Source organism: Oryctolagus cuniculus, chromosome 2, assembly GCF_051225735.1.
Source record: "Oryctolagus cuniculus isolate XC-2025 breed Fujian yellow rabbit chromosome 2, ASM5122573v1, whole genome shotgun sequence".
Lineage (NCBI taxonomy): Eukaryota > Metazoa > Chordata > Mammalia > Lagomorpha > Leporidae > Oryctolagus > Oryctolagus cuniculus.
In genome coordinates, this window is record NC_142868.1 from 106,900,525 (window position 1) to 106,961,472 (window position 60,948).

A 60,948-nucleotide genomic window follows, 5' to 3' on the forward strand; every position below is an offset into this window, starting at 1 on the left:
GTGTAAAAGAGAAGTGGTCCAAGGTAAGACTGTGTTTGAAGCCGGCGCCGCAGCTCACTAGGCTAATCCTCCGCCTAGCGGCGCTAGCACACAGGGTTCTAGTCCCGGTCGGGGCGCCGGATTCTGTCCCGGTTGCCCCTCTTCCAGGCCAGCTCTCTGCTGTGGCCAGGGAGTGCAGTGGAGGATGGCCCAAGTGCTTGGGCCCTGCACCCCATGGGAGACCAGGAGAAGCACCTGGCTCCTGCCTTCGGATCAGCGTGGTGTGCCAGCCGTGGCAGCCATTGGAGGGTGAACCAACGGTAAAGGAAGACCTTTCTCTCTGTCTCTCTCTCTCACTGTCCACTCTGCCTGTCAAAAAAAAAAAAAAAAAAAAAAAGACTGTGTTTGAATATACACAGTCGGGACAGGGGCAGGGAGACTGCCAAAGAGAATGGCTGGTTAGCTGCGACCCAGAAGGGGTTAGGAACAACGCAAGTTGTATTATAAAGGACACAGAACAGTAGCACCCAAATGAAGAGACATGTGGGATAAGATCAGGCAGAGAGCACAGCACAGCTGTGAGGGATGTGTTGCTGGGTTTTAATTCTTGGAGAGCTAAGTAAATTGGGATTTTAATTATGACTCATGTGGCTGCGCTGTGACAGCACTAACACCATTTTGAGGTTTTCCTTATAACACAAGCTGTCACTGAGCCAAGTGGTTGGCTGATAGTCACCTTGACAACCATGGACACACAGCCAATATGTAAATAAGGTCGTGGTGCCCGGGACTTTTCCCTCCAAAACTGACATCTGCAGGCTGAGATTATACACCTTCTGGAACTACAAAAACCAGTGCCTTCAGATTGCCACTCGAGACACATCTTGCTGTGACTGCACCCTGCAAGTGCTCACTCTAAAGTGGCATGAGCTGCTGGAGGCACTATCCACGTGATAAAGTCCTTTGCTCCCTTGTCAATAACTTGAAGGCACTCCAGATCCATTCCAGATCCACTCCAGATCCATTCCAGATCCACTCCAGATCCAGATCACCTTCAATGGAGTGATCTCCCAAATCATTTGGACAATTTCCACCGTGGACATTGAGGGTTTGGTTTATTACTAGCTCTCTGTGCACAAGGTATTTCCTTATCTTTGCCTATATTTTCATATATTGCTTTTGTTTATTTTTGCTTAATCTGCTTTTGTGTGCACTGTAATAAACTTGCTAATTTGGAACTGTCTTTATTCCACTTGACTCATCATTTGATTTGAGAACAAAAAGCCTGTTCCTCGAGGTGAAGCTGTTGCCAGGTACCTGGGAGCCAGGCCACCCCGTCAGCACAGTGCCACAAGCATGGACACGGATCTTCCCCACCCTCTCCCCACGGAATCCAGATGCACCACCCTCCACAGCACTTAATGCTTTCAACAGCCAGGAAGCTCTCTGAGCCTTGTCTCTAGATTTCATTGGAGCTTCCTATGCAAGCATGAGTGGCGGCTCACTGGCCATATGATGGAGTACAATCTAAAGTCCCTCTCCGCTCCTTGGAGGTGGGGCTATCCCAAAGTCCCCACCCGCTAGGCACACAGCTACCCTCTGAGGTGACCAACCCCTGTGCTGAAGAAATCTAAGGGTCAACCATGAGCTACTACCTTAGCAAAACAAAGTCTCATTACTCAGAAAAACCCCAGTATTTCTGAAATTCTGTGCTGGGAATGGAGAACAAAGACTAGACATATTTTTTATATCCATCTAGGTGACTTCCCCTACTTGAGAGCAGCCTGTGATCAATAACTGGCCAGTGTTGGTGGGGAGAGTTCGTAGTAAGGGCCTGACCCTTTTGTCTTAAGGTGGAATAGCACTGACGTCTCATCCAGTTCCAGAATTCCTCTGTGATCACCATAATTTTTGTTTAAGTTTAAGCTCTCTCTTCAATTCCCAATAGGTGTCAGTCCTTAGAGACTGTCTCCCCAAAAATGTCCCCTTTGCCTCCTTTTAGTCTAGTTCAAAACCAATTACAGCTTACAAACTAATTCCTTAACATCAATTTGTACAATAGTGTTTTTTTTTTTAATTTATTTGGGGGGGGGGGGTTGGCGAGATAGAGAGAGAGAGCAATAGAGAGAAAGACAGAGCTCCCATCTGCTATCTCACTCCTGAAATGCCAACAATAGCTAGGTGGGTCAAGGCCAAAACCAGGACAGAGGAACAAAACCTAGGTGTCCCACATGAGAGGCAGGAACCCACCTACTTGAGCCATTACTTCTGCCCCCAGGCTCTGCATTAGCCAGAAACTTGTCGCTCCCCCTCTTTGCGGAGGAATGACACTAAACCCTGTGTTGTTCTTTTGTCTGCTCGGCCCTCCCCGGGTTTGCTGCTGATTCTTCCCGGGTTGGCTACCGACCCTTCCACCTCCGTGGAAGGGCAGTCCCCCCTGCCACTTTCCCCACTTCTGCGGGGGAGCGGCATACCACCGGCCGGCTCTCTCGGGGGCTGCTCAGATGTTCCTCCAGGTGTTCCTCTTAGATGTTCCTCGTGCATGTTGTCTCTCTCCTCCTTTATAGTCCTCTTCCACCAATCCCAACTCTGCTACCCACACGCCGAGCACGCTGCTCTCCTCCAATCAGGAGCAGGTCCTGCTGTTTATTGGTTGAACTGGAGGCAGCTGTGTAGAAGCTGTTTCCTCCTCTCCCAGTGCCATATTGTGGGAGAGCAGATGCATAGAATAAGTCTTAATTCCAGTAACTTAGTCTAGTCCGAGTTGCTCCCCACAGAAACTGAAGTCAGGAGCCAGAACCAGAAGCTGAATCAAGCCCTTCAGTGTGGGACGTGGGCATCTTAGCCACTTGGCTAAACACCTGCTCCCAGCTTGTGTAATCTGTGACCTTCGTGCTTCTACCATATTGAGTTTCATGCAAGAGTCTCTGAACTCCTTCACTGAGCTGATGGGTTGGAGTAGGCACTGCACTGAGTGAACCAACACTTGCCAGGCCTATGTTAAATATGCTGGCCACTTGCTGCAGGCAGGCTAACAGAGCAGTGTTTCTCCAACTGTGTCAGTGCTCATCTGGAGGTAATTCGTCCCTGACTTGTTTATGCTAATGCTTATTATCATCTCAATAGTATCATTTAATTAAGCGCTACACAAAACAGCAAAATATGAAGACAATGAAAGAGATTGTTTCTATGAAAACTTTGGAAAGACTTGATAAAGGTAAGTTTCTAATTAACAGTAAAGGATAGAGAGGGGAAGTGTCTCCAAAAACTTTCTAAGGAGGGTAAATTCCAAGTGGCTTTAATTTCTCAATGTACTTTAAAGGAAGAGAAATAAGAATGTAGAGGATGTATTAAGGGTGTGACTTATGTGAGAAGGAAAGAATGAGCAGGATATAATAAAAGACATTGGCCCCTGGTTAGAGTTGCAGCTGCTCCACTTCTGATCCAGCTCTCTGCTGTGGCCTGAGAAAGCAGTAGAAGATGGCCCAAGTCCTTGGGCCCCTGCACCCAATTGGGAGACCCAGAAGAAGCTCCTGGCTCCTGGCTTCAGCTGGCCCAACCCTGGCTGTTATGGCCATCTGAGAATGAACCAGAAGATGGAATCTCTCTCTCTCTCTCTCTCTCTCTCTGCCTCTCTGTAACTCTTTCAAATAAATAAATAAATCTTAAAAAAAGACATTGGCCATTTATAAAACAACAAACATAATCACACTTAGATGTCTTCATGGGAAATGAAATGTTTAAACTGTGCATGTTCTTTTTTATGATAACCTGCATTAGATAGTGACCTGAACCTACTAACAGACTAACCAGAACCTACTAACATATTAACCTGATGCATGTCTCTTGAGACCATCTCTACTGGGTGCTAATTCCCAAAACTACCCCACCTCTTGTCTCCAGACCACTCCATTAGCTGCCTCCTTCACCTGGAAGTCCTTAAGCCCTCACACCTTCAACCCAGCTAAGACACCACTTCCTTCAGAAAACCTTCCTGGATCCCCTAAGATTCCACAGCTCCTCATTGACCTCCACCCAGGGTTAAATTTCTAATGTGTGCAAAATACTTATCTACCCATTAATTTGTCTTCCCAATACAACTGTAAGCAATTCCTGGCTGTGAGTCATCCTCATAATGCTGTGTGATAAGTGATGAATTAATAAATTTATGAAGAATTTGCCGATATTGCACTTGTTTCTTAAGAAATCTACCCAGATACCCATGTGCCCTATTTTTAGCTCTGCGTTCCCTCCACTTGCATAAGGAAATGGGCTGTGGAAGTGTGGACCTGATCTGATAGCGTTATGTGAAGACAACTATGAACTTTAGTAATCAAACCGAGACACGCAAGTTCTAGAACATTTATCAACCATATGCAGGAAAGATGGGGCCAGCACAGGCGTACAGCAGGTTCAGCTGCTGCTTGGGATGCCAGCATCCCATATGGGTGCCGGTTCAAGCCTTGGCTGCCCCACTTCCAATCCAGCTCCCTACTAATGCACCTGAGGAAGCAGAAGATGATGGCCCGAGTGCCTGGGCTCTTGACAGCCATATGGGAGACCCAGACAGAGTCCAGGCTCCTGACTTTGTCCTGGGCAAGACTCAGCCTTTGCTGCCATTTGGGGAATGAACCAGCAGATGGAAGATTTCTTTCTCCCTCTGTCTCTCCCTCTTTCTCTGTTACTCTGTTTTTCAAATAATTATTTTATTAAAAAGAAATAAAAGTAAATTGCCATGAAAGGTGATTAGCACAGGGTTTATAATTGCACCTTTATAGCATTTTCAGCCAACTGAAACGAACTTCAACTTGCTTCAGTAAAATCTGCCTTCAGTGAAAAGGAACAAGGAAAAAAATATAAAAATAAAATTTTTGTCAGCCTTCCTCGTTTTGGAAATAAAGCCCAAATTACCCCTCTCTTAAATGCGCACAGCTGCCAGATCTCTTTTATCTTCTTTGTATGTGTGTTTTTTTTCCCTGTCAATGTCTTGACTTGGAAAGATATACAACAGCTATAATAGTCCTTATATCCTAATTCTATAGAATCAGATTCACATAATGGCTCTTTATTGATTAAGGAAGCAAACTGCACTTCTTCAGGAAGGTAGCTGATCACTGCCTTCAGAGAGAATGGTACAATTTATTTGTAAATGACTGTGACACTAGGAGCAAATTGCACTAATTAATCTACCTTCCACACACATCATTTCACTCTTCCTGGAGGCATCAAAGAGTTTTGGCACAGTTTCTATGGATCTGGTTACCTGACGATAAATTACCACATTAAGCTAAAATATCAGTAGCATTCTTGACAGTGCTGCAGAGTCAGCCCTGGGGTTGCACTGTGCCCGAGTGCACTGGGTTGCAATCGGATGTCAACCTGGAACTTCTTTTACTCGTGACCCAGTGTTTATGGTTGGCAGAATCCTGCCAAGCCCCCTTCCTCCTCCTCCAGCAGAATCCCCCTCCAAAGCAGGTTCCAGTCCAGTGTCTCAACCAGAAAGCTACAACTGCCTACTTGTTAGGGCGTTGAGAGTGCAAGTATTCCGAGCACTTAGTAAAGAGAACAAAGCCAAAACAAGACAGGATTCTCAGTTGCTCAACATGCAGAGAACTTCCTAGAGTTCCGGAAAAATCCTCAGGGGCCGTGTTTTCCTCTCAAGGTAAATAGCACAAAGTTATTAAAGAGCAGTGGCAGATGCTGTCGGACCTCTGCCCTGTCTCTCCGTGGCCTCTTGCGTCTTTCCCTCCCAACTAGCAGTCCTTGCTCCTCATCAGCCACAACTGCCAGAGGCCACCAGACCTACTTTGTCTGTGGAAGGAAAGTCAGAAGTGCCTGGGGATTTGAGCAAAAGCTGAGTGGTGCGGAGGTCTAAAGGCCCAGTGCGCTTGTCCCCGAGGGGTTGAACCACGCCTTTCTCTTGACCATGGGCGCTCTAACTGGCCTGCCCTGACCTCTGTTCCTGTCTCTGCTTCCTTTGCCTGACATGGTTCTCCGGCCATTCTGTTCTGTGCCAGCAGAACCTAAAACTCTAAGGAAAGGCACAACAATGTGTCTTAGCAAGCCCTCCAAAAGAGTCTCAATTTTGAGGACCCTGAACACTTTCACTGGGGATTCTTTTTGTAGAAATCCCTTACTACTAGCCGGCCCCGCGGCTCACTAGGCTAATCCTCCGCCTTGCGGCGCCGGCACCCCGGGTACTAGTCCCATTCGGGGCGCCGGATTCTGTCCCGGTTGCCCCTCTTCCAGGCCAGCTCTCTGCTGTGGCCAGGGAGTACAGTGGAGGATGGCCCAAGTGCTTGGGCCCTGTACCCCATGGGAGACCAGGAGAAGTACCTGGCTCCTGCCTTCAGATCAATGGTGCTCAGGCAGCAGCACACCGGCCGTGGCGGCCATTGGAGGGTGAACCAACGGCAAAGGAAGACCTTTCTCTCTGTCCCTCTCTCTCACTGTCCACTCTGCCTGTCCAAAAAAAAAAAAAAAAAAAAAAAAAAAAGAAAGAAAAAAAAAAAGAAAAGAAAAAAAAGAAAAGAAATCCCCTACTGCAAGTTGTCTCATTGAAATCCCTCAGACCAAGGTTGCTTAACCTTGGCACTACTGACATTTGGGCAGGGTAAACCTTCATTGTGGAGGCTGTTCTGTGCCTTGTGGGACTTCAGCATTCGCCTTCTAGATACCAGCAGCAGTCCCCTACCTCCACCGGGTACAACCAGTAACAGATCTCGGACATGGCCGGAAGTCCTTTGAAGCACAAAGTCATCCCTGGTTGATAGTCACTCCATTACACAGTACCTGGAAGGCACAGCCTCACATTGCATTCAAGTTGAGCCTGCTAGCATCAAACACCAGTGACAGCCCCCCACTTTAAGAGTTTGATTCTGGATATCTGTTGTAGATTGGGCTCCCTGGGGACATACTTTGAGATGGTGATGTGGGAAGTTTATAGCCGAGTATTCATGGGATGCCAACAGAGGATCATGCAAGGAATTGTACAAAGCAGCAGACACAGAAGGTCTACAGGGAAGCATGCACAGACTATTTACAGGGGAGCACACACAGGTTTTCTAGAGGGGAACATGTACAATTGATCTGTAGGGGAGCGTGCACAGGAGGTCTATAGAGGACTATGCAGAGGAGCTATATATGGCAGCATGCACAGCGTTTACACCACTCCTGCAAGAAGTCAAGAAAAGGTTGAACTGTGATTCAGCTGAAACAGACTTGCTGCAGTGAGCCAGGGAACGTGAGGTCCCTGCCGTGTCATTCCAGTAGAGGCACAGCAAACCCATCTTTACAGCCACTCCCATTGTTTAGTCATTGCAGGCTCTTTCCTTGGGCGTGACTGAAGCTGTGCTGAATTCTTGCAGCTGAGCTTTTTACAAGGAGGGGTCGCCTTGGTTTGAATGTAGCTTGAGCCCATCAAAATTCATGCTGAGTCTTAACTGCTCAGTGCAGCTGTGTAGGGAGGTGGGGCCCAATGGGGAGGTCTTTGGGTCTGGGAGTGGACCCCTCATGAATGGATTAATATCTTTCTCCAGTGAATGAGTTTTTGCTCTCACATGACTGCCTTAGTCACTATGGAGAATGTTGATGCAGAACGAGTCCACCCCTTGTGTTTGGTCTTTTGCTCACACATCCTCTAGCCCTTTTGCTTCTTTCTGCTGTGAGTTGAAGGAGCAGGAGGCCCTCACCAAGTGTGACCACCTGATTTGGATGGTCTCCAGGACCATGGATAAATGGCCAAAATAAATGTCTTTGTTTCATTTATTACCCAGGTATTCCATTACAGCAAATAGACTAAGGCAACGTGTTGAGAGGTGCCAGCAACCAACACTGGAAACACACGCACGCAAGGTACAGGAGTTGTCCCCGAATCCACTATAGCCCTGATCTTACAGACCTGGGACTCCAATAAGAACAGAAAATTGGTGATTGTAATGCATGGGAGTAAGTGTGCTCTAGTGTAAACCACAATTATTCATATACCTGAGTAAAGATGTATTCAGTCAAACGACATCTTGGCTTTTCTCTTTTTTTTTTTTCCCCCAAGATTGATTGCTTAGTTGAATTAAAAGGCAGAGTGACAGAGTGAGACAGACAGTGGGAGAGAGAAAGATCTCCAATCCAATGGTTCACTTTCCAAATGACCACAATGGCTGGAGCTGGTCCAGGCTGAAGCCAGGAGACTAGAACTCAGTCTGTGTCTCACATGTGGGTGGCAGCAGTCCAAGAATTCAAGCCATCTTCCGATGCCTTCCCAGGCACATTGGTAAAAGGTAGATCAGAGACAGAGCAGCTGGAACTCAAACCAGCAGCAATCTGGTTTTGATTTGGGATGCCAATGTCGCAAGCTGTGGCTTAACGAGCGGTACCACAATGCCAGCCCCGACAGGTTGGCCTTTCTAAGATAGTTGAGAACAGATCTGGTAATCCATATTGTATTGCTTCCGGTCTAGTCCCACAGAGCATCATTTGTTCTCACACAGCCATGAATGTCGGCCTCTCTGGATCCTCACATGAAGCCAGGCACTGATTTCCTGGCTCTGATGTGGCTCTTCTCATGAGCAGCTGATCTTAGACAAGAGGGTTTCAGAGTGTGCAGCGTCTCGTCTCGTCTTCTCTTTGGTTTCTGCTCTCAGTGGGAAACAATGGAGCAGCAGTTGCCACTGCCCAGCACCAGTCAGTTCCGCTCACCAGACCTGGGACTGAGGCTTTCAGCCGGCAAACAGCTCTGTCCACTCTTGGGTTGGGTCAGAATTGACCCCACGATGGTCTTGAAGTCTCAGCCTCTTCTGAAGGAGCCCTTGAAATGCATTGGATCAGCTGTCAGATGCCTGGACATTTTGTGGGCCTACCTATCGCCTTTTATTCATTCAACATTTCTTTTTTTTTTTTTTTTAAAGATCCCTTTTATTTACTTAAAGGCAAACTTACACAGAGAGGGAGGGAGAGACCTAGATATATAGAGATCTTCCATCTGCTGGTTCACTCCCCCAAATGGCTGCAATAGCCGGGTTAATCCAGGCCGAAGCAAGGAGCCAGGAAATTTATAGGAGTTTCCTATGTGGGTGCAGGGGCCCAAGAACTTGGGTCATCCTCCACTGCTTTCCCAAGCACATTAGCAGGGAGCTGGATAGGAAATGGAGTAGCCGAGACTCAAACTGGTATCCATATGGGATGCTGGCACTGCAGGCAGTGGCTTAACCCATTGTGCCACAATGCCAGGCCCCATTCAGTATTTCTTAATTTTTTCTCTTACCCAGCATCTCCTGTGTAACCACCATGCCTTGTCATGTGGTGAGGGTCCAGCCCACCCCTGAACAGATTCTTTCTCCTCAGATTGTATCTACCATACAGACTAGCTCAGCGGGCCCTGAATGTCTACGGTGCACAACTTTACAGTAGATTTTTTACAATCATTTAATTCCAGGACTTGCAATCTTCAAAAGGATGACATTGCTAGAAATACCAGAAAGGAAAGTGTTAGTATTTTCCAATATGAAATCTACCTCTCATGAATCACCTGTAAGTAAATATATATGTAAATATATATATTTATGTATAATATATTAATTTAACTAATTAACTTATTTAATCAATTAAATTAATAAATCAAACTGATATATTATATATATTAATATATAATATATATTATATATATAACTTAAAGCTGATGTAACAAATAAAGCAGGAAATGTCTTCTAACTGGTCCTTCCTCCTTTCAAAAATTTGTCCCCTACAAACATTCATCTGGTCACTGAGCACCATTTGCTACATGATGAGCTGATGTGGCCATTTCTGCCCTCTAACACAAGCTCCTGGAAGTCAGGAGCCACGGCAGAGTCCTCTCTGGTGTGAGTGTACATGCTTACGGGCAGGGCCAGGTGCAAGGGGCTCACAGGCTGAGATCGGGGAAGAGAACAGGGCCTGTTAAGAACCTCACACCTACCATTTGCCCAAGGTTTTGTCAGAGAGCTTCAATTAAAACAAAAGAAAACAAAACAAAGAACTCCGCTTTGGTTAAGCCACCAGCTGGGGCACCCACATGAGCTATTGGATTGCTCCTGTGACTCCCAGCTCCTCTGCTTCTGATCCAAGATCCCTGGAAAGGCACCTGGGAAGCAGCAGGTGATAGATAGCCCGAGTACTTGGGTCCCTGCCACCCACATGGGAGACTCAGATGGAGTTCCAGACTCCAGAATTCACCTTGGCCCAGCCTCAGCTGTTGCAGTCATTTGGGACTAAACTAGTGGCTGGAAGATTCCCTCTCCCTCTCCCTCTCCCTCCCATTATCTATCTGTCATCTATCTATATCTTTATTTTATTTATTTATTTATTTGTTTGTTTATTTATTTTGACAGGCAGAGTGAACAGTGAGAGAGAGAGACAGAGAGAAAGGTCTTCCTTTACCGTTGGTTCACCCTCCAATGGCCGCTGTGGCCATCATGCTGTGGCCGGTGACCACGCTGATCCGAAGCCAGGAACCAGGTGTTTCTCCTGGTCTCCCATGGGGTGCAGGGCCCAAGTACTTGGGCCATCCTCCACTGCACTCCCTGGCCACAGCAGAGAGCTGGCCTGGAAGAGGAGCAACCGGGACAGAATCCGGCACCCCAACCGGCACTAGAACCCTGTGTGCCGGCACCACAGGCGGAGGATTAGCCTATTGAGCCATGGCCCTGGCCCTCATCTATCTATATCTATCATCTATCTATGTCTTTCAAATCAATAAATAAATCTTTTTAAAAAGTTAGTGGCAGCCATGTATTTCAAATTGTCTCCTCGGCATTTTGTTTATAGAAACTGTAGCTGTTCATACAACTTCATGACTCTGACTCAGTCCCCTCCCTACTTCCACATCCTCTGAACTTACCAAACTTCAGACGCTACAGGAGCTCCATCAGCTCGGGGCGCCCACCCTCCCTGGAGCCCGGGAAAAGAACTCTCAGCTCGAAGAGAGAATTGGCAATTTTAGCTCGTCTTGCCTCTCCCTGGCAAGTGAGCTGCCTGACTTTTCCTGAAGCAGGCGAGGAGACTGCCTCCCATCCACACTGCCGTCTGGCTGCACAGAGTTAGCACCAAGCCGCGCTGTGTGGGGGAGTGAGAGCACGCGGGTGTGACATACACTTCCATCACTCAGCCCTCGGCCTGCATCTATTTTTGCCTCAGCGGTATTTGGAAGTGCAACGGCCCGTAAATACATGTAGGTGCTTGATCGTTGAGTTTCACAAGCTGTCGGTTTCACGTGTCGATTTTCATGGGATATAGAATGTGTCGTTCCCAAAACCTTTACAGGTGTTTTCCGCCCAATAACATCTACTGTGAGAAATAAAAATGGACAAAAGTAAGTATTAACTCATCACGCCAATTGACCTGAGAAACCCATTATTCTCAGTGTCTATGTATTCCATCACAACTGCAAACATTCCTAGGACAATGCGGGGTGTCTACTCTCTTAATAGTCCAGGTAAGCAGAAAACCTGGCCTTGGGTTCAGGCGAATGTCATCTGTTTCTGGCTGACACAAACTTTGAGGAAGTTCTCCAGCTGCAAATAAGAGTGTTTAGAGAATGAAGCATAAGAGATCATTTTTACCAACTTGTGACTCAAGAAATTCATTATCCCTGCTGGTCCCCATTCATAAGTCTCCTGATTCCTTTTCACCTGTTTAATTCTTCCTGGGATGATAAACACATCACACTAACAATATGCAATCTATACCCCAATCTCTGTTTATAAAGCTATAACACATTTAAAAAGATCGACCCTATACTAAGTAAAGACAAATAGTATGAAAAAAGGAACTATTCCTCAGCAATTGGGATAAGGACTATTCAAAGTCATTGCATCTCACTGTCAATTTCACTTCGACAGGTTACCTTTTAGGTGCTCTATTAGTTACAGTTAATTGAAAATAGATCTTAGTAAAAAAAATAAGAATGAGACTAGGGAGGGAGGAGGAAGAAGGGTGAGCGTGGAGTAGAAGGGAGGGTAGGGTGGGAAGAGTCACCATGTTCCTAAATCTGTATATATGAAAATGCACGAAGTTTGTACACCTTAAATAAAAGGTTTCTAGATTTTAAAAAATTAAAAATAAAATCATCATGTCTCCAAGAACAAAAAAAAGTGACTATTGAGAAGGTGAAATGACAAGACACTTGATTCACTTGGAAGGGAGCTGTCCTGGAGAGCGGCCACACCCATAGCAAATCCTGGATGAGCAAGGAATAAACTTCTATGTGATAAGGAAAAAAATATGGTCATGGCATCCCAGAGTTTCTAACACTCCTTCAGGCACGAAATTAATTAAAGGTTGATTTCAAGTATGAGTGCCATGGCCCAACCTATTTGTACAATTCCTGAAGGCCGAATTAGCTGTACAATTTACAAGTTGTATGATCTGGAGCAAGTCCCACAAACTCTCTGAACTTCAGTATCTTTCCTGTGGATTTCTCATTTCTGAAATATCATAATTATTACCAAAAATTCCACCATTAAGAAATGTATAAAAGATAAACACCAGATGCTCCAAATTTAATTAATTGTGAAATTCTTTCTTTTATTTATTTATTTATTTATTTATTTTTACAAGCAGAGTGGACAGTGAGAGAGAGAGACAGAGAGAAAGGTCTTCCTTTTTTCCATTGGTTCACCCTCCAATGGCAGTCGCTGCTGGAGTGCTGGGGCCGGTGCACCGCGCTGATCCGAAGCCAGAAGCCAGGTGCTTCTCCTGGTATCTCATTTGGGTGCAGGGCCCAAGCACTCGGGCCATCCTCCAATGCACTCCCGGGCCACAGCAGAGAACTGGACTGGAAGAGGAGCAACCGGGACAGAATCCAGCGCCCCGACCAGGACTAGAACCCAGGGTGCAGGCGCCGCAGGCAGAGGATTAGCCTAGTGAGCCTCAGTGCCAGCCAATTGTGAAATTCTTATAACAGCTATGACTACTTATAGTACTGGCCGAAGTTGAATAAGCATCATATCTAAAACCATGTATACACATTTATACACACACATACATATAAATATATATGTGCTTATATACAGAGAGAATGTATATATTGCTAAGCACAGGCTGGCGTTATAAGGCTAATTAGGTTCTTTTTTTTTTTTTTTTCCAAAGATATTTTATTTGTTTGACAGGCAGAGTAACAGAGACAGAGGGAGACACAGAGAGAAAGAAATCTTCCATCAGCTGCTTCACTCACCAAAGAGCCCAGCTGCTGGGGTGGGCCAGGCTGAAGCCAGAATCATGGCGCTCCATCCAGGTTTCCCACATGGGTGACATGGGGCCAAGTACTTGGGCTATTAACACTGCTTTCCCAGGTGCATTGGTACGGAGCTGAATCGGAAGCAGAGTAGTTGGGACTCAAACCAGCACTCATGTGGGATGCAGGCATCACAGGTTGAGGCCTAACCCACTGAGCCACAAAGCCAACCCCTGATTAGGTTCTGAGTTGGACACACCACTGAGAAGTAGTAATCTATTTATATAGCATTCTGGAAAACTCTCACCCCAAATTTAGGTGATATTAAAAAAAACACAAGCTAGTTGGTGGAAAAATAAGTAAATTGCCATTTTTATTTTAAAATTGATCCACAGTAAATGGAACTAAACTCAAATACTTACATATGTATTTGTTGTTAAGAGTACTGGAAGACATCAGCAGTATCTAAGAAATAAAGTAAATACAATGTAATATGGGTATAATATGCTCGTTAAATGAGCATTTTAGAAAAGTATTTACTAACATGGTAAATATTAAAAAATATGTTAACTTTAAAGGATGATAACATTATATATAGTGTGTTTCTTACTTATTATAATGTTAAAAAAAAAAAACAAAGAAAAGGTGCCAGCGCCATGGCACAGTAGGTTAATCCTCCGCCTGAGGCACCGGCATTCCATATGGGTGCCGGTTCTAGTCCCAGCTGCTCCTCTTCTGATCCCGCTCTCTGCTATGGCCTGGGAAAGCACTGGAAGATGGCCTAAGCCCTTGGGCCCCTGCACCCACATGAAGACCTGGAAGAAGCTCCTGGCTCCTGGCTTCGGACCAGTGCAGCTCTGGCTGTTGCAGCCATTTGGGGAGTGAACCCACAGACAGAAGACCTGTTCTCTGTCTCTCCCTCTAACTGTCTGTAACTCTACCTCCCAAATAAATAAATACAATCTTAAAAAAAAAAAAAACAAAGAAAAAGTAAGAGTAATTTAAAAATATTACCATGATTATCAACTCTCATATTTCTTATCTGTACTTTTCATAAAATTTTTACAGTGTACATATGTGTCTTTTGTATTCAGAAAGGAAATAGTAAGCATTTTTTTTCCCAAAAATGTGATACTCTACTTTGGAAATAAAATTTTCAAATAAAACTTCTGGTTCTGGAGCATAATTTTTATTAACAGCAAAGAAAAATGGTGAGTAAATTAAAATTTTTCTGATTTATTTTTAAAGAGCAATCCCCCTAATACTCAGATGTTGTTTTCTAAATGTTATTCTCCATCAAAAGAAACCAAGGATCCTCACGGTCATGGCTGAATTCCAAGACGAGGCAGGGAAAGCACAAGATGCCAGGGTGGAGGCCAGAACTCTGGAGCAGCAGGTAAAGCCACCACCTGCAGGGCCAGCATCCCATATGGGTGCTGGTTTGAGTCCCGGCTGCTCCACTTCCCATCCAGCTCTCTGCTGTGGCCTAGGAAAGCAGTGGAAGATGGCCCAAGTCCTTTGGCCCCTGCACCCACGTGGGAGACACAGAAGAGGGTCCTGGCTCCTGGGTTCCAATCGGTGCAGCTCCAACCTTTGTGGCCATTTGGGGAGTGAACCAGCAGATGGAAGACCTCCTCTCTCTCTCTCTCTGCCTCTTCCTCTCTGTAACTCTGCCTTTCAAATAAAATAAATAAATCTTTGAAAAAAAAAAAAAAAACCAGCCAGGGTGCAGACTGCTCAACAACATGGCAACAAGACCCAGGATGTATCTCTAGGGGCCGTCCAGGGCCCAGTTTGGGCAGCTGGAGCAAGAAAAGGACTCTCATCTCTAGAATGGAACATATGTCTCTGAGTCCACAACAATGTGAAGATGGCTGCTTGATGATTAGAAGATGATGAAGACAGGGAGCTTGCAGATAGTGAGAGAAAGAGACAAAGAGAGAGAGAGAGAGAGAGAGAGAGAGAGAGAGAATGCCTTACTGTATAATTCTAATTAATAAATGGGGGTTTTTTTGGGAAAATGTTATTTTTATTTTTTGAGGAATTTATTAATACATTGGATTCTCAGGGTCACAGCAAATACCTCATAATTACTACAATTCTCATGTTAATGTGATATTAGTACAAAGAGAACAAATTCAATGTAGTTCATACATACAAATCTAAGTATACTTCCCTTCTGCCCATCCTCTTTGTTACTTTTAATAAATGAGGTTTAATCATTGCCCTGCGGTTACATAAAATGTTAATTTCATGAAGTTAATTCTAACTTGGCAACTTGCTTACAAATTTAAAATGATTTTCAAGATGAATGTTTTAAAAATCAAGGTACTTTTTAATAGGATATGATTACTGGATATTGTGGGGAGCAAACCGGACTAGACTGAGTTACTGGAATTAAGACTTATTCTATGCATCTGCTCTCCCACAATGTGGCGTTGGGAGAGAAGTAAACAGCTTCCGCACAGCTGCCTCCAGTTCAATCAATAAACTGTAGGACTTGCTCCTGATTGGAGGAGAGCAGCGTACTCGGCGTGTGGGCAGCCGAGTTGGGATTGGCAGAGGAGGACTATAAAGGAGGAGAGAGACGGCATGCACCAGGAACATCTATGGGGAACATCTAGCTGAAGGAACACCTGTGCAGCCCCCGAGAAGAGCCTGCCGGCGGTGTGCCGCTCCCCTGCGGAAGTGGGGAATGTGGCCAGGGGGAACTGCCCTTCCACGGAGGTGGAAGGGATAGTAGCCAACCCGGGAAGAACCAGCAGCAAACCCGGGGAGGGCCGAGCAGACGAAAGAACAGCGCAGGGTCCTGTGTCGCTCCTCCACGAAGACGGGGAGCGACATAATGGTGCCGTGACTCGGATATGAAGCCTAGGCAGGGTTTAGTGTCGTTCCCCCATGAAGACGGGGAGCGACATAATGGTGCCGTGACTCGGATAGGAAACCTAGGACGGATGGGAAACCTAGGACGGATAGCAAACTTAGGAGGGAAGAAACGGGAAGAAGCAGGAAAATACCAGAGAGAGAGACTAGCAAACAGCCTAGGGAAAAGCCGGACGAAAAGGGTGCCGGAAGAAGCTATTGAAAGCCTAGGCATAGATTCGGATACGGACTACGGGGGGAAGCTGGGAGAAATCTTTAAGGTCGAAAGCGAAAGTGAAAGCTAGAACAAACAGACTCGGACGCGGACTGTGGGGAGAGGCCAGGAGAAATGAGGGAGGAATATTGTTGGAGGAAAGCTTGGGGAAACATACCGGGTAGAGAAAAATGTTAGGGAAATTGAAGCCGTGGGGGGCAGGCCAAGGCGGACACGAAAGCCACTTTGGGATTCTCAGTTTAGCCCGGGAATAGGGGGCGAAAAGTTGAAACCAGAAGCTGAGACGCAAGCCAGATTGGGATCCGTCTGATTAGCCCGGGGAGCAAAGGACGGGAAGCCAAACTGTGGGGCGGAGACGTACGCTGGGTTGAATTCGCCAGGCTAGCCCGGGGAACTTAGATTGAATGCTAGTGGCGGACACGTAAGCTACGCTGTGTTACTCGCGGAAGCTGCCGCGTGCAGAGAGAGCACGGGGCGTGAATAAATAGAGAACGGGGCTGGCATAGGCCGTGGTTCAGACGCGAAAGGGTTAAGCGTGGAGACCGCGGAGCGCGCGAAGCCGAGCCGCGCAAAGCCGGGAAGCTGCGCAGATGAGAGAGGCGCGCGGGCTGAAGCGGCGCAGAGCCGGGAACCCGCCGGCGGGGCGAGGTGCCGGAAAGCCGCAGGGATAAGAGAAACAGAAGTTTAGAAGTAAAGTGAGAAAAATAGGAATGCTGGAAGATAGAAGTAAAATGGGAGAAATAGGAATGCCCGGAGATAGAGAAATAGAGAAATAAAAAGGCCTCCCTACAACACTGCAATGTGAGAGCTTGGATTCGGTCTGCCTAATCAAGTGAGGCGATGAGCACCTGCGGGCAGCTAGCAGCTTATGCGCCGCAGGTCACCGAAGACAGGCACGAATTAACATCAGTAAGGCTTCCCCACAATACAACAATATTAAGCTTGGATTCGGTCTGCCTGATTTAAGGCGGTAAGCGCCAGCAAGCAGCTCGACCAGAGTATGAGCTGCAGGTCACCGAAGATAGGCACGAACCAACACTAATAAGTCTCCCCCACAATAAGGCAATGAGAAGGCTTGGATTCGGTTTGCCTGATAGAGCTTGTAAGCCCCTGCAGGCAGAGCAAAGCATGCGCTGCAGGGCACCGAACACAGGCACGCATCAGCGCCTAAAAACCTCCTCACAACATGGCGAAGAGAGGACCCGGATTCGGTTTGCCTGATGGATAGGACTTGTAAGAGCCTGTGGCAACTCTAGCAAGTAGAGCAGAGTGTGTGCCGCAGGACACCGAAGACAGGCGCGTATCAACGCCAAAAATAAAAAGAAAGGGGGATCTGTGGGGAGCAAACCGGACTAGACTGAGTTACTGGAATTAAGACTTATTCTATGCATCTGCTCTCCCACAATGTGGCGTTGGGAGAGAAGTAAACAGCTTCCGCACAGCTGCCTCCAGTTCAATCAATAAACTGTAGGACTTGCTCCTGATTGGAGGAGAGCAGCGTACTCGGCGTGTGGGCAGCCGAGTTGGGATTGGCAGAGGAGGACTATAAAGGAGGAGAGAGACGGCATGCACCAGGAACATCTAAGGGGAACATCTAGCTGAAGGAACACCTGTGCAGCCCCCGAGAAGAGCCTGCCGGCGGTGTGCCGCTCCCCTGCGGAAGTGGGGAATGTGGCCAGGGGGAACTGCCCTTCCACGGAGGTGGAAGGGATAGTAGCCAACCCGGGAAGAACCAGCAGCAAACCCGGGGAGGGCCGAGCAGACGAAAGAACAGCGCAGGGTCCTGTGTCGCTCCTCCACGAAGACGGGGAGCGACATAATGGTGCCGTGACTCGGATATGAAGCCTAGGCAGGGTTTAGTGTCGTTCCCCCATGAAGACGGGGAGCGACAGATATTATGAAATTGTATGTTATGTTATATAAAATAAAGAAAAGGAAATCATAGCCGATAGATTCATCACATAAATTCTATTGTCTGTACTTTTCACTGGATATTTTTAAATGAATACACTTCCAAGGCAAGAATCTATGTGGCTCCAAAGCAAAATTTGTGCAGTGTCCTGGGTTTGTCCAAGTGACTGACCCTGAACTCTGCAAAAGAGCACTGGACAGCCAGATATCTAGCATTCTGATTCGTGGAATAAAATCCACATGTTGAAGCATGGAAGACAGAAAGCTACAATCCAGCAAGCTCAAGAGAGACTTTCTTAACCACTCAGAGCAGGCTTCCAGTCTAGAAGTCACCACCAACCTACCCCATCTGGACAACATTAGCAGGAATTTCCATTGATGGCATCAGCACCTCCAGCAGGCACAAAGGGACCAGGATGGCATCCTGGAAAGACTGACAAGATTCCAGCAGCAAAGAGTCCGATTATTTTAGAGGACTTTCCCCAATATGGAATCGTGATCAAAAAAACCAAAGCTTCAAGATGTAATTACAAGGCGTCCACTTGGCCAGGGGTCACCACGTAACTTGGGAGCTAAGGAACAAGAGGCATCCATGTTTCCTGGTAAGGTTTTGTGTGCCCCCCACTCACCCCATCCCACCCCAGAAATGGTGGCTTACAGCTGGACAAGGAGGAGAGCAAGCCTAGAGATCCGTGGGAGCCAGCACAGCGATCCTGTTCTCTCCAGCTAGAACTAGGTTGTTGCTATAGCAACAACCAGATGATGGACAGATCTTTGTGCTGTGGTCTACTGTGATGAGAGTTTCCAGGATATCCACTCGGTATTTTCAAACCTGCTAAGACGTGCTCACTGGGTAATGATACTAAATGCTATGTTTCAAGGTCAATTTTAAAGGCCTTTCTTTTGAGAACTGAAATGCTAGTCTGAACTATTTTTAGTTCCAAACAACCATTTGTGCTAATATCAGTTTTATTCCCTGGCGTGGCACGTCAAAACTTCCATTCTCTGTGCTGCACTTGTTTGCTTTAAGGATGGTTGCACTGAATTAATGAAACAGTACAATGTTCCCTGGAAAATAGTGACTTCTTCTGAGGTGAATTTAATGCCACTCGTGTGGAGGTGAGAAGAAATGACATGGTAGAAAATCCAGTCGGCTGCTTTCGGCATTCACTTGCTGAATGTAGTCTAGTCATTCTCTTAAGAAACTACTGTCAGGGCCAGCACTGTGGCATAGCGGGTAAAGCAACCACCTACAGTGCTGGCATCCAATATTGGTGCCTGTTAGAGACCTGGCTGCTCCACTTCTGATCCAGCTCTCTGCTATGGCCTGAGAAAGCAGTAGAAGATGGGCCTTGGGCCCCTGCACCCTTGTGGGAGACCCGGAGGAAGCTCCTGGCTCCTGGCTTTGGATTGGCACAGCTCCAGCTGTTGCGGCCAATTGGGAAGTGAACCAGTGGATGGAAGACCCCTCTCTCTCTCTCTCTCTCTCTCTCTCTCTCTCTCTGTCTCTCTGTCTCTCCTTCTCTCTGTAATTCTGACTTTCAAATAAATAAATAAATCTTTTAAAAAAAGAAATACTGTATCCACAAATGAATTCTCTGTGGCTGAATTAGGAGTGAATACAGTAGCTGCAGTTCTAGACCATCAAGATTCAGTTCTCTACCTGAATTTCATGCAAAAACCCCTGACTAAAATATATCCAAGATGCTTTAGACACCCGAGATTAGAAAAGGTATAATGACTTGCATAGAATTGGTAGAATTTGGAGTAAAAGCCTTCCTGGTTACAACTTAGCAAAGACCCTAGCATGTACTTACACCATAGCTAGTGCTTGAAGGAGCACTCTTAAAAACTAGGCAAACTTTTGGGAGCACTTAGAATCATAGTTTCAGTTTCTTTATTCAAACGCAGACCGGCTTTGTGAAGAACCCTCAGCTAAAAGTCATCTATCTTCAGACTGATTTTCTTAAATAAACCTTCTCTTGAAGCATGTTATAATCGAATAGAGAAGAGTTCCTGAATCATTAGTGTAATCATCCAATCAATTTTCACCCAAAGAACAGAGCTATACAGGTGCTGGTGTTGTGGCTAAGTGAGTTAAAGCCACAACTCACAGCGCTGGCATCCCATGTGGGTGCCAATTTGAGTGCCGGCTGGTCCGCTTCCAATTCAGCTCCCTGCTAATGCGCCTGGGAAACCAGTGGAAGATGGCCCAAGTGCTTGGACCCCTGCACCCATGTGGGAGACCCAGAAGAAGCTCCTGGCTCCTGGCTTTAGTCTGACCCAGCCCTGGCTGTTGCAGCCATTTGGGGAGTACACCAGAAGATGAAAGATCTCTCCCTATCTCTCCTCTTTCTGTAACTGCCTTTCAAACTCTCTCTCCCCCCTCCACCTTTCTCTGCCTTTAAAAAAAAAAATCTATGTAATCAGCACCTATATTAAGAAGCAAAATGGTACAAAGGATCTTCAAAAGCTTCATAGAACATAGGATGAATAGTTTACTTTGGTGCAAAAAAGTTTGAATTCCATGTGTATGAGGAGTCATCAAAAAATTCATGGAAAATGCGTATTATGGAGAAACTATGTGCAGGTTTCATTTTTTTGTCAAAATTAATCTATTTCTTAGTTCGACATTCCACAAACTTTTTTTTTGTTTGACAGATAGAATTAGACAGTGAGAGAGAGAGAGGTCTTCCTTCTGTTGGTTCACACCCAAAGTGGCCACTACAGCAGAAACTATAACGATCCGAAGCCAGGAGCCAGGTGCTTCTTCCTGGTCTCCCATGCAGGTGCAGGTAAAGCTGCTGCCTGTAGTGCCGGTATCCTATATGGGCACCAGTTCTGAGTCCCGGATGCTCCACTTCCCATCCAGCTCTCTGCCATGGCTTGCAAAAGCAGTAAAAGATAGGCCCTTGCACCCTCATGGGAGACCCGGAGGAAGCTCCTAGCTCCAGCCTTTGCAGCCATCTGGGGAGTGAACCAGATGATGGAAGACCTCTCCTCTGTCTCTCTCTCTCTCTCTGTCTCTCTCTGCCTCTGCCTCTCTGTAACTCTGCCTTTCAAATAAAATAAATAGTTTAAAAATAAAAATAGGGCCTGTGCCATGGCTCACTTGGTTAATCCTCCGCCTGCAGCGCCAGCATCCCATATGGGCACCGGGTTCTAGTCCCAGTTGCTCCTCTTCCAGTCCAGCTCTCTGCTATGACCCGGGAAGACAGTGGAGGATGGCCCAAGTGCTTGGGCCCCTGCACCCGCGTGGGAGACCAGGAGGAAGCACCTGATTCCTGGCTTCGGATCGATGCAGCTCCAGCCGTAGTGGCCATTTAGGGGGTGAACCAACAGAAGGCTTTTCTCTCTCTCTCTCTCTCTCTCTCACTGTCTAACTCTGTCAAATAAATAAATGAATAAATACAAAATAAATAATTACAATTTTCAAAGCAACTTTTCCTTGATGCTAGAAATCAAAAGAAATAGTGGCTTGGTGGGAGGCGTAAATGTGTTTTCATCTGAAATTTCAGTGATCAAACTCATATTTTTTGCTTTGCCTGGAATCAAAAGAAACCTCTTAGTGCCGGGAAGCACAGAGAGGCATTAGTAAGTTCGAGTTACCCTGACTGGTTACGACATGTGCAAATCCCTAATGCGTTTTTCCACTGTTAATGCATCCTGAGATTTGCTGAGATGGTTTCAGTGAGGTACTAATTGATTTCTTTCTTCTGCCTAGAATGATTTTTGGGAAAGGAAAAGTTGTATGTCACAATAGATATTTGCAAATGCAGGATCAGTCAACAGAAGGAAGATGTCCACATCTCTGTACCAGTCATGTCTTCCATTTTTATTATTATTATTGGAATCACCAAGGGACAATTTGCAAAAGCTCCAGGATATATTATTTGGAGCACCTGCAACATCTTGCCCAAAGCACAACACTAAAGTTTGATTAGCTGCTTAGAGATTGCCTCTACAAATTTTTACCTTCTCATCTAAAAAGAAGGTAACATCAACGATTCATTCAGATGTGTAATACTCTCAAATTCATTTCCGCGAAGAAAAATGTGACCTCCGTTTCTAAAGCAAATATAGACCAAAGCTCAAAAGTCCGCATTAATTCTATTTTTTACACTCTGCTGCATTAATTAATGAATTAAACACGGGCTCTCTTTTCTTCTGAGTATATGAGCTTTAGAAGCCAAAGGGGGAAGAAACCGGCTAAATAGTTTATCTTGCATTTACCCCCAAAAGATTAGAAAATAAAGGTCCATGTGCCCAGTGAGGGCAAGACGAGCTGTGAGCCCTCATTTCTCTGGATTCCACTTCCTTGATTACAAAGTGAAAGGCCTGGCCTCCGTGAAGTAAGTTTCCTTCTAGAATTACCTAACATGCTTTGACTTCTTTTCAGAAATGAAATGAGTAGAGACAGCCAAGAAGAGGGTCAAAGCAGAGACCAGAAAGTCGGTCGATCATGGTTCAAGGAGGCTGAAGGCCAGGCAAGCTGACATCAGGATAAGCATATATAATCGTATCTCCACGGATTTAAGCAATGGATTCAGTACCTAGCAACAGCACTGAATGTAAAGAAACAAGGCGAATTCTAATGCCCTTTGAGTTTTCTGCTGATTGATGGTGTGTGCAAGAGACAACAGGCAGAAAGAACTGTGTTTGACTCATGTGGAGGTAGAGTTCAGGGTCATGTATCACAGGACCAAGTGGCTGCTTTATAAGATCAGAGGGAATCTATCCAGAATGGAATATGAGATTTGGATTATTTCACATAAAAATTTTAAAATTTAGGATAGTTTCAAATTTGCAGAAATTATGAAGATAGTACAGAGGTTTCCCATATACCTTCACCCCATTTCCCCTATTATTAATATCATATATTACTATGGTGCACATGTATTCTGATTCATAACTGAATATTGGTACATAATTATTAACTAAAATCCATACAGTAGTCCCTTCTATGGATACCATCCAGGAACACACAAGTCGTTGAAACAACACGGCATAAAATTGCACACACACTTCCTCCTATATGCTTTAAGTCATTGCTAGATTAAATATAATACCCAATATAATATAAATGCAATGCAAGACATTCTTACAGTTTATTGTTTAGGGAGTAATGACAAGAAAACTGTGGTATAGCAAATATATAAGCCAGCCATGTAGTTGTTTCATCATCATGATCAAGTGTTATGCACTGTGGGGACTTGCAGGTGCTATACTTTGATATATCTGGCAGAGCAGTAGGTTGTGTATACACCAGCATCACCACACCCATGTGAGGAATGCCTTGCCCTACAACATGACCATGACTGCAGTATCACTATGCGATAGGAATCTTTCAGCTCCACGATAATCCTGTGAGACCTCTGTCGTATATGTGGTCCGTCATTGACCAAAACATTATTATGCAAGTATGACTACACAATTTTCAGGTTTGATATTTTGGTTTCCTTCTTCAGCAACTTATATGTTTCAGCTCTCCTATCTATCCATCTATCTACCTATCTATCTATCTATTTGAAAGGCAGAGTGATAGAGAAAGAGAGGGAGAGAGAGAGAGAGAGGTCTTCCACCTGCTAGTTCACTCCACAAATTGCCACAATGGCGCAGGCTGGACCAGGCTGAAGCCAGGAACCTGGAACTCTAAGCCACGTGGGTGCAGGGGTCCAAGTACTTGGACCATCTTCCACTGCTTTCCTGGCACATTAGCACGGAGGTGGATCAGAAGCAGAGCAGCCAGCACTCAAACCAGTGCTCTTATATAAGATGTTGCCATTGCAACTGGCAGCTTAGCCCACTGCATGCCAACACCAGTCCTTAATTTTCTTTGCTCTTTCCAATCTATTTTTTAAATTTCGGTAAAATTTCAAACTTATAGAAAATTTGCAATAGTAGAAAGACTGTTTCCCTTTACTGTGATTCACTTATTATTTAAATTTTTCTCAGTTTGCCTTGTAATTTGTTCCCTTCCTCCCACAACTTGTGTTACACAGACACTCGTATGTCATGTTTTTAACTAATTGAGAGTAAGCTGTCGTTATCATACCCTTTTATCCCAAATATATATTCCGTGATGGCAATATTCTTTCACATAATCATAGAGAAGGTCTCAGATTCAGACACTGTAATAATGATATAATAGGACTATCTAGTTCACAATCCCTTTTCAAATTCATCAGCTGCTTCAATAATGTCTCTCAAAGGGAGTCCCCTCACTCATCCTGAGTCTAGGATTTAAGACAGGGTCATGGGGCCAGTACCGTGGTGTAGCTAGTAAAGCTGCTGCCTATAGTACCGGCATCCCAAATGGGCACCAGTTCAAGTCTCGGCTGCTCCACTTCCAATTCAGCTCTCTGCCATGGCCTGGGAAAGCAGTAGAAGATGGCCCAAGTTCTTGGGCCCCTGCACCCACATGGGAGACCCAGAAGAAGCTCCTGGCTCCTGGCTTCAGATCGGCGCAGCTCTGGCCGTTGTGGCCATCTGGGGAGTGAACCAGCGGATGGAATCTCTCTCTCTCTCTCTCTCTCTCTCTCTCTCTCTCTCTGTCTGTCTCTGCCTTTCTGTAACCCTGCCTTTCAAATAAATAAATAGATCTTAAAAAAAATACACAGGGTCACAATTGCAACTGACCATCACGTCTCTTTGGTCTCCTTTAATCCAGAAGCACTCACACTTTATTTTTCTCAATGACCTTGATCAGTTAGTTCATGGAATATCATTAACGTGGGTAATGGCATCTTCTGTTATAAAATAGCTACAGATTTTTTAAAAGAAATTTTTTATTAAATTTCCTAACAGAAACACCACAGAAATGAAGCTGTGGTCTCCTTAGTGAATCCTATCAAGAGACACCTGATGTTGGCTTGCCCCAGATTCACTTTTTTTTTTTTAATATTTATTTGTTTATTTGAAAGTTGGAGTTGCAGAGAGACAGAGAGGCACAGACAGAGATGTCTTCCATTTGTTGGTTCACTCCTCAGATGGCTGTAACAGCCGGAGCTGGGCCAATCTGAAGCCAGGAACCAAGAGCTTCTTCTGGGTCTCTGACTTCTACTGCTTTCTCAGGCCATAGCAGAGAGCTGGATTGGAAGTGAAGCAGCCAGGACTCGAACCAGCGCCCATATAGGATACCGGCACTGCAGGTGGCAGCGTTACCCGCCATGCCACAGTGCCAGCCCCTATCATTATTTATTGTGATGCTTCAATTGCTTTAGAATTGACTGGTCTTTTAAAGCTGACTCCTGTGGCATTTTGGCACAGTCCATTGCTCTTACTCCTCCCTTGGCGTTTCCCTACCATTTTCTTATTTCTTGGCACAAAAATGGCCTATGACTCATCTTGTATTTTACCTGCCACAGTCCCAGAGTCAGCCTTTTTCAAAGGAAGCTGTTTCTGAGACCAATAGGGGAACCAGGAACTATGTAGACTTGGTGAGCTTGTGTGCCACTGTGAGTGCGTATAGACACCTTCAGTTCCACTCTGTACTACTTGGTTCATTTTAATCTGGACCTTCTACTTCTTGGAACCCACTTCTCTAACATAAAGAACCCTGAAGCCCACTATCCTCAAAATATTTACTTATATTTCTCACTCCTAACATACTCAGAGGCAGCTTCAGAATAAGTAACTCATATTACTGAAAAACAAAGGTGTTTAAATGATTTCAGTATGTGTTCATAATTTTTAAAAATTTTTAGATTTATTTCATTTTTTAATTTTTAATTAGTCGTTAACAGATTCAATATAGTTTCTGCATACAATGCTAAGAATATAATGATATTCCCTTCCTCTCACCTTCCCTTCCTCCCTGTTTACAATTTTTTTATATTTAATCTTAGGTGTGTAATCAAAACACTATATTCATGTTTGGAGCAGTAATTAGAAATCTACTTGGAGAACTGTGCTGTGGCACAGTAGGTTAATCCTCCACCTGTGGGGCCAGCATCCCATATGGGCGACAGTTCGAGTCCTGGCTGCTCCACTTCTGAACTTTTGATCCACGTCTCTGCTATGGCCTGAGAAAGCAGTAGAAGATGACTCAAGTCCTTGGGCCCCTGCACCCGTGTGGGAGACCTGGAAGCATCTCCTCGCTCCTGGCTTTGGATCAGCTCAGCTCCAGCTGTTGCTGCCATCTGGGGAACGAATCAGTGGATGGAAGAGCTCTCTCTCTCTCTCTCTCTCTTTCTCTCTCTCTCTCTCCCTTTCACTGTAGCTCTACCTCTCAGATAAATTTATATTAAAAAAAAATAAGAATCCACTTGGGAGCCAACATGCGGGCTCAGCAGCTTAAGCTGCTTCTTGCACTATGGGCATTCCATATCAGATTGCTAATTTTATTCCTGGCTGCTCTGTTTCCAATCCAGCTCCCTGCAAATGTGCCTGGGAAAGCAGCAGATGATGACCCAGATAAATGATCCCCTACAACCCACAGGGGAGATCAAGATGGAGTTTTAGGCTCCTGGTTTCAGTCTGGGCCAGCCTCAGTCATTATATTCATTTGGGAAGTGAACAAGAGAAGGAAAGATACCTCTCTCTTTGTGTCTTTCCCCTCTCTCTGTCACTCTGTCTTTCAAATAAATAAATGTAGCCTTTTATAAAAATACAATCCATTTGGGTTGTCCACATTCCATAGAAAAGTGCCTGGGTTTCAGTTCTGACACAACTTGTGATTCCTGCTTCGTGCTACTGCCTACCCTAGCAAGCAACAGGTGATGGCCCAAGTGATTGGGCCACCCAAGTGCAAGATTTGAACTCAGTTCTTGGCTGCTGTATTTGCTTGGCCTAGCAACAGTTATTGCATAAAACTGGGGCATGATCCATTAGATGGAAGATCTCTTTCTGGCTGTTGATCTGTCCCTCTCGTTTTCAGATAAATAAGATCAATTGTGGGGTCAGCATTATGCCATACTGGGTTGAGCCACCAGCTGTGATACCAGGATCCCATACAAGTGCCAGTTAGAGTCCTGGTTGCTCCACTTCTGATCCAGCTCCCTGCTAATGCACCTGGGAAGGCAGTAGAAGATGGCCCAAGTGCTTGGGCCCCTGGCACCCTTGGGAGAGAGTCAGATGGAGTTCTGGTTCCTGGCTTCAGCCTGCACGAGTCCCAGCCATTACAGCTATTGGAGGAGTGAACCAGTAGACAATCTCTTTGTCTCTGTTTCTCCCTCTCTCCCTTTGTAACTCTGCCTTTCAAATAAATAAATAAATATTTTTAAACATTATGTTCAGAAGTTCTTTGGGTTAGTTTTCTCTCCGTCATATGTTTTGCACATTTCTCTCCCATTTTCTTTTAGGTTTACTCACTTTCAGTTTCCCTGTTTCTTCATTCTTTTTTTAGTGTTGACTTGGTGACAGTTTGTCATTTCCTGGTATTTCTACCCTGAGTTCTGTCGAGCTATGTTTAATGTCATCCTGAGCGCTTACATCTCTTCCCTGAGCTTCTATATTTCTGCTTCATTCTATACTTTTAACATTAATGAAAATTATGGGTTTTTAAAATAATCTTTGACCTCGCCCATGACAATACCTTTTCAGATGAATACCCTTCTTCTGTGGGTAATCTTTGCTCCACTTGTCTTTGAATTCTTTGATATCATCTTTGTACAGATATTATCCATGAGCGGGTCCATTTCCTTTCCTAATACACTGTCCGAATGACGGACGCCTGTGAGCCAGCTGTCTGCAAAGGTTTCTGTAACAGGAGTAAGGCCATTGTAAGCCTTCTGATTTGCTCTGCACAAAGCACACTCCCTGCCCCTCAGCATCCGCACACAACCGCTTCCTGCAAAATCATGGTGTCTGTGAAGTTCTACATCTGGTCCACCTCCTTCACGTGGCTTCACTGCGGCACCCCATTCCTATCCTCACTTTCGTCACTTTCCATAGGGTGGGAGTTAGATTTGCTCAAACTTCACTTTCGTTAGCTCTGTTGAAGATTTTGCTGCCACTGAGCCCCGTCATTGAGAGCTTTTGCAGAAGGCTGTTACAGCTATAGGTTTCATCTCATAAAGATTAGGTTACCCTAAGTCCCTGGCCTCTAAATTTTACAGCTGCCTATTGCCAAGAGCTAGTAGTGATGTTCGCAAGGAACTAGCTGGAATGCATTCAACAGATTCCTCAGAGATGGAGCCAAATATATCTTTTATGGATGTAAGTGATCCAAATGTCCTTAGCCTGGTTATTCAGAGAGCAGAACTCGAAGCATAAGTTTATGTGTTACTGCTTCATTAGAAAGTGGGACTTCATGGAGCCAGGATGATGAAACCACAGGAGAGAGCAAGAAACTGGGGAGACAGGGCAGGCAAGCATTAGTGATCCAGCCACCTCTTCATATCGGCATGCCTGGCTATTTTTTTTTTTATTACTGTTTTGCAAGACAGGCCTTTTGTGCCACTATCATTTATTGTAGTCCATTCATAGAAGGAAAGGGAAAAAACATAATACACTGTCTCTCATATCCCGATGATCAAAGGTTTGCTCCTGGGGCCAGCACTGTGGCATAGCAGGTAGAGCTGCCGCCTGCAGTGCCTGCATCCCACATGGGCACCAGTTCTAGTCTGGGCTGCTCCACTTCTGATCCAGCTCTCTGCTATGGCCTAGGAAAGAAGTGAAAGATGTCCCAAGTCCTTGGGCCCCTGTAACCACATGGGAAGACCCAGAGGAGGCTCCTGGCACCTGGCTTCCGATCGGCACAGCTCCAGCCTTTGTGGCCAATTGGGGAGTGAACCAGTGGATAGAAGATCGATCGATCGATCGATCTATCTATCTATCTACCTTTCCTTCTCTCTGTGTGTAACTCTGACTTTCAAATAAATAAATCTTTAAAAATAAATAAAGGTTGCTCCTCTGAGCATTAATTTTTTGACACTTCCAAGCTGCACATGCAAGGGCACTGCTGTAGCTTGAGTGTTTGTGTCCTCTCCAAACCTGAATCAAAACTTAATCCTCCATGCAAGTTTTAAGAGGTGGGGCTTTGGGGAGGTGACTAGATCATGAGGGTGGAGCATGATTGAGTAGTGATATGTTTAATTTTTTTTAAATATTTATTTATTTATTTATTTGAAGGTCAGAGTTATACAGAGAGAGGATGAGAGGCAGAGAGAGAGAGACAGAGAGGTCTTCCATCTGCTGGTTCACTCCCCAACTGGCCACAACAGCTGGAGCTACATCGCTCTGAAGCCAGGAGCCAGGAGCTTCTTCTGGGTCTCCCACAAGGGTGCAGGGGCCCAAGGACTTGGGCCATCTTCCACTGGTTTCCCAGGCCATAGCAGAGAGCTGGATCAGAAGTGCAGCAGCCAGGACTCAAACTGGCATCCATATGGCACGGCAGCACTGAAGGCGGCGGCTTTACCTGCTATGCCACAGCGCCGGCCCGGAGTAGTGCTCTTCTAAAAGGGCTGGAGGGAACTTGCTGAAAACTTTCTTCCCTTCTGCTTTCTGCCATGTGGAAGCTCAATGTTCAACATTTTATCTTGGACACAGAGACTTGGACCTTGCCAGACACCCACGCTGCTGGTGTCTTGCTCTTGGTTTTCCAGCCTCCAGAGTTGTGAAGAATACATTTCTAATTTTTGGCCGGCGCCAACATTCACAGAGTTCCAGTTGATGTCTATGGCCGCAGGGTATTATTAGAAGCACCTTCTTTTACTCTAAAACCTCTTTTAACTGTGAGATTTCCCAGGAAGAATCAGTGGTGAATGGGCAGGAGAAAGTGATCAGTCCCTGGAGGCAGGTGGATCTTACGGACGAGAGGTAGCAGAGTCCCAGAGCCCCAGTGGCTCTGCTTTGGGTGCAGCTCTCTATTAATGCATTTGGAAAAGCAACAGAAGACAGTCCAAGTGCGTGGATCCCTGCCACTCATGTGAGAGGCCAGGATGGAGTCCTTGGCCCCTGGCTTCAGCCTGGCCCAGTCCTAGATGTGTGGCCATTTGGTTAGCGAAACAGCAGATGGAAGAAGTCTCTCCGTGTCTCTGTCTCTGTGTCTCTCTCTCTCGTCACTCAGCCTTGTCAATCAGCCTTTTAAATATAAATAAATAAATAATTTTTTGACAGGCAGAGTTAGTCAGAGAGACAGAGAAAAAGGTCTTCCTTTCGTTGGTTCACCCCCAAAATGGCCACTACGGCTGGCACACTGTGCCAATCCGAAGCCAGGAGCCAGGTGCTTCCTCCTGGTCTCCCATGGGGTGCAGGGCCCAAGTACTTGGGCCATCTTCCACTACACTCCCGGGCCACAGAAGAGCTGGACTGGAAGAGCAGCAACCGGGACAGACTCCAGCGCTCCAACTGGGACTAGAACCTGGGGTGCCGGCGCAACAGGCAGAGGATTAGCCTAGTGAGCTGAGGTGTAAATAAATATTTTTAAAAATATAATGCAGGGGTGCGGTAGGTTGATTCTCCTCCTGCAGTTCCAGCATCCCAGGTGGGCATCGGTTCTAGTCTCAACTGCCCAGCCCAGCTCTCTGCTATGGCCTAGGAGAGCGGTGGAGGATGGCTCAAGTTCTTGGGCCCCTGCACCCACGTGGGAGACCAGGAAGAGGCGCCTGGCTCCTGGCTTTGGATCGGCACAGCTCCAGCCATTGTAGCCATTTGGGGAGTGAACCAATGGCAGGGTAACCTTTCTTTGTGTCTTTCCCTCTCACTGTCTGTGACTCTACCTCTCAAAGAAATAAATAAAATCTTTTTAAAAAAGACAAGGCAAATGCATGGAAGAAGAGGGCGATGTTGGCCTACTCTCCCACAGGATATGATGGGAAGTTTCTGTAGAGGAGATATATCCAATGTGACCTTGAACTACAGTCTTAGTCTATAACTTCAACTCATGATGATAATAATTTCAACCTAAAAATAATCAATTTTTAATATTATTGTAGGGGCCAGTGTTGTGGCTCAGGGAGTGAAGCTACCATCTGTGACGCCAGCATCCAATATGAACATGGAGTCCAGTTCTGGCCGTTCCAATGTTGACTCAGCTCCCTACTGATATGCCTGGGAAAGCAGGAGATGATGACTCAACTACTTGGGTCCCTGCAACCCACATGGGAGACCCAGACGGAATTACAGGCTCCTGGCTTGGGCCTGGCCCAACTCCAGACATTGGAGCTACTTGAGGAGTGAACCAGCAGAAGGAAGATCTCTCTCTCCCTCTCACTCTCTGTAACTCTGCCTTTCAAATAAATAAATCTTTAAGCATATATATATATATATATATATATACTCATAATTTAGTGCTGACATACACTGAGTTTAATTAGCTGGCTCATGATATGCTATTAAGATGTATCTTACTCCAAACTACTTCAAGAAAATGCATGTAATTTGGAAATTGTTACATGGTACTAAATTCAGCCAAATTTTAGAAAGATCTTTATCTAGCAAATTTTACCTTCCTAAATAATCTGTAAACATTTTCAAGCAATTCAGACATAGTATTCAAAGTACTCTTCTGCTCATCATACTTTTGGCTTCAAAGGTAAAAGTTAATTGGATGTATTGAAAACCCCAGTGACACTGCAGAGGTACAAAGTAATCCATTTTAATTATGAAGTGTGCAGAGCATAGCATGGTCAGCAAGCATCAGAAGTGTAGACCATGAGCCATTCCAATAATGCAGATGACAAAGAAAGAGGCAAGATTTTTCAAATGTGTTTTCCCCACAGACTTTCATTTGCATTTCAAAGCACAAAAATAAATTTCCACAAGATTTGGTCACACCAGCAAGGGAGCAAACTGAGAGAAGAAGCCTTAGCTCCTAGCTGCCAAAAACTTCTTTTGATTTATTACTTTAATGCACAAAAAAGGAGAGTGGGAATGTGTGGCTCATGAAGCTCCTTTAATCATCGTAGTCAACAGATCAAAAATTTAAGCTATGATAAAATAAAACTATGGGGTAAGGCACTGGAAAATAAAAATGACCAAACTATAACTGAGGTACACACTGTTTCCGTGATTCCCTGGTAGCATCACATAGAAACTGCATCATCAGTTGGATAACAGACTTTCGGAGGAAAAAAAGTGCACATTTCTGGTGGAGTGTTGTGTGAGATTTTGTTTTTAACTAATTCATAGCTGCATATATACCACATGCTAGTTTACCATTCTTTCCTTCTGTTATAAAAGACTTCTGATTTTTACAGACAACAAATTCTTGCAAAAGATTTTGAAGATTATGATGACATACTGCCTTTCAAAGGTCATGCCTGGGGCCAGTGCTGTGGGCTCCAAGCCCCATTAGCCCTGCTAATGCACCTGGGAAAGCAGTGGAGGATGGCCCAAGTGCTTGTGCCCCTGCACCTACACTGGAGACTCGGAAGCAGCTCCTGGCTCCTGGCTCCTGGATCCAGCCTGGCCCAGACCCGGCCATTGCAGCCATTTAGGGAGTAAACAAGTGGATGGAAAAGTTCTCTATGTCTCTCCCTTTCTGTAAGTCTGACTTTCAAATAAATAAAGTAAATCTTTAAAAAAAAGTCAGGTGGACATTTTGATGGATAAGCAGCCACTGTCTGAGTGACAGAAATGTGAAGTAATTATCCAAACCATTCCAAACTCCCTCTATGGGAGTGTTGGCAATTTCTGCTACCTTTGATTATGTTGTCTTCAATGTGACAGGCATTTTTTGGCATATATAATGGTTGCATTTAAAAAACTATGGTTGTATAGCTATATTTTCAAACTATTGTAAGCAATGTCTTATGGTCCCAAAACTAAGTTACATTTCAAATGCTTCTACTACTAGTATTTCCACTATAAATGCCCTAGATAAAGCTACAGATGCAAAATACTCTCAAGATAGGGCTAAGCTCACGAGCAGTAATAACTGATGTCAGTCAATAATCATTTACAGAGAATTTCTGCTTCTGGCTATAATGGAGCAACTTAAACAAACTAATACTCCCACTGAGAATACCTGAAACTTCTAGGTAAATTTTTTTTTTTTTTGACAGGCAGAGTTAGACAGTGAGAGAGAGAGACAGAGAGAAAGGTCTTCCTTCCGTCGGCTTACCCTCCCAAATGACCGCTGCAGCTGGCGCACTGCACCAATCCAAAGCCAGGAGCCAGGTGCTTCTTCTGATCTCCCAAGCAGGTGCAGGGCCCAAGCATCTGGGCCATCCTCAACCCCAATACTTAATTGAAGAAACAATTAAAATATAAATGCTAAAAGCACAAAAGTAAAGCAGCTTTAAAAGTCATAATCCACTTGCCCAAGGTCTTTGGGCAGAAGTTCTGAGCAAGCATGTGAGCTACATTTTCTTTTTTCCCCCTCAGTGACTGTACAAGCTGTGTAAAATCAGAGTCAGTGCCATCCTGAGCATCCAAGTGAATGCAACGTATCTATTGGCCATGTCAGACAGGTAGTATAATAGGGGGAAACCAAGGCCAGGACAGCTGGGGCAGCACAACAGAACACATCCAGTCTGATACAGCCTCCAAAACCTTTTAAACGAGCTATCACAAATTTCATAACCTAACAAACTTCATAACTTTGTGGACACACACACGATTTGAGTTTCTTCTTAGCCGTAATTCTATCTATGAATGTTCATGTTCTGGTCTGTCCTTCAATTCTCAGGGTTTTTTTTTTTTATGATTTATTTACTTATTTGCAAAATACACTCTGCCTCTGGAACTTCCACTTTACAAATAAATAAATAAATCTTTTAAAAAACAGTGACAGAGAAAGAGGAAGAGAAAGTTGGAGATCTTCTGTCAGCTGGTTCCCCAGATGGCCACAGTAACCAGGTCTGGACCAGACTGAAACCTGGAGCCAGGAATTCCACTTGGGTCTCCTATGTGGCTAGCAGGAGCCTAGGCACTTGGGTCATCACCCACTGCCTTCCTAGGCACATTAGCAGGAAGCTGCATCAGAATCAGAGCAGCTGGGACTCAAACCATGACTTTGCTATAGGTTGCCAGTGTCACAAGAGGCAACTTAACTTACTGCACCAAAATATCAGCCCCCATTTTCAATGTTATTCAATGTAAAATTTAACTTTTTAGCTTCATAGAGTATCATGTGAATATATGGAATTCATGTTTTTAGTTATCATTTTTGCTTTTTTATCCTCTTTATAATTATAGCTACTATTGTTGGCATTCAATCTAAAATTATCTATTCTTTGAAAACCTTAAACTAATCCATCACATAGGAAATTATGGGAATGGCTGTTAATATATGTATTCCTTAAATAATTTTTGCATTTGCTCAAGCATAAAAAGCATGTTACTGATAAAAAAAAGACAAATACTACGCTCATTAAGAAATATCATTGGGGTCTATCTTATCTATATTTTTACAAATGATGTGTAACTTACAGATCAAAATTCCTTAGCATACTCCAACAATTCCTGCTAAGTAGATAATAAAGCTCTAAATCAATTAAAATCACTTCAATAAACTCCTAAAATTATAAATCTTCATTAATTCAATATATGTGGGCTTCAAAGAGTTTGTGGAAATATGGGAAAAAAGATAGAGCAAACTTTCCATGTCCTTGGTGAAGCCCCCCCCATATATATTTATTTATTCTGTATTTATTTAGTATCTTCTCTATGCCAGGTATTGGAGATACAGCAGTAAACCAGATAAAGTCCTTGATATAACCAACTTGCATTGTTATGAAAGGAGTCAGATAACAAATACATGTGCATAGTAGAAAATATGCAATATAAGTTCTAAGATACTCAAGGAAAGGTGAGTTTTCACTCTCTCTTCCTGCCTGGGCCCCAGCTCCTTTGTGCTTCTGTCTTTTTTATTCTGTACTATTTCCTTCCTTCTGACAACTGGCTCTCTTCCTCCTCTACCAACACCCTCCCAGCATAGCTACTGGTTAGTCATGTCTGTTTACTCATAACCTTCCTGCAGACTCCTGTTCTCTGCTGCATGAACCTCCTTAAAGCATTCTGTTCATTTCAGAGTTCAATTCCAAATTCTTTTGGCTCCCAAATTTCTCAGCTTAAATCCCCAAGACAGAGATTCAGGTTGGTCCAGCATGCCACGGCATAAGGCACTTTAAAAGGATAGAGATCAGCCAAACTGGGAGGAAGTGCCTGCCTCCATCAGTCACATCTTCGGAAAGACAGCTTTGCACAGAAGGGCTGGGAACATCTAAAAAAAAAAAAAGCTTCAGAAGAGAGTCCATGTTCCCTGAAGAAGCAGTGGGCATGATCCACGGTTATTTTGCCAATTTTAAATATGCAATGAGGGGCCAGTGTTTTGGCACAATGAGTTAATCCACTGCTCGCAATTCTGCCATCCCAGTTGGAAGGGCTGATTCCATCCCAGCTACTACTCTGCTTCTGATCCAGCTCCCTGCTTGGGAAAGTAGTGAATGATGACCCAAATACTTGGCTCCCTGTCACCCAGATAGGAGACCTGGATGGAGTTCTTAGCACCTGGCTTAAGCCTGGCCCAACCCTTGTTTGTTACAGCCATTTGGGGAATGAACCAACTGATGGAGGATCTAGTGTGTGTGTGTGTGTGTGTCCCATCCCATCACCTTGCCCTCAAGTAAAAAGAAAATCTTAAAAAAAAATAAATGTTTATAAAGAGACAATCTCTGCAGCATTTTAGGTATCTATTAGATCCAAAGTAAGAATGAAGATCTATCATTGAACCTTTATGCTACAATGACAAAGTAAATTAAAATGAACCAAAATTAAATTAAATAGCCAACACATGTATCCTGATATGATGTTTTAACAGGATGGGTGAACAAACTGCAGAGAGGAGACACCAAAACCTTGCAAGCCATCCCAAGCTTCCTCAGACCAATGGTTCCCAATTGAACCAAGAAGCATCAAGACCTGAAGCTTCCCTTTAATTTCACCATGAATCCTTTGAGTCTATCTACCTCTGAGTTTCTGCACAAAATAAGTGATAGGGACCAACTTCCTGTAATAGCCAGCTCTAAATAAACAGTCTCTTTATTTTCCATTTTTAGTGATATTTATTTATTTCCACAAAAATAAACCAGTTTGGGTGGTAAAATGGCAAATATCTATAAAATCAAGAATGAAGGCATGATATGTACAGGAATAGCTGAGACAATCAATAAATGTTGTTTGAGGAGGACATAGAAAATTTGGCTCATTTTCAAAGATGATTAGATGTGAGCAGACAACTAGCTGGCATAACTGCTAGGTTACAAGCACCTGAAAGTTCTTAGGCAAACAGGATGTTGGTGGCCAAAATAGCTGAAGCAAATGCCATGAAGATTACAACCCCATAGTTGCTCAGCCAATGAGGAACTAAGGGAGGGGTTTGCATGCTAGGAAGTAAATAGCTTGTCTTAAACTACCCTGAGTGTGCTGGCCCATCAGGCACCGGATCTTGCCAGATCATTAATAAAGTCTCACTTCGCCACACATTCTGAGTTTGAGTCTCACCATTTGGGGGCTCATCCAGGATCTCTGTGCCCATGTGGAGTGGGGGATACAACAGAGGGGGAGACGTGTCCCACCTGATTTTTTTTTTATCTTTTATTGAATGAATATAAATTTCCAAAGTACGACTCATGTGTTACAATGGCTTCCCCCCCCATACCGTCCCTCCCACCCACAACCCTCCCCTTTCCCACTCCCTCTCCCCTTCCATTCACATCAAGATTCATTTTCGATTATCTTAATATACAGAAGATCAGCTTAGTATACCTTAAGTAAGGATTTCAACAGTTTGCTCCCACACAGAAACATAAAGTGAAAAATAATAGATGATTTTTTTAAATGATGATGAAATCAGATCTGACCTATTGTCATGTTTAATCCCAGTGAGAGTCAAGTTGGGAATTGATAATTTCTTTCTTTTTTTTTTTTTTTTACAGAAGATCAGTTTAGTGTACATTAAGTAAAGATTTCAGTCGTTTGCACCCCCATAGAAACACAAAGTGAAATATACTGTTTGAGTACTCATTATAGCATTAAGCCTCAGTGTACAGCACGTTAAGGACAGAGATCCTACATGAGGAGTAAGTGCACAGTGACTCCTGTTGTTGACTTTACCAATTGACACTCCTGTTTATGGCATCAGTAATCTCCCTATGCACCAGTTATGAGTTTCCAAGGCTATGGAAGCCCCTTGAGTTCTCCGACTCTTATCTTGTTTAGACACGGTCATAGTCAAAGTGGAGGTTCTCTCCTCCCTTCAGAGAAAGGCACCTCCCTCTTTGAAGACCTGTTCTTTCCACTGGGATCTCACTCACAGAGATCTTTTTGCCAGAGTGTCTTGGCTTTCCATGCCTGAAATACTCTCATGGGCTTTTCAGCCAGATTGGAATGCCTTTAGGGCTGATTCTGAGGCCAGAGTGCTATTTAGGACATCTGCCATTCTATGAGTCTGCTGAGTATCTCACTTCCCATGTTGGATCACTCTCCCCTTTATTTATTCTATCGGTTGGTGTTAGCAGATACTAGACTTGTTTATGTGCTCCCTTTGACTCTTAGTCCTTTCATTATGATCAATTGTGAACTGAAATTGATCACTGGGACTAGTGAGATGGCATTGGCACATGCCACCTTGATGGGATTGAATTGGAATCCCCTGGTATGTTTCCAACTCTACCAATTGGGGCAAGTCAGCCCGAGCATGCCCCAAATTATACATCTCTTCCCTCTCTTATTCCCACTCTTATGTTTAACAGGGATCACATTTCAGTTAATTTTCAACACTTAAGAATAACTGTGTGATAATTACAGAATTAAACCAGTCATATTAAGTAGAACAGACAAAAAAAATACTATGAGGGATAATGTATTAAGTTGTCCATTAGCAGTCAGGGCTATGCTGATCAAGTCACCATTTCTCATAGTGTCCATTTCACTTCAGGAGGTTTCCTTTTTGGTGTTGAGTCAGTTGTCACCGATCAGGGAGAACATATGGTATTTGTCCCTTTGGGACTGGCTTACTTCACTCAGCATGATGTGTTCCAGATTCCTCCATTTTGTTGCAAATGACTGGATTTCGTTGTTTCTTACTGCGGTATAGTACTCTAAAGAATACATATCCCATAATTTCTTTATCCAGTCTACCGTTGATGGGCATTTAGGTTGGTTCCAGGTCTTGGCTATTGTGAATTGTGCTGCAATAAACATTAGGGTGCAGACCGCTTTTTTGTTTATCAATTTAAACTCCTTTGGGTAAATTCCAAGGAGTGGGATGGCTGGGTCGAACGGTAGGGTTATATTCAGGTTTCTGAGGAATCTCCAGACTGATTTCCATAGTGGCTTGACCAGTTTGCATTCCCACCAACAGTGGGTTAGTGTCCCTTTTTCCCCACATCCTCGCCAGCATCTGTTGTTGGTAGATTTCTGCATGTGAGCCATTCTAACCGGGGTGAGGTGAAACCTCATTGTGGTTTTGATTTGCATTTCCCTGATTGCTAGAGACCTTGAACATTTTTTCATGTGCCTGTTGGCCATTTGGATTTCCTCTTTTGAAAAATGTCTATTGAAGTCCTTGGCCCATCTCTTAAGTGGGTTGTTGGTTTTGTTTTTGTGGAGTTTCTTGATCTCTTTGTAGATTCTGGTTATTAACCCTTTATCTGTTGCATAGTTTGCAAATATTTTTTCCCATTCTGTCGGTTGTCTCTTCACTCTCCTGACTGTTTCTTTTGCAGTACAGAAACTTCTCAATTTGATGCAATCCCAATAGTTGATTTTGGCTTTGACTGTCTGTGCCTCCCGGGTCTTTTCCAAAAAATCTTTGCCTGTGCCAATATCTTGAAGGGTTTCTCCAATGTTCTCTAATAACTTAATGGTGTCAGGACGAAGATTTAGGTCTTTAATCCACGTTGAGTGGATTTTTGTGTAAGGTGTAAGGTAGGGGTCTTGCTTCATGATTCTGCACGTGGAAATCCAGTTTTCCCAGCACCATTTATTGAATAGACTGTCCTTGCTCCAGGAATTAGTTTTAGATCCTTGATCAAATATAAGTTGGCTGTAGATGTTTGGGTTGATTTCTGGTGTTTCAATTCTGTTCCATTGGTCTATCCATCTGTTTCTGTACCAGTACCATGCTGTTTTGATTACAACTGCCCTGTAGTATGTCCTGAAGTCTGGTATTGTGATGCCTCCGGCTTTGTTTTTGTTGTACAAGATTGCTTTAGCTATTCGAGGTCTCTTGTGCCTCCATATGAATTTCAGCATCATTTTTTCTAGATCTGCGAAGAAGGTCTTTGGTATCTTGATTGGGATTGCATTGAATCTGTAAATTGCTTTTGGGAGAATGGACATTTTGATGATGTTGATTCTTCCAATCCATGAGCATGGAAGATTTTTCCATTTTTTGGTATCCTCTTCTATTTCTTTCTTTAAGGTTTTGTAATTTTCATCGTAGAGATCTTTAACGTCCTTGGTTAAGTTTATTCCAAGGTATTTGATTGTTTTTGTAGCTATTGTGAATGGGATTGATCTTAGCAGCTCTTTCTCAGTCATGGCATTGCTTGTGTATACAAAGGCTGTTGATTTTTGTGCATTGATTTTATATCCTGCCACTTTGCCAAACTCCTCTATGAGTTCCAATAGTCTCTTAGTAGAGTTCTTTGGATCCTCTAAGTACAGAATCATATCGTCTGCAAAGAGGGATAGTTTGACTTCTTCCTTCTTGATTTGTATTCCTTTGATTTCTTTTTCTTGTCTGATGGCTCTGGCTAAAACTTCCAGAACTATGTTAAATAGCAGTGGTGAGAGTGGGCATCCCTGCCTGCTGCCAGATTTCAGTGGAAATGCTTCCAACTTTTCCCCATTCAATAGGATGCTGGCTGTGGGTTTTTTATAAATTGCTTTGATTATATTGAGGAATGTTCCTTCTATACCCAATTTGCTTAGAGTTTTCATCATGAAAGGGTGTTGAATTTTATCAAATGCTTTCTCTGCATCAATTGAGATAATCATATGGTTTTTCTTCTGCAGTCTGTTAATGTGGTGAATCACATTGATTGATTTGCGAATGTTGAACCATCCCTGCATACCAGGGATGAATCCCACTTGGTCTGGGTGGATGATTTTCCTGATGTGTTGTTGTATTCTATTGGCCAGAATTTTATTGAGGATTTTTGCGTCTATGTTCATCAGGGATATTGGTCTGTAATTTTCTTTCAGTGCTGCATCTTTCTCTGGCTTAGGGATTAAGGTGATGCTGGCTTCATAGAAAGAATTTGGGAGGATTCCCTCTTTTTCGATTGTTCTGAATAGTTTGAGAAGAAATGGGATTAGTTCTTCTTTAAATGTCTGGTAGAATTCAGCAGTGAATCCATCTGGTCCTGGGCTTTTCTTTGTTGGGAGGGCCTTTATTACTGTTTCAATTTCTGTTTCAGTTATGGGTCTATTTAGGTTTTCGATGTCTTCATGGTTCAATTTTGGTAGATTGCATGTGTCCAGGAATCTATCCATTTCTGATAGGTTTTCCTGTTTGCTGGCATACAGGTCCTTGTAGTAATTTCTGATGATTCTTTTTATTTCTGTGGTGTCTGTTGTTATGTTTCCTTTTTCATCTCTGATTTTATTGATTTGGGTCTTTTCTTTTTTTAGTTAGTTGGGCCAATGGGGTGTCAATTTTGTTTATTTTTTCAAAAAACCAGCTTCTCGCTTGGCTGATTTTTTGTAATGTTTTTTTGGATTCAATCCTGTTAATTTCTTCTCTGGTTTTAATTATTTCTCTTCTCCTACTAGATTTGGGTTTGGTTTGCTGCAGTTTTTCTAGGTCCTTGAGGTGCGCTGAAAGCTCATTTATTTGGTACCTTTCCAATTTCTTGGTATAGGCACCTATTGCTATAAATTTGCCTCTCAATACTGCTTTTGCTGTATCCCATAAGTTTTGATATGTTGTGTTGTTGTCTTCATTTACTTCCAGAAAGTTTTTGATTTCTCTTTTGATTTCTTGAATGACCCAGTGTTCATTCAGGAGCATGTTGTTCAGTCTCCATGTGTTTGCATACTTTCTGGGGTTTCCTGAGTTGCTAATTTCCAGCTTCATCCCGCTGTGGTCTGAGAAGCTGCATGGTATGATTCTAATTCTTTTAAATTTGCTGAGACTTGCTTTATGGCCTAGTATGTGGTCAATCCTAGAGAAGGTTCCATGCGCTGCTGAGAAGAATGTGAAGTCTGTAGATGTAGGGTTGAAAGTTCTGTAGATATCTGTTAGATCCATTTGGGCAATAGTGTCAATTAAATCTGCTGTTTCCTTGTTGATCTTCTGTCCGGATGATCTGTCTATTTCTGAGAGTGGAGTATTGAAGTCCCCCAGTACTATTGTATTGGAATCTAAATCTCCCTTTAAGTCCCTTAACATATCTTTTAAATAGACCGGTGCCCTGTAATTAGGTGCATATACATTTATAATAGTTACATCTTCCTGTTGAATTGAACCCTTAATCATTATATAGTGTCCCTCTTTGTCTCTCTTAACAGTTTTTGTATTAAAGTTTATTTTGTCTGATATTAATATGGCTACACCTGCTTTTTTTTGGTTTCTGTTGGCATGGAATATCTTTTTCCAACCTTTTACTTTCAGTCTGCATGCCTCTTTGTTAGAGAGATGTGTTTCTTGTAGGCAACAAATAGTTGGGTTGTGTTCTGTGAGCCAGTCAGCTAAACGGTGTCTTTTAACTGAAGAATTCAGACCATTAATGTTCAATGTGACTATTGATACGTAGTGACTTTGCCCTGCCATTTTCCCGGAAATATTTTCTAGTATATGCTTTGAGCTTCCCATGCTCTTTTACTGGTAGGTGTTCTTCCTTTCCCTTCTTTCATATTGATGGCCATGTTTCTGTGTTTCTGAGTGTAGCACATCTTTAAGTATCTTTTGCAGGGCCGGACGAGTGGCCACAAAGTCTTTCAATTTCTGTTTGCTATGAAAGGTCTTTATTTCACCTTAATTCACAAATGAGAGCTTGGCAGGATATAATATTCTGGGCTGGCAATTTTTCTCTCTTAGCACCTGTGCTATGTCTCGCCATTCCCTCCTAGCTTGTAGGGTTTCTGATGAGAAGTCAGCTGTGAGTCTGATTGGAGATCCTCTGAGAGTAATCTGACGTTTCTCTCTTGCACATTTTAGGATCTTTTCTTTATGTTTCACTGTGGTAAGTTTAATTACCACGTGTCGTGGTGAGGATCTCTTTTGGTCATGTTTATTAGGGGTTCTGTGAGCTTCCTGTACTAGGATATCTCTGTCCTTCTCCAAACCTGGAAAGTTCTCTGCTAGTATCTCACTAAAAAGGCCTTCCAATCCTTTCTCTCTCTCCATGCCTTCAGGAACTCCTAGAACTCGAATGTTGGTTTTTTTAATAGTATCCTGTAGATTCCCAACAATATTTTTTAGGTTTCTAATTTCCTCTTCTTTTCTTTGGTTTGACTGTATGTTTTCCTGTTCTCTGTCTTCTAAGTCCGATATTCTCTCTTCTGCTTCACCCATTCTGTTTTTAAGGCTTTCTAATGTGTTTGTCATTTGATCTATTGAGCTCTTCATTTCATTTTGATTTCTCTTCACTATAACACTTTCCTGTTCTACTAGTTTCTGAGTTTCATTTTGACTCTTCCTTAAAATTTCGTTTTCACGAGAGAGATTTTCAATCTTGTCCATTAAGGATTTCTGTAGTTCAAGGATTTGCTTTTGAAAACTTCTAAATGTTCTTATCATAAATTTTTTGAAATCCGTATCTTGCATTTCTTCTATCTCATCATCTTCATACTCTTGGCTTGGGGTGTTTTGCTTATTTGGAGGCATCATAGTGTCATCGTTGATCTTGCTCCCTCTATTTCTGTGTTTGTTACTCGGCATAGTTAATTCTTCTTGCGTCACTGTGCGTTTTTTTTTTCTTTTTTTTTTTTTTTTTTATACTGTGTCCGTGTTAAGTGGACTGCCTGCTGTTGGAGGAGCCTTGGAGGCTTGAGATGGGTGCGGCCTGAGAGCTCTGCCTGGTTCTTCCAGGTTAAGGGTGTGCAAAGGTGACACCCTCAGGTTATGCGTGGTAAATCTCTCTCTTTTTATTTATTTATTTATTTTATTTATTCAGGGGGTAAGTAACACCGCAGGGCATGGCTGTGCAGAATTGATGGTATTTAGCTTCCAGTCTTTGGCTCCTCTGGACTCCCACTGGGTTGCCTAGGCTACTGAATTGTAGTGACTCAGTTCCTTAGCTCTCCCCCATTGATATGTAAATCCAGAGCGCAGGCCTGCTCTTTGTCTCTTGGGAATTCTAGCCTTGCAGCCTTGTAACCTTTGCAAGGTTAGGGGGAAGAGAAACCCCCGAAGCTTTTTTTTTTTTCCTTCTTTCCGGTAGTGAGTTTGCTGCACTTTCCGGCCCCCCTCTAGATTCTGACCCCCATTTCCCCACCAATGTCTCGGGTTATTGAGCTCACCTCCCCTTCCAGCGCCGATGTGTGGACTCGGAGCCCTGAGCGTCCCAAGTCTCCCCGCTGTTGTCTGTGTGGCATGCACTCCCCTTGGAGCACTGGGGCTTCTGCGGCTTGGTCCCGCGACTTGGCTTCCACGCGGTGGGCGACCTTGTTCTCCCAGTAGGTCCTCCGATACACGATTCCCGTGCAATTTTTTCCTGGTTCTTTTTTCTGCGGCTACCGTAACTCCCCTTTTATTAAACTAAATTTTCCCGGACTATCGGTGCGCGCCCTCACTATTCCGCCATCTTGGCTCCGCCCCCCCCACCTGATTTTTGATAACTGGCTCTTTGTGGGTGCCCCATCTCACCACAGAAGCCACAGAAGAGCCCAGGACTTTTATTAGGAAGACAGCAGTGGTGACACAGAGAAGAAAAAGCAGGTACCGCAGCAATGACGCAATCTTCTACATGAGCCAAGGAGGGAACAACTGGACTCTAAGTACTGCCTTGGTGGTTGTGTAGTCTCAGGGACTGAGTGTGTGTGACTGAGATGTATCATAGATGTGAAGCAAGTGTGGAGTCTTGTTCTATCATTTCATTTTCTCATGACGAAAACAGCCAGGGACAGAAAAAGCAGGTCCCAGGGTGTGCAAGAAACCTCCACTACAGGGGGTTGAACTCAAAGGAAAACTCGGCAATATGCGTAGGAGATTGAGCACACAGGGAAACTCACGGAGATGGGTCAAAACTGGAAAATAAGAACTCTAGGCCTAGGGAAGAGGGGAAGAGGGGACAGAGCCCCCTCTGACATTCCCCCATTAGAGAGAATGTTGGGGTCCTGGGGTCTGCCTTTTGGACCAGGATCAATGAAAAGCAAAAGGGGGGTTATGTATTGCTACTTTCTTTGGCCTATAGACCCGATGTGTGAATCTTCCATCTTTTGGCCTGAATTTGGCTCAGATGAAAATGGGATGTATTAGGCTCTAATTTTCTATCTGAACGACAAAACTCCATCCTTACAAGAAGAAATAGATATGTTCTCTACTGGTTGAAGGAGTCGACCCCTACATTCCCTCTCAAAAGGAAGGAGGAAGGTCCCAGTGTAAAGCCTTAGGATCCCTTATCATGTCTGCCCCTCTACGTCCCTCAGGGTAGAAGACAAGAATTAGAGGAAGTAGGATTGGGGAATCTTGAAAAATTCAAACAGTAGCCCCCTCAAAGGACCTAGAAAACTTCCATACCCCTCACCCCAAACGGGAAGGGAGAGGTAACAATTAGGAGGGCAGCTATGGCTATTTGGGGGGGTGTGGGGGGAGAGCATCCTCTCGGGCAGTGGCAGTGGATCTTATTGGTGGAACAAAAATTCCCAAATATTGATTTTGTGTGGAATAATAACGATTCCAGGGACCAAGCACAAATGTATATATCAGACAGCTAATAATTAACTGAATCAAGGAGTCTGCTCCCAGGTCACAAAATGTCGCTAAGGCCTTTGAAATTCAACAGGAAAAAGGAGTTGACGGAGACTTAGAGATCAAATGAGGAAGTACTCCAGACTGGATTCAGAGGACCCAGTGGGACAATGACTTTCAGAAGTTAATTTTGTAATTAAGAGCTGGCCTGAGATCACAAAAAAGTTATAAAAGATTGATGGATATGATGAGAAATCACTGGAGGAACTATTAAGGGATGCACAGAACATTTTTGTGGGAAAAGGAAAAACAAAAAAAGAAAAAGTCATGGTTTCCACTGTAGAAGAGGGAATTCAAAGAGATGGGGTCAGCATGCCCCTCACAAAAAGTAGGGAAACCCCAAATTTCAGCAAAAGGCTAGGCAGGAAACAGGTGCAGAAAGAACTTAAGAGTGAGGGGAAGAGATAACATTTTTGGTTGATCCTAGAGCCTTTTCTTCCCCAGCATACTAACAAAATGGTACAGAATTCTTCAAGAAAAAACTGATGGTGTTAGGGATAAATGAGGAGCGGGTCCCACGTTCCCATATTTAAAATGAAGAGAGAGAACCAGAACAAACTGACAACTCACTTTTTGTATGTACCTGGGGTTAAGAATTAATCTGGCCTCCAAATTGAAAAACTCTGCACACAAAGCTGCCTTACAAACAGTAGGAGGAAATACAACAAGACCTCCGTTCACTAAAGAGGATACTTAAATGTTTGTCTTCTAGGCTTAAAGGTTTTCCTGAGATTTCAAGGGTTTGCAGCTTTATGGTAAGAAAGTTACAAGCATGAGAATGTATTCTTGGTGAAAAAGGTTAAGATGCAAAGAGAAACTGAAGAAATGGCATAGAAGGTTTGTAGAAGTTAAATGTTGTATGAGATTAGGTTGGATCTTAGAAGTCCAAATAGCTGGATTACCTGACTCTCTACCTCTGGATTTCATGATGCTGATAGCACATGCTAAACAAAGTATTCATGTGTTTTTGTAACTAACCTATTTAAGGTTTCGTGTGTTTTTATGTTACAAACATTGAACCTAGACTGGAAAACTGAGTCTGAAATGGATTGTTTTGGCCAAATGATCTGAATCTCTAAAACGCCTTGTATGAGGGGATTAATGTCCATATTGCATAAAAGGAGCCACTGGAGTCCCCAAGCTATATGTGATGCAATCCTGAGATACGATGGATGTGTGTGAATCTAGACCATTGCTAAAGTAGGTGTGTGGAGGTTGTGCACAAGTCAGAGGATATAAAAGAGTAATTTTAGAAGACAAGCAGCAAGGGGATGACCTACCAGGTTAAAGCCATTTCAAAGTATTCAGGTAGACTTTACAGAAATGCCTAAGGTGGGAAGACTAATATTAGAACAAACTGTACCTAGATTTGTCATGGTAGAGAATGTTGATTTAGGTACTGGGAGTCATTTTACACCAACAGTTCTGAAGGGAGCTATGGAAAGTTGGATATTAAATGGGTCTACCACATTCCCTGGAATCTTCCCTCTTCTGGAAAGGTAGAAAGGATTAAACAAACCCTTAAAAAGCGGATTGCTAATCTTGGAAACCAAACTGTTGTGGACCAAATGCCTCCCCAGAGCACTACTTACAAGAAGGGAGATGGATTGTTCCCCTATGAGTTGTTATCTGGGCTCCCTTACTTAGGATTACAGATGTCCCTATCATGGAAACCAAAGATTCAGTCTCTAAGGAGCTTTATACTGGCCATACCCTCTGCTTTATCATTCCTAAGCTTAAAAGTACTCCCTGTCCAGACTCCACCTCTTGAGTCCCCATCTCATGACTTTCAATCCAGTGACTCAGCACTGATTAAGACCTGAAAGAAAAAGAAGCGCCAAGCACGCTGGGGGATGCTCCTGACTACTGAGATGGCCCTGCAAACAGCAGAGAAAGGCTGCCCTCACTGCACTCGGCCTAAAGGACTGGTAAACAAGACCCAACAGGGGGTAAAAGACCAGTGGGAAATATGTAGATTACAAAAAAAACCTTAAAAGTGACTCTGTAGGTTGGCTACATTGAGAACTGTGGGAGGGAGATCAGCCAGGAAATCTTTACGACAAGGTACTAGGATAGAAATGCCTGGGAAGAATGGCTTACATTTTCCGTACAAGCCCTTACCTCAGGCACAGATGGTTCCATTTCCCCTAGGACGAGATATCAATCCTGATGCATGCTGGCTCTGTACCAAGACTAGGAGGCATGGGGAAGCAAGACTTGCAAAACTTATTGCTGGTTTTCCCCACACTGCAAAGGTCAGACTCCAGGAAGATGCCCTCCTTCTCCATAGGGAACATGAACTATTCCTCTTGCCACTCCAGGAAGGCGGCTAAGTTCAAACAACCTGTGGGAGAACTGTTCACCTACACGTGCATCTTGAATGTTACTGGTGAGCCTGACAGCGGTAATTATTCAGCTCTCCTTAGACCCTGTGTTGATGTCTGGTGGTGTCATGAAAAAGAGAAACCTCGATGTCCTGTAACCAAGACTTGTTCAATGGGTCATTCCATTCCATTCGTCCTGGCAATCCACAAAGTACTCAGAGGTAAAGAGAAAAGGAGGTCAAATAAAAATGAAAATGAGACCAAATTTGTAAAAAGAAAAAGAGAATGGATTATGAGAAGTAAACATTTGGTTCATTTGCAAAGTAAGATGAGTAGCTGTGGATAGACAACTAACTAGTTAGCATAACTGCTAGGTTACATGCACCTGAAAGTTCTTAGGTGGGGTGGGAATGGGGGGAAGAGACACTGTACCCCTAAAAGCTATACATTTGAAAATTTGTATTCATTAAATAAAAACCTTTTTAAAAAAGTTAGGCAAACAGAATATGAGTGGCCAAAACAGCTGAAGCAAATGCCAAGAAGATCGAAACTCCATTGCTACTCAGTCAATGAGGGACCTGCGTGCTAAGAAATAAATAGCTTGCCATAACCTGCTCTGGGTGTGCTGACCCACCAGGCACCAGTTCTTGCAAGACTGTTAATAAAATCTCACTGTTGCTGCACTTTCTGAGTTTGAGTTCAGCCTTTGGGTCGACAGATGAGGTCGTTTCTCACAACATGACTTGGTGTCTCAAATTTAGTCAAGAGCAGGATATGTCTCCTATGAGAATGATTCAAACAAAATAAACATGCAGATAGCTATAAAGGAACCTATTCTTAAGAAATTATTTGTAAAATTGATAACCTAAAGCATTGCCTCTGTTTTTTCCAAGATCAAGCTTTCAAAACCTCTTTTATCAAGAAACCAATAGTAGGCCAGTGCCGCAGCTCAATAAGATAATCCCCCGCCTGCAGCGCCAGCACCCTGGGTTCTAGTCCCAGTCAGGACACCAGATTCTGTCCCAGTTGCCCCTCTTCCAGTCCAGCTCTCTGCTGTGGCCAGGGAGTGTAGTGGAGGATGGCCCAAGTGCTTGGGCCCTGCACTCGCATGGGAGACCAGGAGAAGCACCTGGCTCCTGCCTTCAGATCAATACAGTGCACCTGCTGCAGCGCGCCGGCCACAGAGGCCATTGGAAAAGGAAGACCTTTCTCTCTCTCTGTCTCACTGTCCACTCTGCCTGTCAAAAAAAAAAAAAAAAAAAAGAAACCAATAGTAATAAATCCAAAGTGAGATGCAGAACTAAGAACTGAGATACACAACGATCAATTCTGGTCCAGATCCTGCTCTTCTGAGAAGTACCTCCAGATATTTTCAGCACCCTTGGCACTCTGTCTACCATACATGTTGTGCTCATAGACCATTATCACCATGACCTTTTACTCCCAGTTGTATACAAAACGTAATTGGACAGACCAACTATCCCGTGGGTCTTGCTAGTGTCTCAGGGGTTAGTGTGAGTTCCCTTGAGTTCATGTTAATTTTCTGAGTACAAAAACATAGAATGTGCGTTTTCTGATATTTGCTGTAGTGACAAAACAATTGAACTGACCCTTCAATGTCCTTGGGCTATGTCTATGATTTCCTACATCAAAGCTTTTCTGATAGTGTAGCATCTCCCACCAACTAGGAATCCTTTAGAGCAATGACTGGGCTTTTTGTTTTTGCTTTGTCTTCCCTATACTGACAGAGCATCTGGCTCATAAGGCTTTCATGTTGAACGCTTCGGTGTCGTCCCCTACCTGAGAGAGAACTACATATGAATCAGCAATGATTTGACTAGGAAGCAGTTGGAGCGCTGAACTTTCCAGAGGCCAACACACTTTTCCTGAAAGGGCCTGGTGTAGATTTTAGCTTATAGGACAACAGGTCTCTGTGGCAGCTCCTCACACAGCCATGTCCTTCTCAACCGTAAAGCAGCCTTAGACAACAGGAGTACATGGGCATAGCTGTGCTAGCACTATTCACAAAAATTGTTAGAGGATTGGCTTTGACCTGAGGCCACACATGCCTCCCCCGACATACAGAATGTTAACACTTCAGAGGTAGGAATTAGCAACATTCAACAAACCCATGTCCAAACAACATCTCACAACAGTCAAGTGTTGGGCCTCTAGACCACCTTCAAATATGATGGGATTTGTTTTCCCTTCATATACCCATGAGAGAGGAAAATGCAAAATTTTTGAGGATGGAGAAAATCAAAGTGGCTGAAGAACTCCACTCTAGGAGGACTGGAATTTTCCATGAAGCCTCCACCGTAACACAGTTCACCGAAGGTGTGACCCAAAATTCGTCTATAATAACCTGCTTCCTCTACTTACAAGGAGCTAAGATGCACTCCCATAGGCTAAGGAGCGAAGTCACTGGGGATTGAAAACCTGAGTGATGCAACAGTCCTAAAGTGCCCCCCAAACCCTTCCACAGTTGTTCCAGAAACATCACAGGGTGCAGGGTCAAGGAAGTTCTAGATCACTCCCCTTGTATCCTATCAGGGTTGTGCCTTCACATCCCTCGTTTGCGTGCACATTTTCAATCAAATGTGTATGCCTCATTTGCATGGGTGGACCTGAATGGGAACCTGGGCAGGGACTGTTTCTATAAAACAACACCTCTCATTTGTCCCTACTGAACATGCTGTCCATTGCACCAAGTGGGAGGAGTGGGGAGGGGTGGTTTGAGTTGGGGAGGGATGTATCTCCCCAACCCACAGATAGTTGCTTGAAATAAAGCTCTCTTTTTCAGTTGATTAAGATAATTTCAGCCAACAGGGGCCAAACATCTAACATACAATTATCCGTTGCTTAATGAGAAGGACACACTCTGAGAAATGCTTCATTGGGGGATTTCATTCATGCAGAACAAACACTGGATTCCCAGGTGTACTACTTTTCTTTTTTGAGATGCTAATAAAGAGGTTTGCTTTATTTGTTTCCTGATTTTTAAACACATGTACACACACGCACCCCCCAAACAGATTCTTGGTTAGAATTCAAAGGCTTTGAAGCCCTCCCCCTCCCCCTGAGACCCCACTCTCTGGTTGTGCACCTACGTCAGCATCCAGAGAACCTCTTCCTGTTCCCGAGACACCTCCACATCCCCCTGCTACTCAGGGAGCTCCCTGTTCCGTGGAAACTCCTCCTGGACCCTCTAGGAAAACCTTGCTAGGGCGTCCCTTTTTCCTTCCACTCCAAGAGTTTTAAAGTCAGAAGCTTTCTCTTTTCTCTAATAGCATTTAACATGCAGGTTATTTTGAAGCCTCCCCAGCCAAAGCCTGCACAAGCGAAGTTCCCCTAACACTCTCACCCACATGGTCCATATGTTATATTTGGCTAGGAAAGATGTTAAATATAAGCTTTAATAAATGCAGTGAGGCTAAATGAAGTCAGGAATCATGATATTTGCATTTCCTGTTGAACTGTGATTTTGCCTCTCTGTACCAAACAAAGGCAAGGAAACAAGACAAACCATTCTCCACTGGGTTATTTTCTGGTTTTCTTAAATCGTTTTATAGATACATATTCAAAGTATCAAACCTATTACTTCATTCTAGTCTTTTATTTTCACCCATTTTTAGCTTTTTTATTAATCTTTTTTGTCTTTTATATCCTCATGTCATACTTCAAATATAGAGAAAGAACATAGGGAAATACTGCTGCCAGACAAAATCTGTCAGGTATATTTGGAGACCAGATTAGAATGCAATGGGTTAGATTGCCTGGGACATGTGATTCACATGATGGAATTTACATCAGGACGAATGGTTTGTTTTGCAATTCAAGAACACTGATTTGATTGTGTAATGTAAAGGAAAAGCTAAGGAGAAATACATCTCTGTTGTTTGATTTCAAGTATATTCCCCAGTTACTCTCCGTGCTGACAACAGAGCGACACTCAGGCACTCTTGTTGTCAAGTAGCTACAGAACATCTGCAGGGAGGCAGAGAGACGAGTCAGTCCCGTCACCTGTCACTGAGTTGTTACAACAGGAAGCATTCAGGTCTTTGCAGGCATCAAGCACAACCTTTTGATGTTGTCAGAGAAGCTAAAATTCTGTGAAAGCTGCCTTGTATTTCCTACAGAAACATCGTAGGGTCTGTGTCAGAAGGACAGAGTTACAGGGAGATGGGAGAGTGTGGAAGGGGCTGGTTTGGGGGCTAGTCCGTCATCTGGCAGAGAAGACAAGCAAGGGAAAGCTGCTTTGCAAGGTGTAACTCTGCAGAGTGGGGCTTCCCACCAACGAGGAACCAACAGTTAGCTTTTTCCTGACTTCTTAGGTCCAATGGTACAGGACCTCCAAACAACACCAGATGTACTTTGCACTGCTCCTGTTGGAACCCAGCCTCTACGCATTGTCTTTAATGAGGATCCTAGAAACCACTGGGCTGTGATCTACAGTCACTCAGCCTCCCTCTTCTGGGTAAAAGCTTTTCTGCCTTATGGTTACAACATCTTATTAAAATAAACTTTCTAAATGGAGATGAGTAGTGCATTAGGGTCTAGCTGGCCCCACAAGGCTCCCAGGTAGCAATGCATATGATGTCATTTATCTTCTCTAACTATGACACCATGATTACAGCTTTGTCTTAAGAGGTTTTTCCAGGAACCCCAGGCCCTGAGCAAAAAGTGACTATCACCTGCTCCCAGACTGACTGGAGCCCACTTTGCCATCCACAAAATTCCAGAAAGAACATGATATTACTGACCAAACAAAAGAGGACCCCAAGCACTATGTACCAACCAGAGACCTACACAGGAACCAAATATACACCACTCAATTCCAGTTTCAACCTATACAATCCCTTACCCTTCACCCTGGAGGAATCTTGGACTTAAGCAATTACTTACTCTGTGTTTTGCAAATAAATGCACAGATAAATGATAAATTCCAGCATCCCAATGTCTGTGATTGGTTTGCTACACAGTAGGTGAATAGACCCAAGTTTTATTTGGAGTATTACAACATTATTATGACTACTAATATGAGAGTACTTCAACAGGTTCATAGGAAATGGAATTAAAATATAAGTTTATTTTATAAGTTTATTTTGGCATAAAGTATGTTGAAATCCATGCATATAGAGTTCTTCAAAAAAGTTAATGGAGGAATGGGCATTTAGCCAAGTGGTTAAGACATCCACATCCCATGTTGTAACACCTGAGCTGCAGTTCAAGTACCAGCTCCTGACTCCAGCTTCCTACCAATGTGCAACCCAGGAGGCAGCAGCAATGGCTGCCTCCAACACGGGAGATCTGAATTTAGTCCTTGATTCCAGGCTTCATCCCATGCCCAGTTTCATCTGTTGTTGGCATTTGGGGAGCGAACCAGCAAGAGAGTACTCACTCGCTTTTTCTCTCCCTCCTCACTCCCCATAAATAAATAAATAAATAGATAAATATTTTTTTAAATATCATGGAAAATGTGCCTTATAAAAAAATGCTTATTGGGGCCAGCACTGTGGTAAAGCGGATAAAGCCACCAACCACAGTGTCGGAATCCCATATGGGCACCTGTTCACGTCCTGGATGCTCCTCTTCTGATCCAGCTCTCTGCCATGGCCTGGGAAAGCAGTAGAAGATGGCCCGAGTGCTTGGGGCCTTGCACCCGCGTGGAAGACCAGGAAGAAGCTCCTGGCTCCTGGCTTCAGCTCAGCACAGCTCTGGCCGTTGCAGCCAACTGGGGAGTGAACCAGCAGATGGAACTCTCTCTCTCTCTCTAAGCCTCTCCTTCTCTCTCTATGTAACTATTTCAAATAAATAAATCTTTTTTAAAAGTACTTGTATTGATTTCAAAAATATTGGCACCAAAATGGACTTACCTTCTAATTCCATCTTTTCCACAAACCTTTGAAGGAACCTTCATCCTGCTAAGAGTAGCTATGACTTACAGAGCAAATGCTGTGTAACAAGACTCTGCTAAGCACTGGACACTTGCATGCAATCATTTAGTCCTCACAAAATCTTAGTAAATTGGCCCCATTTAATAGATGAGGGAACTGACACCTAAAGAAGTTTATCTACCTAGATGAGAACCTGGAGGGTGCTACAACGTGTAACATATTCTAAATAGACCTGAAAATATAAGAAAATCTCATCCTAAAGTGTTCTGCCTAGAGGTATTCCTTCATTAATGCAGCAAGTGATAATTACGAATAGTTGTTCTTTATGGACATAGTACTAAGTACTTCATGTGCATTTCTTTTTTTAAAAAAATGTATTTATTTACTTGAAAGACAGAATCAGAGAGGCAGAGGCAGAGAAAGAGAGAAGTTGTCCATCCAATGGTTCACTCCCTAAAAGGCTGCAATGGTTGGAGCTGGGTTGATCTGAAGCCAGGAGCTTCTTCTGGGTCTCCCACACAGATGCAGGGACCCAAGGACTTGGGCCATCCTGTACTGCTTTTCCAGGCCATAGCAGAGAGCTGGATCAGAAGCAGAGCAGCCAGGGATCAAACTGACACCCATATGGGATGCCAGCGCTGCAGGCGGCAGCTTTATCCACTGTGCCACAGTGCCGGCCCCCTTCACGTGCATTTCATCTATGTATTTCATTATTTTTTTTTCTACTGAGAAAATTAAAATTCAGAGGAGTTAATTAACTTTCAAAAAGTCACACAGCTACTAAATAGATGACACTAGCTTCATTCTGTGAAACTGAAAACCTACATTAAATGTTACAATAAGCATTACCTGTGCTTGTTTTTCAACTAAGGACCGTGGCAAGGTCTAGATTAGAAGTTAGAGATACTGAGAGGAAAGGATAGTTTCCTGCCATAGAGAAGCTAAGCATCCATCAAGAAAGATATCCATAAACCAACAAGTAAGATGTCTGAAAATGGCTGTTTGTGTTAAATGGAGCAGAGCACCAAGATAGCACCAAGTGCACAGAAGAGTATTTCACCTTTTCACTTGAACTTGAGTTGTACATGGGAAATTAACTAGCAGAGTAGCATTGAGCTAGAAGGAACTGCCAGAAAATAAAAACATGTTTCATTGCTGGCCTGTCAACCTTCTTACGATGCCAGAGCCACAAGAGAGTTCTTGCAATGAGCCATCTCACTGTGGAGCCACCATCTTTTGCATGGGCGTTCACCATCTCATGCCTTGGAATCACTCTTCCTCACTCTCTGAACCTCTCCATTCTAACAACTCTCTAGTCAGTATCAAGCCTCGCGCCCTAGGACAGAACTAAAGCACACCCCTCATTTTAGGCAATGCTACATGCTAATTGTTTCTTACTACCTCTGTCTCATCCAGTGGACTGGGAGCAGATATTTGTGTTGCTGAAGTCCCTAGGCCTCCCATATCCAGCACCTTGCTGCCACTGAGTAGGCTGGTAAGTACAAGCTGTTGGTTCAGAAGGGAGCCTAACACCCTCAAGCCCAGAGAAGTTGAATTTACTTGATGTGTATAACTGGAGAAAAAGGAATCAGGGCTAGGACTTAAGTCTTTTGTTTCCTGGTTAAACTTTCTCTCCAGGGCCTGAGCTGTGATGTAGTGGATAAAGCCGCCACCTGCAGTACCAGCATTTCATATGGGCACCAGCTGCTCCACTTCTGATCCAGCTCCCTGCTCATGCTGTCTGGGAAGGCAGTGGAGAATGGCAAAGTGCCTGGGCCTCTGCCACCCATGTAGGGGACAGCAAGGAGGCTCCTGGCTCCTGGCTTCAAATCTGTCTAGCTCCAGCCAATGCAGCCATTTGGGGAGTAAACTGGTGGATGGAAGATCTCTCTTTCTCTGTCTCTCCCTCTCTGTAACTCTGCCTTTCAAATGAATAAATAAATCTTAAAAAAAAAAAAAAAAAAAAAAAACCTTTCTCTCCAGTACAAGCATACTGCCTCAGAGTTAAGCAGCCATTGGTTAATCCACTGCCCCATGAACCCATGGCTAACATGTCAATGAATTAGGCCTCCAATTCAGGTCTTGTGAGTCCAAATGTAATACTCTCCTAATGCAAAAAATCTTCCAGTGTTTCTTTGTGAAAAATGACACGTGTTGAGACAACCATGAAGAGACTGGAGGGAAGCAAAGAACAATACTGGGATGACTAGGTCAGTGATCAAACAGGACTCTCCAGGTGAGGTGAATGAGTGAAGTTGTGCATTTTACCAGATGGCTGTCCCAGGAGGCAAAAATCTATGCCAAGTTTGCACACCTGGCACCCTGTTCTCAGTTCCTCCCAAGAATGAAGCTGGTTTACTAGTTTAGGAAATAAGACGTTGCTAACCTTCCACTAAGCAAATTAGAGTCTTTGCCCTCTTAAAAACTCCTTCAGAAGTAACTTAAGATATCAGTATCAAATGAAGGCAAGGAAGCTTCCAGTTTCCAGTCCAACATGTGAAGAGTTTAGAAGTTGTCACTCCCAGCTTCACAACAGCTTCACAATAGCACAAACTGAAAATCAGTAGCTCCATCAGAGAATTGAGGTCACGGGACAAATCTTCACCCTGAAATCCCGAGAGATAGGCAAACACAGAGAATCACTGATTACTGGAGCAGAAATTCCTGGGATCATGAACTCACTGGAACTCATAATCGGTGAATTGCTGGAAGCTTGTAGGAACAAGCAGAGTTGATTGGTGGGGGGAGGGGAAACCCCTATCAGTTTTAGTTCAAGGAAACCTAACGTGTTCTCAGAATTAGGACATTAAGACTGAAAAGTGAATGCCTTCTTATTTCTGTCAGAGAAAAGAGAAAAGCAATCATTTTGCAATATTCCCAGAACTTTGATATCCTTACTAAATGCCTGCCCTAAATCAGGCTCTCAACAGGGAGCCAAAGCAGAGCCCCCTCCTTTGGGAAAAACAAACAAACAAAGCACAGCTTTCATCCACTGAAAAGCTGCCACAACCAGGGCTCTCACAAAAGGATTGCTAATTCAGTCTTTCACAGCAGGCAGGCCCTAGACCTGCTAACTGCTGCCCAAGAAAGTGCCCCCAGACTAGGGTCAAAGCAGATGGGGACAAAATCATGTTCATGCTCTCTTGTACAAGGCCAGACGACTCCAGGACCAGGTCAGACAAGGCTAAAGTATCTGGCCTAACATCTGGTCATGGAAATTCTGGTCATCACCTCTCCTTGGTGACACAGCACCCACATTCTTTCTGCTTCTCTGTAGTCTGCTGTGTTTTAATATCCTTGTCTGTTCTGTCTCTAACAGAAGACAAGCCATCCAGGTCCATCCAGGTCCAGGCGCTTCTGAGACAGGGCTGACAGCCTACCCCTTGACAAGATGACCAGTCCTCTAGACCAATGCTTTCCAAGGCCACCCTCAAACACCACAGGACAGACAGCAAGAGAAAAATACCCATATCCACCTCTACACCCGTTTGTCAGCTCTGAAACAAGTACAGAGACAGATTTTTTCCATTATCCCCATAAGCTCATGAGTATTTTCTCTTGAGGGGGGAAACATTAGGTAGGAAGTTAGAAATCAGCCTATGTGTGTGTGAGAGGAGCCTGAGGAAACTGCTATCTGCAGAAGCTCACTTTGGAAGCAGCCCAGCATCTATACTTCAAAGTCCTGCCCAGACACTGATAACCTCAGCCCTTCCCTCCTTAGGAAAGCTCTCTCACCGGCACCAAATGGGTTACTTGGCCTGATAACATGGAACAATAAAACAATTGCATCATCCCTCCAATGCAGCCACCCTAGGCAAGCCCCTCTGCCTGACTCCCCCTGTCTGATAACCTGATTACCAGTGGTAAACTTGGGAAAGAATTTCTTAATTTACACTCAGCAAACTCTTTGTCCTGGAGAAAAAGGGGGAGGAGATAAATAAAAACGGCAGGAATGGAATGGACCCTTCCTTCTAAGCCTGGGTCTGAACAAAGACTGGGTGTGCTCAGCTCTCCGTTTTCCCCCGAGCTGCTCCCCTGGCCTGCCAGGTGTATCCTCTCCATTTAACCAAGTAGCCGTGCTTTCTTCCAGTCTGAGTGCCTGGGCGCTCTCTCTCTCTCTCTCTCTCTCTCTCCCCCTTCCACTCTGATGGATGCCCTGTCCCCAATAAAACCTTGCTACTTTGGAAAAAAAAAAAAAAACAAAAAAAAAAAAAAACACAAATCTAACTGGTTTTGGTTTCACCAAAGCCTGAAAGAAGGGAAACCCTCAACCTCAGGCCTCCCTAGCTCCTTCTAGCCTCCTCCCCATGTATAGGGGAAAGGGAACTACAAAACCCTCCTGTAAGTGACAGGCCAGGGGCACAAGCTCACAAAAAGACTGAGGCTTGATGGTAGGACTGTGGCATGCTTCCTGTCCACATGACATCTCATACCATCTACAGAGTACTCATGTACAATAACAAGGCACTGTAGCTAAAACAACATAAGCCTCAAGCCCTGTTTAAGAAAGAGTCTGTGGGGCTGGTGCTGTGGCGTAGCAGGTAAAGCTACTGCCTGCAGTGCCAGCATCCCCTATGGGCACGAGATCAGGTCCCAGCTGTTCCACTTGCAATCCAGCTGCATGCTAATGTGTCTAGAAAAGCAGTGGAGGATGGCCCAAGAGTTTGAGCTCCTGCACCCATATGCAAGATCCAGAAGCTCCTGGCTCCTGGCTTTAATCTGGCCCAGCTGCAGCCACTGAAGCCATTTGGGGAGAGAACCAGCAGACAGAAGTCCTCTCTCTGTGACTCTGCCTTTAAAATAAAAAATAAATAAGTCTTAAGAAAAACACAATGCCATTTACATTAATACCAAAAAAATGAAATGCTTAGGTATAAATCTGAAAAAATACGTATAGGTTCTATTAAGGATAACTTTAAAAACCTTGATAAAAACAAATATTTAAATAAATGGAAAGATATTTCATGCTCATGCATAAAAAGACTCAATATTGTCAAAATTTCAGTTCTTCTCAACTTGATCTGTAGATTAAGTGCAATTGCAATCAATATCATAGTAAATTTATTTGTGTATATCAAGAAGCTGATTCTAAAATTTACATGGAAAAGCAGAAGATTCAAAATACTCATCTAGTAATGTGAGAGAATTACAAGGGCAGAAGATTAACACTACTTGGGGAGAAACCAGCAAATCAGTATCCCTGGTAAATATTGATGCAAGATGAAGTTCTAGCACAGCACTTTCAACAGAATATTAAAGGATTGTACATCATGAGCATTTGGGATTTATTCCCGTGTTGCAAGGATGGTTCAACTTAGGAACATCTAGTCCATGTATTAACACTACATTACCAAATGAAGAGTGACACCAAGTAATTATCTTGATTGATACCAAGAAAGTACTTGACAATGTTGAACACCATTTTGTGATGAAAGCAGTCAGTGAACCACAAATAGAAGGAAAATACCTCAACATAATGAAGACCACCTATAAAACACCTGTATTTCACTCCGTGGTCAAAGTCTGAAGCCCTTTCCTCTGATTTCAGAAACCAGACAAGGATGCCCACTCTCACAACTTCCTCAAAAGAACATAGGACGTCCAGCCCAGAGTGAGCAAGAGAAAAGCCATCCAAACCATAAGGAAGAAGTAAAATATACTTGTTTGTAGGGAACAACTTCCATGTAGAAAATTCTGAAGGTTCCACAAAAAAATACAAAATACATAAATTAAGTAAATCTTTGGAATGTAAAATCAACGTAGAAAAATTATTATGTTTCTGTGTGCTAAGAATAAGCTATTTAAAAAGGAAATTAAGAAAATAATCCTCTTTATGGATTATTTAGAAATAAACTTAACCAAATAAATGAAAGACTTGTTCACTGAAAACTGATGAAAAAACTAAAGGATATACAAATTAATGGAAAAATATCCCATGTACATGAATTAAATGATTCAATGTTGTTAAGATGTCAGTACTAACCAAAGAGGTCTCAATTCAATGCCTATTAAGTTTCCATTGGCATTTTTTTCTGCAGAAATAGGAAAGTCATATAGAATCTCCAAGTATCCCAGGTAGCCAAAATAATTTTGAAAAATAATGAATTTTGAAAATTCACACTTACTGGTTTCTGTCGCTCCCCCATTCGTGAAGGAACGACACCGGACCCTGCGCTGTTCTTTCTGCCCGGCCCTTCCCGGGTTAGCTGCCGGCCCCTCCACCTCCGTGGAGGGGCAGCACCCCCCACCCCCGCCACTTTCCCCACTTCCGCGGAGGAGTGGCATACCGCCGGCCGGCTCTCTCGGGGGCTGCTCAGATGTTCCTGGTGCATGTTGTCTCTCTCCTCCTTTATAGTCCTCTTCCACCAATCCCAACTCTGCTACCCACACGCGGAGCACACTGCTCTCCTCCAATCAGGAGCAGGATCAGCTCCTGCAGCTTATCAGTCAAATTGGCGAGAGGCAGCTGCGTAGAAGTTTACTCCTCCCCAGCGCCACATTGTGGGAGAGCAGATGCATAGAATTAGTCTTAATTCCAGTAACTTAGTCTAGTCTCAGTTGCTCCCCACAGTTTCAAAATAAATTATTAAGGAATAGTAATCAAAACAGTGTGGTAGTCACAAAAAGACAGACAAAAAGATCAATGGAGTACAGATAACAGAAATAAATCTATGCACATATGATCAATTGATTTAAATAATGCTGCCAAAACCATTCGATGGGGAAAGGACAGTTTTCACCAAATGATGTGAAAACTGGATATGTACGCAGGCTAAAGAAGGGAGTTGGACTGTTACTTCTCATTCAAAATCTAGCTCAAAATTGTTGAAAGACCTAAGCATAAGACCTAGAGTGATAAATGTCCTGGAAGAATACATAGAGGAAAATTTTCATGGTTTCAGATTTGGCAGCAATTTCTTTTATACGACAGCAGAAGTCTAGGAAACAAAATCAACAATAGACAAAGAAGACTAAATCAAACCTGAACACTGTGTGACTTCAAAGGACATGACCAGGGTCCAGCTTGGTGGTGCCATGTGTACACACTGCTGATAAAAGTGCCAGTTTGAGTCCCGACTGCTCCACTTCTGATCCAGCCCTCGCTAATGATTCTGGAAAAGCAGCAGAGGGTGGTTCAGGCTCTTGGGCCCTGCCACCCATGTGGAAGACCCAGATGAAGTTCCAGGCTCCTGGCTTCTGCCTGACCCAGATCTAGCTGTTTGGAAGCTCTGGTTGACTTTTTCTCTCTGTGTATCACTCTGCTTTTCAAATAACCAACAAGATACAGAGACAGTTTACAGAATGGGGAAAAAAATGTGTAAATCAAACATATGATAAAGAGTTTATATCCATAATATATGAATAATTGCTACAACTCAAAAACAAAACAAAACAAAAACAAACAAAATCAAATGTATACTGACTGAAAAATGGTCAAAGGACTCAAATCAACATTTTTCCAAAAGTGATATAAAAATGACCAACAGGCACGTGGAAATAGGTTTGACATCCCTGTTTATCAGAGAAACGCAAATCAAAACCAGAATATAGTATCCTAAGCCCATTAGGATGGCTGATACTGAAAGCACCCAGAAAATGAAAAGGGACATGGAGGAGGTAAAGCTCGTGCAGTGTTGTTGGGATTGTAACACGGCGAAACCACTCTGAAAGACTTTATGGGAGTCTCTCAAACAATAAAAGTTAAGAAAACCTTGTAATCCTGGAAT

At 43.7% G+C, this 60,948-nt stretch overlaps 1 long non-coding RNA gene across 2 annotated transcripts; it reads right to left on the bottom strand.

Moving 5' to 3' along the window:
- Positions 1-8,024: 8,024 nt before the first annotated feature.
- LOC149127978 (uncharacterized) lies at positions 8,025-59,554 on the bottom strand. Of its 2 annotated transcripts, XR_016230155.1 has the most exons (4): positions 59,347-59,554; positions 13,606-13,648; positions 9,239-9,438; positions 8,025-8,782 (listed from the first exon to the last, which is right to left on the bottom strand). It is a non-coding gene; the product is annotated as an uncharacterized LOC149127978 (long non-coding RNA). The 2 variants fall into 2 exon arrangements; XR_016230154.1 differs by lacking the exon at positions 13,606-13,648.
- Positions 59,555-60,948: the final 1,394 nt, after the last annotated feature.